At 32.5% G+C, this 72,089-nt stretch overlaps 2 protein-coding genes and 1 long non-coding RNA gene across 3 annotated transcripts; all 3 read right to left on the bottom strand.

Annotated features, from left to right (window-relative positions):
- Positions 1–24,573: 24,573 nt before the first annotated feature.
- LOC132040500 (GDSL esterase/lipase 5-like) lies at positions 24,574–38,043 on the bottom strand. The gene is made up of 5 exons (XM_059431153.1): positions 37,692–38,043; positions 36,857–36,981; positions 26,437–26,658; positions 25,604–25,859; positions 24,574–24,992 (listed from the first exon to the last, which is right to left on the bottom strand). Exons 1-5 carry the CDS (start codon positions 37,963–37,965, stop codon positions 24,769–24,771), a joined length of 1,101 nt encoding a protein of 366 aa, XP_059287136.1. The 5' UTR covers positions 37,966–38,043; the 3' UTR covers positions 24,574–24,768.
- Positions 38,044–61,887: 23,844 nt separating this feature from the next.
- LOC132040979 (ethylene-responsive transcription factor RAP2-12-like) lies at positions 61,888–68,026 on the bottom strand. Its single transcript, XM_059431691.1, has 2 exons — positions 67,783–68,026; positions 61,888–63,061 (listed from the first exon to the last, which is right to left on the bottom strand). The coding sequence occupies exons 1-2, from the start codon at positions 67,973–67,975 to the stop codon at positions 62,172–62,174; spliced, it is 1,083 nt and encodes a 360-aa protein (XP_059287674.1). The 5' UTR covers positions 67,976–68,026; the 3' UTR covers positions 61,888–62,171.
- Positions 65,930–67,663, bottom strand: LOC132040980 (uncharacterized). Its single transcript, XR_009410828.1, has 2 exons — positions 67,184–67,663; positions 65,930–67,055 (listed from the first exon to the last, which is right to left on the bottom strand). It is a non-coding gene; the product is annotated as an uncharacterized LOC132040980 (long non-coding RNA).
- Positions 68,027–72,089: the final 4,063 nt, after the last annotated feature.

Here is a 72,089-nt window from a genome sequence, read left to right as displayed (position 1 = left end):
TAGTTTAATTTATGATTTTGGTCATAATAAATTATTCTTATAAAAATTTATAGGACATATTTAAGACCATTCTAAAGGGATTTTGAAATGTTACAAGGTGTTTGTTTGTGTGCAGCAGTGTATGAAGTTTTCTTTGTTAAATTTTCTATTACATTGGAGATTAGCCATTAGAGAAAAGAAAAGGGCAAGAAAATAGTGAGAACTGAACTTATACCAATCGTGCAAAAACACTCCATTTGAATCACAATACCATGAGTCTTATAATTATAATAATATTGCAATATTTTTAATATAAGTGTTGATAGTCTTTCTTTCTTCTTTCTTCAAACGTCCTACTTAGTTACCAAGCTATGATGATCTCATATTTAATTTTTAACAAAAAAGATTAGATAATATTTAGGTTTGACATGAGTTGTTCACACGAGGCGTGGCCGTGTATGACATGGAGAATCTGATGTGTGCAACATTTTATTTTTTCCTTGATGTGTGAACAGGATTGTCCGATTTGCTATTTATTTGACATAATTATCAAGGAATTATAGGAAATTACGCGACGTGGAAAATATTTAAACTGTATATACGATACATAGCTATAGTTTCAAAAGGTTGCTATATTTTGGGATTTTTGTACGCGTAATTGTGTTGTTGCCTGATACAGTTGATATCCGCCTGATACAATGATACGTTTCTTTCGCTGATATAACTTATACCCGCCTGATACAGTTCTTCCGCCTGGTATGGCGAGTGATTGTAGCTACATTTTATAATTACGCTCTAAAGCATAACTATTCACGAAATTTTTAATAGTGTGGTAATAATTTTTCATTTTTAATTAAAAGAAATTAAATTCAAACTTCTAGCCTGAAATCATCCATTTTATTTTGTGTGATAGAAAGTTTTCCTGCAATAAAATTAAAATTAATTGGGTCACAGAAATTGTTTGCCACGTATCACGTTTATAATAGCTCGAACTGACAAGGATTAGCACGTGCCCTAATGACATGTGCTAAGACAATTATTGGCAGAACAAATGCGAGAAAGTGACTGCAAGGAAGTCGTCTGTTTGTGTCTGCCCCACCTGCCTGCCTTAATACACGACAAAACAAAATGAAAACCATTTGTCTTATCAGAGATGTATCATTATCATCAATAAGTACTAAATGAAACAAGAAGAATGCACTCTTATACTTATCCATACAAAATTTAGAAACGTTATCTTTGGCCTCTTTCATCACACGATAAAGGCGTTGTTTTGGCCATTTAACTTGGCGCTTGAACATAAGTTTTTAAATCTTAAAAATAATTTTGAATTAAAGTTGAAGAATAATATTTGAAAAGTAAAGTTATATTTAAATGTGTATTTTATATTTAAAAATTGAAACTTTGTGAGTAAGAAAAGAATTTTCACTGAAACATTGGTTAACTTTAATTTTTTCAGACCTGAAAATTTCATTCAATACAATAGCTAAATCTCATGAGTAAAAAAAAAAAAAAAAAAAAGGTTGAATTAGAAACGGGTTAAAATTCAATTTTTCAAACTTGAAAAACTTACCTTATTAAACTGCCGAAAAATTCATTGCATGTTATAAATACATAATATTTTGAAATACGAACAAGGTCTAAGTATGTCTTTAAAATATTCCAAATTAAGCAAATATACCCTTAGTTAATAGTTTAGCTAATGACATGTGCCCTTATCGTTCCATAGTTGGTTCAAATATACCTTTAATTTAATCGGAGCCTCATTAACCTAATTAGTTGATTAATAAGCGAAAGATGGACAAATATGTATTTAAAGTATATATGTGAAATTGACATATTAATGAAAGGTATATCTGTTTAATTTCAAATACTTTAAGGATATATTTGGACCTTTTCCATTTAAATATTACGTAAAAAAAAAAGGACTTGTATGTCTTTGAACAGCTAGAGTAATTTATTTTTATTTTTGAAAAAAGATTGCTGCATCAATATAATGTCGATTATATCAATCATTACTACTTTAGGTCTATCAATACAACTGATATAAAATCTATAGCTGATATCTAAAGATATAAATGCTTTATTTGAACAAATTGTGTTTTAAGAAGAAGGTGAAGAAGGTTTAACTTATGTGCTCCCCAAATCGTGTCATGTGCACAAGCACGTCTATTCCTTTGAGTGCCTCCCTTGTTTTTTTTTTTTTACACCCTTATTGTTTAGTGGTGAAAATATTCCCCAACCAACTATGCAATAAGTGGAGGATGCATGCCAAAAATCATAAGTAAGCAATTAGTCATGTGGATTTTTCTGATATTGTGGATTCACAAGAGGAATGTGAAATTATCCAACATCAAATTGAGGAAATTAGCTATAAAATTCAGTTCAACCTTTTAAAATGAGTAGATTTGATGCATGCATGTGATCTTAATGAAAAATAAAGTTAATTTCTCAAATGATTATTCATTTTTTGAATTAATAAGAGGACCTTTGTGTGTGCTCCTCTTAGAATGAACGAATATTGGGTGTCCAAGAGTGAAAAGTGTAGGTGAGGAATTACAAAATAATCAGTGCATCTGCTTAAAGAGTAATGGAACTAATTAGACTGTGTATAGAAAATATCAGTGCAGAGAAACCATTTACTGCTATCTCGGAGTATTAAATATCTGATTCAATTTGGGCTTTAAGTTGAGGCTTATATGCCTGAAGTCCAATCATATACACGTGAAGTCTCAGTTCTATATATCTGAAGTTCAGTACGTTATACTTTCCAACTTCAGAACTTAGATAACTACAACTACAAACTTACGCTTAAGAGTTAGATTTTAATTTGGTAAACCCAAACTTCTTACGCGTGTCTAAAGTTTTGTTTGCACATACAATATACCAAACTTTGGCCAATTTTGAATGAGGACTTTTGTAATACTTCAATCTTGTATGTCGGAAGTTGATTCTGAAGTATCTAAACGTACAAAAACTTTATAACTTTGGTCTTTGTATGGATTAAATGAAGGTCCCAAATCGGCTATCAATTAGTGCACTTGCGCCTTACAAAGTGAAATATTTCTTGTTCTGACGTGAAATTTATAAAGTGGCAAAGTTCTAATTAACGTGACGAGTGACATGTCATAACACAAAGGAGAAACTTTGATCTTCGCCTGTCAATTATATTTTTTGAGCAGTTTAAATATATTTAGTTTCTTAATATAATATGAAAATACTTTTATGATGTTAATATAATAAATATATATATGTATAACATATATGAATTGACTCCATTCAGTAATATAAATACCTTTACTTCATAAGTAAAATAATTAAATGTAAGAGATTAGCATATACGACGCAATTGTGGTAACAAGAAAAGCTACAACCACACGCTTTAGTAACCAATGCAATATGCATGTTAAGTTCAAAATTTTAATTTTAGATTTTTTTAATTTTATTGTATAGGGGTAGGGGAAGAGGAAATGGGGAGGGGATTACTATGTGGGGATTTGAACCCTCACCAACAAGGTTCTTGTTTATAGTTCAGTTAGCCAACCAAGTGAGCTAGTAGTCCCTAAATATTATAGGCGAGAAATGAAAAGAGAAAAAAAGCTGGAGGGTAAGTACTGGAGGGAGAGATAAGCCATCCTTTTCTTTTAGGGGTCATTGGTTTAGAAATAAATTATGCAGGATTATAAGTTTAAATCAAAATAGTAAATAGATACTTATTACGTAAATTAGAATCTCGACAATAACGAAAATGGAAAACATCAAAAGCTCTATCCAACAAAGATTGGCAGTGGATCTTATCTCGATTAAGTAATGTTCTAATTTGGGAAGGAAAAGAAGGTGTCCAACTTAAACTCACTATTGTCTACTCCTTGATTCTCTGTTTTTAACTTGCACACAACATTTTTCTTGTCATTTCAAGAGCATCAAATGTAGCTTTCTAGTCTAGTTCTTAGATGGAGTTTAAAGGGTTTGAGAAGAAAAATAAGAGATAGTATTTTGGTATGTTAGAAGTTTTATTCATGTATAAAATAATACTCCTATTTATGGTAAGTTATACGTGGATTCCTCACACCATGAAAGACAATAATAACCAAGAACAATAATTGTACAATTTAATACCATGATTATCTTTCTTATAACTCAAACTAACATCCCTGTAAACAGTAAATTTTGCGTCAAGAAAATAATCAAAACTAGAAAATATTGTAACAAGTGTATTATTTTATTTCAATACATTGAATGTTACAATCTCTATAATTCTTCCTTTAAAAATAAATTCAAGTGACTTTGAGTTTGATCTTGAACTCATACTGTTGCCACGAACGATGATCTTGCAATCAACTAGTGTGATTTGAACGCATACTCCGTGAACCTGGATATGTTCTTTGTTCTTGAGCTTGAACTTTTGTGTTGGAAGCTTATAGAGAAATTTGCGATCTTTGATCCACGAGTTCTCTCTTGGTTATCATTAGGAACTTTGGCGTCTTTTTGAGTTTTAAAGACCTTATTTATAATTGTGGAAGAGTTCTGATGAAGACAATTTTTTTACTTTGATTTGATAGGTTAACTTCAATCACCGATCAATCAAATTTAAGCAAAGGACAAGACCACGTTTAATTGATCAGGACAAATCACTTGTACATGTGAAACATTTTTATTTGTCTTGAATTTGACTAGGCCTACCATGTTATTTGACATGTGGCATAATTTTATTAGGCTTTCATTTGACCACAGGCGTCTGCGTCATTTGACACGTTGAACAAGTTTGGGCCTCTAGGATAAGACGACATATGGGTCATTCGCACAAATGGCCCTTGGTGGTCTTTAATTTTTGGCCCTCAAAATTTGTGATCTTTAATTTTTGTCCTTCAGCTTTTTTTGGCGCGGCATAATTTAAATTTCGCATGGCATAGTTTACCTTTAACTTTGACATGTATCATAGCATACGCACAAATTAATAATGCTGGACAAGGCAAATCTTTCAACGCTCAACGTAATCTAAAAAATGGTATAATTTTAGATTCTCTCGTTATAGTTTACGTTTAACTTCGGCATATGTGTCATAACATCCACCAAAATTATGCCGGACAAGGCTAAACGTTCAACACTCAACATAATTTGAAAAATATTACAAAACTTGTGCTGCATAACTTAATTCCTACAGGATTTATGCTGGAGCGAGGCAAAAGTTCAATTTCCGAAGATAAAAATGTTTTAGAAATTATGCCTTTTGAAACAGGTCTGGATATGTTCATTAAATAAGTAGCAGGGACAAAGATTAATGACCACAGATATGAGGGGGAAAAATTAAAGACCAATGTGTTTGAAGGGAAATCCTCGCACAAAAAAACGATGACATATTGAGCAAACAGTGTGAGCTCGTCATTTGTAGCCCAATAAAAATTTTCTTGGATTAAATTCATAGTTATTGAACTACATAATTAATTCAATTATATTAGTTTATTTTTATTGGGGACAAATATATTTGTATTTAAAATATTGTACGAACTTAAATTCAATTAATTTTAGAAAATTCTACACCATATGACTGAATGTCACTCTTTTAATTATCAACTTTAAAGACACTTTCAACCAATTACCTAATATAACAATACTTTTCAAAATATATCAACTAGAAGAATAGAAGGTATTCCTTGATTTTAAGCTCATATTATAATCTCTCTCTACCACCTAATCTTAATCCTTACTTCCCAAGCACTCCACCGCCGATACATCCCCCATCCTCTACTTTGATTGCCTTCGTAATTTCCAAATATACCCGACGCCAACTTCATTGTAACTTGCTGATTACATCAGAGGCGGACCCAGGATTTTAAGACGGCGGGACATTATTATCTTAACATAAATGCCAACAAAATTTTTAATGATGACTGAAGGATAATACTGTGTCGGACAGGTCACTAATAGCGTAGCAGTGGCAAAAATACAAGTATATAGGTCATATATATGTAATAAATAAAATTTAACACAGTGAAGCAAATGAAAGAGATAGCTCAGTGGCTAAGGCTGTGCAACATGTGGTGATAGTGCAGGTTCGAATCTGGGCGAGCCCATTTAACGCTTATTGTTTTCCTAAAAATAGGCTCAAAAAATAATTAAAAGTGACATTCGAGTTCGATCCGGGGTGACATATAAGGGAAGCAGCAGTTGCAATCAATGTGCCCCAGAAACATTTTTGTTTGTTAGAGTACACAATTAAATATATACTAATTTCTCAAGATATATACACATATATATACATAATTTTTTCCGAAGGGTCCCTTCCATGTACGTCCGTCTCTGGATGACATCATCCTCTTTTTCCTTCCACGGCTTCGAAGCAAATTGTTGGTAATTTTTTTGCTCCATATATAGTTTCTTTGCCAGAGAACAAATCTGTTCATGTTATAGAACTATATAATTTGAAATAAATAAGAGAAGCAAGCTAATAGCTTTGGTAGAGAGGAGGGAGAGATTGTATTTCACTTGTTCTTGATGTTACAAATGAGAAGGCATAGCTCCTTATGTATAGAAGAAGTTTTCGCCTCAACCTACAATATACAACTTGTACAAGTTGCTCTACAACTTGGTACAACTAATATACAACTTTCTAATTTACATTTAATAATACATCCAAATATCAACTTGTAAAATAGTTCATTACACTCCCCTTTGGATGTTTTATTAATAGATAATGCGCCTCGTTAAAACCTTACTAGGAAAAACCCAGTGGAAAAAAATTCTAGTGAAGGAAAAAGAGTACACGTATCTAGTAATACGCATTGCTAGCTGCCTTATTAAAAACCTTATCAGGAAAACCCAAATGGAGACAAAACCTTGATTAAGGGAAAAAGAGTACATCGCGTATTTACTCCCCCTAATTAAAGCATGACATAATTCTTGAAGATGATGTACTCTGATCTTGTATACCAACTTATCATATCTCGAGGTTGACAGAGCATTTGTGATCACATCTGTCAAATGATCATTTGACTAACTGCTTGATGATCTGCATCTTCATTCCTTAGATAGACTTACATCATCGTCATGTAATATTTGTTGTAGTCACGCCAAATACATTCTTGACTTGCTTTATAAACTGCTGTTATCTTCCTATGATTTGACTGTCAGTAAAATAATATGGTATGACAAAGAATCCTTCATGGAAATAGATAACATATCTGTATCGAACTCTTATGTAGATCATATGATGTCTTGTATATCCAAAACACTTGACAATATTTGTTAGGATAAGCACATTCATGTCTGGGCTTTCATATGCAATATGCAATCGATCTATTTCAATATCTCCATTTAGAAGTAAAACTATATCTTGCTCGTAGTTATAGCAAGATATATAAATGCATCAATTGCAAAAATATATGATACTTCAGGACCAATTCAATCTTCTTATTTCAACCTCTTTTAGCAAATAATCTACTACTTTTGAAACTCTGCAAGAGCTCCAGAAATATTTAAGTCATCAACTTGTACAATAATATGAAAGGTTCTGATTATCATAAAGAGACAAGAGTAAAAATGGCCATCGTTGTACCCTTCGTCAATTGATATTCTCTAAGGTGATTAAAACACATTCACCTTACCTGATTTAATCCATATAAGGTTTATGAACAAGTTCCTCAAGAACTTGTATATGCTTCAGGCATTTTGGATCATTCAGATTTTTTTTATTTTTTTTGAATTTTATCAAGTAAGACATATAGAGTGTGACAACATCCATTTAGTAATTAAATGATGTGACATCTTCTGATGTCTGGACAATAGGTCTAATAAGCTTTACGCTTGCCAAGATGCATCATATCACTTGATAATTTATTTCTACGTCAGCATGCTATAAGAAATGTAAAACTCGTATCCTCAATCTTGTACAATATTAACAAAATATATTGTATCAAAGATATCATCGACGAGATATCATTTTGTATCGGTTCGTAATTTGACATAACTTACTGAGATCTCATCACTTCATTATTTTCAGGTACCTGAACCTCCCATAAGGTTTCATGAAGTGTTATGTCATAAGCTCTTCAAGAGCACATAGCCTCCTTATTATGATCATTTTGATCATTTGCTCATCCCCTTTTCAAGGATTATTACATTTGGAACTGATTGGTCTACCATGCTTCATGCATGCTGTAGACTCTGTCCTTCAGGGACATTAAGAGCATTTTACAGATGAGATATGAAATATTTGGGTCAGCAAATGCCTCCAGCATTTGACTTGAATTACCTGAGGATCATACTGATGATAATTCACAACATATTTCTTAGCTGCATATTCTCTCCCCCTTATGTTAGAAAAACTAACACGTATCCTCATTTTCTTTGGGAAATCCATTTGTGTGCATCATGATATATCGATTAATCATAAATCGCACATCAAAAGCCATAAGATGGAAATATCTAGTTCCTGACCCTGAACCAATTATGAGGGGAGAATTTATCATATTTATTGGTCTGAAGCATATAAGTGCCTTCGTATGCAATGTATTATGTCTCAAACCAGCACATGGAGCTTTGTTCTCATAAGTAATGGTTTAGCTATATATCGGAGGCTTTCAACGCCAAACCATCTTGAATATAAACCAGTATTATCAAGATGAATTGTCTTGATTACATATTCTGAAAATTGTGCTCTTAACTCAATTATTTTGAGCAAGCAACTTTATAAATGTCAAACTGCTGGTTGACGATAAACGCACATGTGACTGTCTCATAGATGCATCTATTTAATACATCACGTTACGGTGGGCGAAGCCCATATTCACCTTTTATATTTTCCAGAATTTAGGGGATTCAGTCCCAACATTAGCTGGTGTAATCAACTTATCATGAGAACAAGCAATCACAAAAGAAATCTTGAAGAATCTTCTAGTTCTTCAATATATTCACTGAATACTCAATTAGCACATCAAATTCAAATCACTACAGCCATGTCATGTCAACTAATAAACTTATATGGCTCCAAGTTTACTATGACATGTGCTATTTAATTTAGTGAACTGCTGATTTACTATTGCATGAGATTTTATATCAATAAACTTCTAGTTTATTGCGGTATGTGAGATCTTTATATGCTCGGGTAACGTTTCACATACGTAATTCTTATTTGGAGTAACTTGAAGATATTCAATCTTCCAATCATTTGTAATCCCAATATGATAACCAATTTTATTGCTAGTAAACTTTAGGTTTACTATAATCTACGTGAAATAAAAGAAATTTATTACGCGTGTCTAAAGTTTTGTTTGCACATACAATATACCAAACTTCGGCCAATTTCGAACGAGGACTTTTGTAATACTTCAATCGTGTATGTCGGAAGTTGATTCTAAAGTATCTAAACTTACAAAAATTTATACCCCTTGGTCTTTGTATGGATTAAATGGAGGTCCCAAAATCGGCTATCAATTAATGCACTTGCGCCCTACAGAGTAAAATATTTCGACGTGAACGTGAAATTCATAAAGTGGCAAAGTTCTAATTAATTAACGTGACTTGTGACATGTCATAACACAATGGAGAAACTTTGATCTTCGCCTGTCAATTATATTTTTTGAGCAGTTTAAATATATTTAGTTTCTTAATATAATATGAAAATACTTTTATGATGTTAATATAATAAATATATAGGCAAAATACATCAAATCCACCCCAAACTATACCTGAAAAGTCTAGTTCACACTCCAACTATTCGGGCGACCTATTACACACTTAATCATGTAAAAAGTGAATTTAATACCCCCTCAATACACATATAACCAGTTGCATAAAGAGGGGTGTGATACACTCGCTGCCATGTCAGCGACACGTCAACGCCACGTTGGATATCTTTTAAATTTTAATTTTATCTTATTTTCCTTTTATTTATTCATTTAATTTTCTATTATTAATTATATTTACACTAATTAATTTCTAATTAACCATAAAATCCTCCCATAATTATATCTTCTCAATCATTAAATCATCTCCCCACCCCATTTCACTAGAACCACCATATCTGCCACCACCCCCACCACCAATTTCACCACAACCACATCCGCCACCACCAATTTCACCACCACCATATCCGCCACTACCACCACAATCAATTTCACCATCATCACTGTCGAACCTACCATCGAACCCACCACCACAAAATAAAAAAATTAACCATAAATTTCACCACCCACAACCAAATCAACCATTAAATCGCTTCACAACTACTGCCACTATAAGAAATTGCAAGCAATCACCATAAATTCAAGGTTGCTGCCATTAAACCACCACCATTGCCACCAGCCCGCCAACCAAATCCACCACCGAATTTACAAATCATTATTGATAATTTTTAACAATGTAATATTAAGAACAGATTAAAGTGAGAGAAAAATAAAAGAAATTGAGGATCGATCGGAAAAAATGAAAGCTTGCCGGAAAAAAAAAATTCGGGCCAAGATCTGTTACACTATTTTCATATGATGAAGATTCTTGTCCTACAAATCTTATAGGAAGGATAATCCAAATTAGAATTCAAGAATCCTTTTAGAACAAAAAAATGAAAAGACAGCTTTTAAAAGTAGAAGTGCAATTGAAAGAAAAAAGTCAAATTATTAGAAGAAGAGGAATTGGTGGTGAACGGTGAGAAGAGGAATAGTGGTATTTTGATGGTGGTGGTGGTGGTGGGTTTAATGGTGGCTATTGAAATCAGTGGAGGTGGTAGCTATTGAAATCTGATTTTGGTGATATATATGGTGAAGAAGGTGGAGGGGGGACGGGGCGGCGTGGTGGTTCTAGTGAAATGGGGTTAGGGGTGGCGTGAGGGTGGAGGTTTTTTTTTTTTTTTTTTTTGGGGGGGGGCGTATGTTAAATGAAGAAGAAGAGAAGAAGAAAAAGAAAAAGAAGAAGAAGGGGAGCGGGTGAGGCTATGCTGTGAAGAAGAAAGGAAGTAGAAAGGGTGGGTTGGGGTGGGGAGTATTAAAAAATATTTTTTTTAATTAAAAAAGAAAATAATAAATAAATTTAACGCGCCTCTTTTTTAATTATTTTTATAATTTGTGCCACATCAGCTTGTAGGGTGGTAATAAATTCAGTTTTTAGATGTTCAGGTGTGTAATAGGTCGCCTGTATAGTTTGAGTGTGAACTCGACATTTTGAGTATAGTTTAAGTGTGATTTGATGTATTTTGCCTAAATATATATGTATAACATACATGAATTAACTCCATTCAGTAGTATATATACCTTTACTTCATAAGTAAAAGAAATAAATGTAAGAGATTAGCATATGCGACGCAATTGTGGTAATAAGAAAAGCCACAACCACACGCTTTAGTAACCAATGCCATATGCATGTTAAGTTCAAAATGTTAATTTTAGATATTATAGGCGAGAAATGAAAAAAGTTAAAAAAGCTGATGGGCGGGTAAGTACTGGAGGGAGAGATAAGACATCCTTTTCTTTTAGGGGTCACTGGTTTAGAAATAAATTAAGCATGGATTATAAGTTTAAATCAAAATAGTAAATAGATACTTATTGCATAAATTAGAATCTCGACAATAATGAAAATGGAAAACATCAAAAGCTCTATCCAATAAGGATTGGCAGTGGATCTTATCTCGATTAAGTAATGTTCTAGTTAACTTGGGAAGAAAAAGAAGGTGTCCAACTTAAACACACTATTGTCTACTACTTGATTCTCTGTTTTTAACTTGCACGCAACATTTTTCTTGTCATTTCAAGAGCACCAAATTTAGCTTTCTAGTCTAGTTCTTAGATGGAGTTTAAAGCGTTTGAGAAGAAAAATAAGTGATAGTACTTTGGTATGTTAGATATTTTATTCATGTATAAAATAATACTCCTATTTATGTCAAGTTATACGTGGATTCCTCACACCATGAAAGACAATAATAACCAAGAACAATAATTGTACAATTTCATACCATGATTATCTTTCTTATAACTCAAACTGATCAATTAAACGGCAAATTTTGCGTCAAGGAAATAATCAAGACTAGAAAATATTGTAACAAGTGTATTCTTTTATTTCAATACAGTGAATGTTACAATCTCTATAATTTTTCCTTTAAAAATAAATTCAAGTGCCTTTGAGTTTGATTTTAAACTCATACTGTCGCCACGAATGGTGATCTTGCAATCAACTAGTGTGATTTGAACGCATACTCCTTGAACCTGGATATGTTCTTTGTTCTTGAGCTTGAACTTTTGTGTTTGAAGCTTATAGAGAAATTTGCGATCTTTGATCCACAAGTTCTCTCTTGGTTATCGTTAGGAATTTTTGCGTCTTTTTGAGTTATAAAGACCTTATTTTTAATTGTGGAAGAGTTGTGATGAAGACAAATTTTTTTCTTTGATTTGATAGGTTAACTTCAATCACCGACCAATCAAATTTAAGCAGTGACAAGACCACGTTTAATTGATCAGGATAAATCACTTGTACATGTGAAACACTTTTGTTTGTCTTGAATTTGACTAGGCATACCATGTTATTTGACATGTGGCATAATTCTATTGGATCTTTCATTTGACTTGGTGTGCCATGTCATTTGACACGTTGAACAAGTTTGGGCCTCTAGAATAAGACGACATATGGGTCATTCAGACAAATGGCCCTGGGTGGTCTTTAATTTTTGGCACTCGAATTTGTGATCTTTAATTTTTGTCCTTCGGCTTTTTTGGCGCGGCATAATTTAGATTTCGCAAGGCACAGTTTACGTTTAGCTTTGATATATGTATCATAACATACACACAAATAATGCTGGACAAGGCAAATCTTTCAACGCTCAACGTAATCTAAAAAATGGTATAATTTTAGATTGGCTCGTCATAGTTTACGTTTAACTTCGACATATGTATCATAACATCCACCAAAATTATGCCGGACAAGGCTAAACTTTCAACACTCAACATAATTTGAAAAATACTACTCCCTCCGTCTCAAAAAGATTGTCCACTTTTGACTTGGCACAAAGTTTATGAAATAAAGGAATACTTTTGAAATGTGCGGTTCAAAACAAGCCTTAGATATTTATGTGGCTGTAAATCATCTTATAAAGTTAAATTGTTTCTAACTATAGAAAGGAGACAATCTTTTTGGGACAGACTAAAAAGGAAAGGAGGACAATCTTTTTGGGACAGACTAAAACGGAAAGGAAGACAATCTCTTTGTGACACAGAGAGTACAAACTTGCGCTGCATAACTTAATTCCTACAGAATTTATGCTGAAGCGAGACAAAAGTTCAGTTTCCGAGGATAAAAATGTTTAAGAAATTATGCCTTGTGAAACATGTCTGGATATTTTCACTAAATAAGTAGTAGGGTCAAAGATTAAAGACCATAGATATGAGGGGTAAAAATTAAAGACCAGGGCGGTTGAAGGGAAATCTGCTAAAAAAAAAAATGATGACATATTGAGCAAACAACGTGGGCTCGTCATTTGTAGCCCAATAAAATTATTTTTGATTAAAGTCATATTTATTGAACTACATAATTAATTCAATTATATTAATTTATTTTTATTGGGGACGAATATATTTGTATTCAAAATATTTTACGAACTTAAATTCAATTATTTTTAGAAAATTCTCTACACCATATGACTGAATGTCACTCTTTTAATTATCAACTTTAAAGACACTTTCAACTAATTACCTAATATAACAATACTTTTCAAAATATACTTTCAACTAATTACCTAATATAACAATACTTTTCAAAATATATCAACTAGAAGAATAGAAGGTATTCCTTGATTTTAAGCTCATATTATAATCTCTCTCTACCACCTATTCTTAATCCTTACTTCCCAAGCACTCCAACCGCCGATACATCCCCCATCCTCTACTCCAGTCGCCTTCGTAATTTCCTTCCACGGCTTCGGAGCAAATTGTTAATGATTTTTTTGTTCCATATATAGTTTCTTTGCCAGAGAACAAATCTGTTCGGATGAAAAATAAACTTTCTGTTTTTTTCCTTATATGAAAGTGGTTTTGTATTATTCAGGCGGAATGGGTGGTGGTTAGTGGTTGTGGTTATGGTGGTTTGAAGATGAAATGAATGTATGTCTGGTGTCTCTCACTCTATGTTTAATGTATATTTAGTATATATCTGGTGTATGTCTTGTATATGCAGAAAGGTGTTATTACTATATGTCCTATGTATCACAGTTAGGGGTGGAAAACGGGCGGGTCGAGTCGGATATGGGCCGGGTCAAAATGGGTTAACCAAAAATGGATCAGTTACCCGACCCGCCCATGTTTAATACCGATAAAAAATGGGATACCCGACGGATAATATGGATAGCCATATTATCCAAAGCTACTTCAAAGATGTTGACTTCATGTAGCTAATATGGAGAAGATTAAATTACCTTCTTGTCGCGATCTAATCCAAAATTGCGCACTGTCTTTCTTTTTTTACTTGCCCCTCTTTATTTCCTTTAAAAACAATAAATTCACCACTTTTTTATAAATTTACCATGAGGCAAAATAGGAATACAAATAATATATAATAAAAAATAAATTACAAAAAATTAAAAGACATAGCAATATTTTTCTCTCTTTCAAAAGCACAAAAGGTGCTTACTTTCTAAAATGTTCTTTGCAGCTAAGACCAATAGTAGCCAACAAAATCAAAAATAAAAAATCAAGGAAAATCGGCTAGATCTACGAATCGCTCAAAAACTTCCTTCCTTTTTAAAAACTTGGAATGGATGTCCGGATGATCAGTGTTGGTAGTGTAGAAAATCGAAAAAACCATATTTCCTCGAAAGAATTAATTTATGTTGAATACTCTCTGCCAATTAGTAATGGAAAATAGGCAAAAAAAATTTCGAAGGGTTCTTTAATGCTTGATTTTCGAAAATGAAGGGGGGTTGCTTATCGGCACATTCGTGGGGGCAATAAACGATGCAATAATTAACAACTACAAAATTTCATCTTATCGAAACTTATCAAAAATACATTTTTTATCTCCTTTTTGCTTTCTTTAGTGTGTATTTTAGATTATTTTTGGGTAATATGTTTGAGGTTCATGTATGTGCTCCATAATTTTCTTTTCGAAAGATTGATGTGGTTCTTCTCTTTTTGGGATAGAAGAAGTAGATGGAAAATAACTTTCATGTTGGCGATGCAATCGAAATATTTCTCTCAGAAAAACTAAATGCAATAAATCTTTTTTTTTAGTTTTAGTAGGAGTTGGTATTTGATGGTCGAAAACAAGCTAAAAATATTAAAGAATTGTTGTGTCTTCTTAAGAAATGTGGCAGCTTTATGCTTCTTTGGGACTGGTTAAGGCATAGCATTGGTGGTATCTAAGAGACAAATGTGCTCTGGAAACCCAGCTAAACTGTAAACAACATTATTTTTAAAAATGCTTCTATTTTATTTTTATGCTTGTATCTACATCTTTTACCAACTTACTCTTTTGGATTTTATTATACATGTTTTAAAGAAAATATAAAGTATTTCATAAATTAGTAGTAATTAAATTATAAAGGAAAAAACGACAAACTTGTAACAATAAAAATGTTTAGCAACTATTGATAGAGAAATATCTCTTAAAATAAAAATAAAAAAGAGCTTTGAAAATAAAATTTATTGTTGTTGCAGTTCTTCATTTGTTAATTGCTTCTATTCTCTTCCTTGTCAAAGCTCTTATTGTTGGACTTCATTGAAACACTTGTATTTTGAAGGCTTTGTAAGCTAATACAATTTTTTCCATTCCAAAAATTTATCACAATTTTATGCCACTTGAGCTTGTGCGGGCATCCGAGATTTAACCGTCCTCAGCCTTCTTGGTAAGTGAATAAAAATAAAATAAAAATAAAAACAAATGTCTTTCAAAGAATTAAATCACTAATATCTAAGGTTCCATGCTTACATTGAGTTTAGAAGGTTCATTTATATGCCCAATCCAATTAGTGGACTCAAAATGGATGTGGCGGGATTGACTTGTAGCATTTGTGTTTACCAACCTCGAGTTGTTGGAATAGCTTGAAATTGGTAGTCATTGTATCTCAGAATCACTATTCTTCTTGCAAGTTGTTTTATTGTTTTAAAGAGAGAAATAGTGAGATATAATTAACTTTTCATAATTGAAGGCAATTAGAATTTGATAATTTAAGTGAAGAATCTTGCCTTTTTTGTCTCAGAATGAGACACAAGTTATCATGATTTCTAATTCGAAGTCATCCACCGACAAATTCAAAACCACTTCCGAATGCTTGTCTTCGACATCAACTGGAGTAAAGATAGGCTATTGGAACATACCATTATCGACATCCCATGTCAAAAAGTTGACCACCATATGGTCCTTTAAGAAAGCAACCATCCATCCCAATGTGGCTACAACCTGCCTTCCAACCTCTTTGCAGATCAAGACATATGTAAATTCTTTCAAAAATAGGTTTGCCATCCTCTTCATTGGGTATTGTTTCTAACAATACAGTTGATCTGAATTCTTTTTCGTTCCATTAGTCCTCTAATTTTGCATATTGTTCTTTGTAAATGACCTTCGATCATCTCTTTAGCTATTCTCTTTGCTCTATAGACTTGACTAACTAGATTTCAACATTCATTCTTCATGTATTTTCTCCATGAAATCACCTCCGATTCATCTATGTTTTCTTAAATAATGTAGGTATGTTTTGGCAATCATCCTAGATTTGACATGTTTGTTGGCATAAACAAACAAACAATCATCGAATGTTTCCCAACCAAAGTTTTTATCTCGATGTTTTCATCTGGTGCCTTTCTAAAGGCATATATACATGGACATCCATCGAACATTTTGCAAAATTTTACACTCATTCTTTTTAAAGGAAATGTTTCTATTGTTTTTAACAGAGTAAGCTCTCAAAGCAAATTTCTGTTGATTTAATGTCATTCCCAATATAAATTCTGGATTAGCCATCTCTAGATCTGCCCTAAATGCAACATTTTCAACCTGATCATCATCACCATTAATATTCCCCATGTCATCCGATTCATCATTTTTAGAAGAGATGTTATCATCCTTAGCTTCTGAACTTGAGTCCTCCAATAATAACCCTAAAATCTACCCTTAGTTTCTTCCATCAATTTATCTTTCTTTTTTTCCTTCCCTTTTCTACTCTTTGTTGCACCAACTTCACCACTCCCTGTTAGATTTTTGTTTTCATCCTCCTTTCGTTTAATTCTTTCTTTCCCTTTCAGTTGCACAGTTGCCTTTTCTTTTCCAGTGCAATCCCATATTCCAAGCCATTCACTGTCTGAATCCATCTCCAAACAATTCAACTCTTCTTCACTTTCATTCATATTTTCAAAATGCTCCAATTCTTGGTCAATATCATTATTCTTATCCCCGCTACATTCTGCTCTTTCCAATTCAAAGTCGTCTAAGTTAATACTTATCTTTGTAGATCTGGAAATATGATTATCTCCTCCAACTTTAAACGCACCCAAATCTGTTTGCACCCCATTATCCTCACAAACGTTATTAGCATTGGAGCTTACTTGACTCCACATTTTCAGCTTGTGTAATGTATACTTCAAAGAATCTGTTAGCTGGAAGAGTGTTTACCATTAGATCACAATCAGCATCAGTCAAACATTGAATATAACCAGCACCAGTGTCCGTCATAGGTAGTTTGAAATGCCAACCAAGAATATTATTATAGCCTAATTTTGTTGTTCCAATCAAGTTTAAGGTTTGCAATGACCATATATGTGGATCACACTTGTCAACATAAACAACAGAACCTCCCAAATAAATCCTTCGGTACATTAACAAATTCACCTCCTATAAATCTTAGATAAAAAAGTCCATCATCCTTACCGGTTACAATGCAACATATAAGACGATTTTAGCAAACAAATAATTTCTAAATAAAATCAAAACAACAAACAAATTGAAAAACTACATTTGATACCAGAATATTCCATAAAAATTTATAATTAGGATGCTTGTTTAACCCACAATAACCTGCAACGGAGAGGCTATTCCATGTGCAGCATATCTTTTTTTGTAATAGGAGCGTGAGTCCTCCACAACATTTGTTTCGCATTGCCTATTTCTCAAGACAATGCTCTTTTCTCGTTTGGGTATTGAAGCAAATTTTTTTTTTTTTTCCAAGAAGATTTGAGTTCTTTCCCTTGTGTGTGTTTCAATGCGCCATGAGGAGTATTAACAAGGAGAAGGAGTTTAAAACGAGGAGACAACTCCAAGTGAAGTTGAATACAAGCACCATCCCACAACTTTGCACTCCAAAACAGAGAATAAAGGCAAAGGCTCTAACAAAAGAGGCTAGTGAAATCACAATAGGATATAATGACACAAGAGTTTTGTGCAACAAGTGCAAGCCAAACAATAGAGAGAAAAGCCTTGTGGTTTACGATGGTAAGTTCAAATTAGTCCTCTGTAATTTGGTTAAAAAAATCCAAGATTATTATCATTATCATAAGTTGGGTCCCTTCGGTGGAGGATTAAGAGAGGAACAATGCAAAATTCCACGGTTGAGCTTTCCATGAGAATATTTTCTATAGTTGAGCTTGAGAAATGTAAACGAGCTTGAAATTTATATTGAAATTCAAGTATTGCATCTTGATTTTATTTCATTTGGTATCATTATGTTCTAGTCAGTAAATGTTGTGATTTCAGTTTTCACAAGGGAAAATAAATAAGAGCAAAAGCGGTATACAAGATATCTTACTTTTCAATTTCTCCTTCTTCAATTGATCTTTTCAATTCTCCTTGCTTTTTATCCATGAAATTTACTGGTATTGAACTATGTCTTTTGTAAATTATTTACCACTTTCTTTGATGAAAGCTTGGAGGGTTTAACCTAATTTCAACATATCAGGGTAGAAGGCGGGAAGAGTTTTACTTCATCTAATCTCCTAATAAAATAAATAAATTGAAGGAAAAAAAGATATATTATTTGTATTCCTATTTTGCCCTCATGGTAAATTTATAAAAAGGGTGGATTTATTGTTTTGCAAGGAAATAAAGAGATTGGGGTTTAAATCATAAAAAAAAATAGGATAGGGTGCAAGTTGAAAAAAAGAGCACACATTAAGGGTGCAAAATGCCACGGACTCTGTTATTACTATATGTCCTATGTATCACAGTTAGGGGGGGTGGAAAAAACCTTCTCTCTAGAGGTCAAAATGGGTTAACCAAAATGGATCAACATGTTTAATACCGATAAAAAATGGGATACCCGACGGATAATATGGATAGCCATATTATCCAAAGCTACTTCAAAGATGTTGACTTCATGTAGCTAATATGGAGAAGATTAAATTACCTTCTTGTCCACAGATCTAATCCCTAGCACATAGTTGCCCCTCAACATTTGCGGGAAGAATAGAACTTGAACTTTCCAATGACACGACCTCCAAGATTTTTTTTTTCAAAAAACACCCACCTAAGTTCCACCATTCCTCCCTTCCAAACTTCTAAAAATAAAAAAAAATCTTCAGAAAACTTTTTTTTAAAAATTGTATTTTTGAGGGTGGTGGGGTGGTAGTGTAGAAAATAAAAAAATAAAAAATATATTAGAAACTTAAAAAAAAAAAAAAAAAAATTGGAAGGGGTTGCTTGCTTTGGCGGGGGGAAGGGGGGGGGGGGGGGGGGGGGTGAGTTGGGTGGGGGTGGGGGGAAGGGGGGTACAAAACCAAAATAAAAACTTTTAAAAATATTTAATTTTTTTTGGAGGGGTGGTGTGGTTGTCGCAGGGAGTGGGAGGTGTAAAAAAAAAAAATCAAAAACTTTTTGAAAAAAAAAAATTCTTTTTTTTAGGGGTGGGGTGGGTAGTGTAGAAAACCAAAAAAAATATTAGAAACTTTAAAAAATTAGAGAGGACTGGGGGGGTGAGTTGGGTGGTGATGGGGTGGTTGGTGAAATGTAAAATGTGGGAATTGTTTTTTCTAATTTTATTAGGGAAATCAATTTTCACATTTTAACGAACTTATTTTTCTAAAGAAAATATTTTTCAAAATTTTTAAACAAACAAATATGAGAAAATTGACATACCGAACTCACCTTATATGTTGTGAGTTTTACCCATATTTGAAGTGGATAATATGGGTTGACTCATATTGGATCCATTTTAAATGGGTTGGATATCCAACCCTTTTTAAGTGGGTTGGGTCGGGCGAATAACCATATTTTTTATCCATTTTGCCACCCCTTATTCACAGTACATCCAGTGACATACACAAGATATACAAGTACATACAACGACATACACATGATTTTGAAAGTACATACAACAACATATACATGTGTGCGCGCTGTATGTTGTGTGTTTATCATGTGTATATTTTGTAGGTCTTGTGTATGTCATTGTATCTCACTGTTGTCATGTGTATTTTAAATGTATACATATCACATGCAATAATATACAATGATATATAATTGTACATAGAGAGAAGAAGAAGTTGAATCCATAGAGAGAACTCCAGCGAAAAAGAAAACTCTTGTTATTGTCCAATGGAGTAGAGGCGGTTGGTGGTAGACAAGCGACAGTCGGGGGTGGATGAGAACAACAACTGCTAAAATTTGTCTGAAAGAACAGACAAAATTCAAAAAAAAATCCTATTATGGCATTTGGTGGAGGTTGTATATAGTTTGTAAAGTTTTTGTTGCTATTTTTTTTTAAAGTAAAATAGTATTATTTGTTATATTAAATATAAATTTATTTTTGTATATCACTGTAAGAATATCCTTTATATTACTTACAATCCCCTTAATGGTTTAACCAAAATGAGGGAAATTTAGGAGGACACTTTAAATGTTTTAACAAGAAGATATGATGGGAAATTGGAGAAACAAGCAATGTTAGGGAAAGGAAATAGAATTTAGAAATTCTAAGGAGTCATTTAGTTGGAAAACAAATTGTATCGATATTATACTGCAGAGATTAATAATAAGAAAATTATTTTGTAAATTAGTAGAAGTTTGATTCATTGTATAAATAGAGATATACAAATGATAATATAAAATCTGTGTTTTATTTTATAAGAAATAAACTTGAATAAACTTTTATTTTTAATTTTATTTTATCCTTCTTAAAGGGCTTTGGAAGAAGAGCTTTACAGAATAACATTGGGAATTTTAAATAGTATAGAGAACATATAAGAGATATTTATATTTAGTAACTACACTTTATTTTAATTACATCTAGTAGCTAAATGTTGTATTTCAATTACACAAGGTAACTAATACAATAAGAGGTCGTTTGGTTGGAAACAAGTTATCCCGGAATTAGTTATTCCACCCTCCCACAGGGATAAAATAACACTATAATCTCGGGATTAGTTATACCACAATTTTATCCCAACCAAACATGAGATAAATTCATCTCAAATATAATCCCAGAATTATTAATCCTTATCCATTATACCAAACGAGCCCTAACTCCTCCCCTTCTTCTCTCTTCACTGCTCTCTTCCCTCTTCTCTCTCATTTTCTCCCATCTCCTTCTCTCTCGCCCATCTTCTCTCGCCACCATGAAGATAAGCAACCCACTCAAACATATAAGAGATAACTTGTTGCATACACTTTATGCACATCGTACGCCAATAATATCAATCAACTAAACCTATAGTCGGGGGAAACGGAGTTATCCCAATGTCAAGTGACACACCACCAAAATTATATTGTATAAATAGGTGAAATTTTAAATTTATAGGTATGTATACTATTGTTGACACCCTAACTCCTCCCCTGACACAAGCTAAAGGTTTAGTGCAATGGTTCTCTCTCAAGGAGTTGCAAATGTTCTCTCTAACGTTGTGTGTTCGATCTTGATAAGCAACATATTTATATTTTGCATACCCTATAATATGATTATCAATCAACTAAACCTATAGTAGCAATCAACTTATGAATAATGTACCCTTCGGTTCTTGAAAAATTCAACATCATTATATTACTCCTAATTGTTAACACTAGAGCAACCATCCATTTTCATCCAACATAACTAGATTACTCCTATGCTCAACTCTAATTTTGTGAAAAGCAAAATAATAATATTGACTCGTGTCCTCTCCATCTTCTCCGACGAGTTCTAACCACCGTCGGTAAGGCCCAAATCTGACTGGAACAGTGGACCCCAACGATCTCCGGCGTATTTTATGCCTTGTATCTCAGATCCGAGCGTATTTTATTTCTTGTATCTTAGATCTGAGTGTATCTTATTTCTTGTATCTCAGATCTGAATGTATTTGAGTGTATTCGTGATTCTTTTAGTGTAAAATTTAGCGTTTCTTTATGTATATCTTATTTCTTGTATCTCAGATCTGAATGTATTTGTTATATTTTTAGAGTGAAATTCAATGTTTCTTCATGTATTTTTTGCCTGTATTTCGAAGGAGTTTTTTTTTTTTTTTTTGGTATATAAATGAATATGGTGAATTTTGAATATAACTGAATATCCCTGTATTTTTTTGCATTTATATTGTTTGAATACAACCGAATTTAAATACAATAAGTTGAATACAATGTAAAAGTAGCGACGAATGAATACAACCGAATTGAATACATCCGAATTGAATACAACGAAATACAGCCGAATTTGAATACACGTTAATGTAGCTACGAAATGTAATTAGTAAAAGTGTAGCTATGCCTAAAAAAAAAACCCAAAGTGTAGTCATTTGTGTAAGTTGCCCAATAACATTTATGTCATTTGATCGTTTTATCATGGAATAGCTAATCTCGACATATTATCTCATATTGAATATGATAGAAAAATTACAGCAAAACTGTATCATAATTAATTTCGAGATTGTTTATATCAAAAATAACAATTCAAACAAAAATCTAAATAAAATGATCTCACATTTTATTTCTAAATTATTTTTCTTTATCCCTTGAACCAAACAACCCCTTAGGAGGAAACCGGAAATAAAAAGGAAAAATACTTGGTGTGCTTCTTCTAAGAGGTAATTACTGATAATAACTACCTTTTGATTTATTTATATTTAGTAGCTAAATTAATTTTTCAAAATTACCATTGCTAGCTATACCAAAATACATATACCTCCCTCTATTCTCCCTTACTACACATTTCAGATTTTACATCTTCTCCGAAACCTAAAAAACTCTCTCTCCTTCCTAATCACTAACGCAACCGCCGCCGCCCTACTGCCGGAGCTCTAGCGACGAACCAAGACAACAACACCTCTCTCCTCTCCCTCTCCTTCACACGATTGCCGGAGCTCTCTTCCGACGAGCAACTGGAGCTCCGCAAACCACAAGCAACCACCACATCTCGTCGCTCAGATCCACAACTGGAGATCCGACGGCTCAGATTCAACGACCTCAACTCGTTCACCACCACATCCCGCCGCTCAGATCCACAACCGAAGATCCGACGGCTCCGATTCAACGACCTCAAATAGTTCACCAAGTCTAACTCCATTTAACAAAAAAGATAATGAAATAGCATAAAATAAATATTGCTAATTAATAAGGCATAATGAAAATGATCATCATCTAAAAATACTAAATAATGCTAAAATAAGTACGGCTAATAAGTATTAATTACATGATAAAGAAAAAAATAAAATTAAGTGCAAAACTAAATAATAGATATCCAACATTATTATCATTCCTATTGTTAGGCTTGAATTACTTTTGTTAGCATTAATATTGATTTGGGTTTGACTTTATTTGATTTACTAACATCTATGGGCTATAAATCTTATTGGAACATTCAAAATTCTAAGTCCAAACTTGAAATAATATGTTAAAAGATAAAAGCTATAAAAAAAAACTTAAGAAATATTTATAAATTACATTATAAGTATATCTTTTATGTATAAAATATTTTTAAAAATTATATGCATGTAATGTTGGGTTGGTTTAACTTTTTTTAGTTAAAACCAAACCACACTAATTATGATCAAGTTTTTTTTTTTCCAACATCAAACCAAATCACTAGTCGGGTTTTTTCTCGGTTTGATTCGGATTATCGGTTTGGTGCGGTTTGTTGGTTTTCTTTGTACACCCCTATTTAAGAGTGTGCTTGCTATAAAGGAAAATATTTTCTACGAAAACTGTTTTCTTAAAAAATATTTTTTCTGAAAGATGAGTGTTTTTTTTTTGTCCTTGGTATGTAAGTAAAAAAATATTATCCCAAAATATTTGTATATAATTTACTATGACAGGTGGGGATGAGGTGCGGGTAGGAGTGTGGGGGTGATGGAGATGGGGACTATGAGGATGGAGGTAGGGGGTGAGATGTTGGAGGGTGGAGAAGAGACAATCAATGTGCAACGACACTTGTGGAACTTGTTTTTCCTACTCACACTATGAAAGTCATTTTTTTCATTTTTTAGTAACTTGTTTTTCTAGAGAAAAATGTTACTTAAGAAATTTGACCAATGAAAGATGGAAAAATTGAAACTTTCTAAAAAACACACCCTAAGTTATTGACAATATATTTTCAATTGTACCCTCCTGACAACTGGATGGTAGAAAGAAATTGTACTATTGAATATCATAACTGAAACAAGGTCGGTTGAAGCTGCTACAGGATCTTGGAAAGCAAATGAAAAAGAAAAAAAGAAAAAAGGACGAAGAATTAGAAGTGAACCAATTGTATATTAAGACTGCATTTAGACATGAATTAGTTGATACTTTGAATGTAATATTTAAAGTTAAGTTGAGAAACGATATTTGGAAGTTAAAATTTTGCTTCTACTTAAAAATTTATTTTCTATGATAAATTTTGTATACAATCAAATACTATTACATAATATGGAACAACGAGTAACTCTTTCACAAACATTGAAAGAGGGACTTGAAATTAGAAGGCCCATTCCACATTTCAGCTGCCATTTGCTGGTAAATTGTTTCAGTTAGATGATAGGAGTCCCAAAATACATGCATACTTGGGTTTTGACAAAGCTCAAATTCATGTCCCACTGGCCTTTTCCCTCCACAGCTATGTATGCCTCTAAATTTCTCCCTTCCACAACATGCTATTTTCCCTTCCTTGAGCCCTATAACAATTATAACGTTATAGTTTGATTCAAAAATGAATCCAAAATTTAATTTTTATGGGTTGAAAGTTTTGAATTCTTCGAAAGCATGATTTCACTCCATAATATTTATATTAATTTGAGTTAATGGTCAAAAACACACCTGAACTATCATTTTTTCGTGAGTTTCACACCCCAACTACTAGTTGTTTCCTTTTCCTACCTGAACTGTCACCACTATGTATTGAAACACACCTCACATCGTCACCACTATGTATTGAAACACACCTCAACTATAGTTCAGGTAGTTAAAGGAGGCTCATAGTTGAGGTGCGTTTTAATACATAGTGGTGATAGTTCAGGTATGAAAAGGAAAGAATTGATAGTTGGGGCGTGAAACTCGGGATAAGGCGATAAATTCAGGTGTTTTTTTGACATATTGCATACTTTCAGACTTCAGTCAAAGCAGATAAATTAAAAAACAAAAATTATGGAGCTTAGGAATAACAACGGAGCGGACCATTAATACGAAGTAGAAGATATATGACAAGATAAGGGATGAAGGATATTTGATCAATTACTCACATTAATCATGCATATCAATCAAGAAATGATTTAAAAATAGTGCATACCGTATTTGGAGGGATGATTTATCCTCTCTCTTAAACTACTGTTGAAGTCATAGAGTGAATACTTGAACCCCTTCATTTGTTTCTTCATTTTCAGGAGGATATTGTACAACTCAACATTATGTAACTTGGCCAAGGCTGAAGCTTTCTCCAAACACCCATTTTTGCTAGATGAATTGAGAATTCTTAAGCCTGGTAGACAACCCAAGTCTCCCAAATTAAGGAACCCAAATTTCCTGCCTCCAATTTTGTATATCTCCTGCAGAAATCATATGTATTTTTTATTATACAATAAAATTTGAAAGAGGAGGAGATTAAGGTGACACAAGGCAGTCTAAGTGGATGAGTTTAGAAGTCACAAAAAAAAAAAAAAACAATTCAATTTTGTAGCTACTCGTCCAAATTTAAACAGATTAAGTCATGACCCTTTTACTGACTTGACGCAATGGGTTGAACTCGAATAACACATTAAAAGTTGGGTCAAAACGGTTAAAATAGTGTAATTTGACTGGTCAAAATTCAACCTAAATTCAAATATAAAAAATTAAATTTGAAGACCGGAGATTAAATAGTAAATTTAGAAGATCTTAAGCTAATAATTTACTTTTTAAAACCATCTTTAATCTTGTCTTTTCAAAATGCAAAAAATGAAAAATGAGGGGGTTGGATCATGTTGGGCGAATTGGTTATAACCCGATTTGACCAATTTTGCTCCAAACAAACTTTGGGCAAGTTGGATTATCATTTATTATATTGATCCACTTTAACTCGCATAAATTCGACCTAACCTGCTCATGTATGACCTTTAGATGAATACTTGTTGCATGTTAACTTACTTTAACGATGGTTGTCAAGTTGCCAACGACCATTTTTTCGTATTGAGGAGAGACTTGAACTGAGGAATTGGTCACAAAGAGACTTAGGTAGTCATTTGTTCCAATGCTAAATATGTAGACTGCATTTGACAAAAGCTTTTGTGATTTTGATTTGCTTAACTTTTTTTTCAACCAAGTCTTCACCTTCTTGAAGTTTTTGAGTTGAGTCTTCATATTGATTACCTGAAGAACAAAAAAATGGTTTACGGTTCGACTCTTTACGATAGTCATCCTCTATAATAATATTTCACTATTATAACCATATTTTGTGCGGAATTGATCTTTCATGCTATGTTATATTATATGTTCTATATAACAACATTTGCTGTATAAGCCAAAACATGAACGTACTTATGAGTTGCTGCAAGAGTTAACCTTAAATTAAAAAAAAAATTATATATCTCATTTGCGAAAGTTAAACTTTTAGAAGAAACAATTTACATAATCCTATATGAAAAACAAAGATTTTTATCAACTTTCACAGCCACACATCAATAAAGTAGTTTCATGCGCTTGATCAAATTAATAAATAAATTCCTCACGTAAAGAAACATAATACAAAACTTAAGTAAATATTCAATTCGTTTCAGTTTATGTGACGTAGTTTGATTCAGCATAAAGTGTAAGAATAAAAGAAGATTTCTGAAATCAGTGATCTTAATTATGCCGTAATAATTATGTTAGCTATAATATTTTTAAAATTTATGATCTTAAATAGATCATTACATTTGTATGGCTATAAAAGCTTTTCATTAGGAGTAAAAGCGAAAAGTAAAAAGTCAAAATTATTTCACATAAATTGGAATTGGGGAATTATTTCATTTTTTCTATTATATATAAACGTGAAGAGACGACCAACACAACAATACAAATTTGTACCACAAGCTATATAAATTGTACAGTTTAACCAACTATTTTTTAATCCCACGTGGACATATGTCATAACACTAAATATTTATCTCTTCTCATGTATACACGTATGCACGTCAATTTTAATTCTCCGACACATTTATTTTCTCCATACACTTATACTTGTTGACTTTTGACTTTTCAAGTTAAATTGTATAGTTTAACCGACTATTTTTTTTATCCCACATGGACATATGTCATAGTACTGAATATTTATCTCTTATCATGTATACATGTATGCACTTCAATTTTAATTCTCCGACATATTTATTTCCTCCGTGCACTAAACTTGTTGACTTTTGACTTTTCAAGTTTTTTAAGAATTAACAAATGAAGTACCATATTCCTTGGCCACATTACTAAACTACTTTTTATCCCACGTGGACATATGTCATAGTACTGAATATTTATTCTCTCCTCATGTATACACATACACACTCTAATTTTAATTCTCTGACACATATTTATTTCCTCCGTGTACTTTTACTTGTTCACTTTTGACTTTTTACGTTCTTTAAAAATTAATAAATGAAGTACTCAACATTACTAAAAATATATGTCCTAATTTGTTGTTCATTTACAAATCCAAGATAAAATTAATTAAATCTTTCCCATCTTACCCTTAGTAATAAATGTTCTTGAAAATAGTCAATTTTGATTAGAATGTATTTATTGGAGAGAGATACGGGTAAGATAGTAAAATATAACTTTTATTTATGATTTCTTAAAGGGCGTGCAAAAGGGAAAGTGACAAGTAATATGGGACAGAGGGAGTATATATTTTACCATAATATTCATATTTATTGTTGTAAGTCTCAATAGTTTTGGAAAATGATTTGAAAATGAGTAATTAATGTGAAGGGTAAAATTAATAATAAGAACAAAAATTTCTCTCTCTTGATATGTTAACATGGACAAGTAAAAGTAAATGGAGGGAGTGACTTTTATCCCCGTTTTCCTTTTTTGTCAGTACTTTAAACGTGAAGAAAGGACGGACAATAGCAAAAGGCAAATTTATATCAAATGTTATATAAATTGTACACTTTAACCAACTACTTTTTTATCCCACTTGGACATACGTCATAGTACTGAGTATTTATTCTCTTCTCATGTATACAAGTATGCACTTCAATTTTAATTCTCGTACACATATTTATTCCCTCCGTGCACTTTCACTTGTCCACTTTTGACTTTTCACGTTCGTTAAGAATTAATAAATGAAGTATATATTTTATCATAATATCCATATTTATTGATGTATAGTCTCAAAAGCCTCAAAAAATGATTTGAAAATGAGTAATTAATGTGAAAGGTAAATAAGAAGAAAATTTTCTTTCTCTTGATATATTAACGTGGACAAGTAAAAGTGAAGGGAGGGAGTGACTTTTATCCCCGTTTTCCTTCTTTGTCAATACTTTACTTATTTTACTCTCCTTTGCATTTTCTGATTATTGTTTCTTTACATTTATAAAATGTATTACTTTATATTTTCATTTCGGAATTAAAATTTGGTGATTTACGATATAACATATCTCTTTCTAATTTTGATTTCTTTGTAATAATTCTTTTTATCTATAATTGTTAATATAAAAAATTATAATATATTTTTAATTAATTTAAGAAAAATATTTTATTAGTTTTGCTATTAAAAAATCCAATATATACAACAAATAGAAATATTAAAGATATTGAAGAATTTAAAATAAAAAAATCTAGAATCAAAATATTAATTTTCCCTCATATTCTTACTAATTTTCACATGGATGAACAATTTTCATTGTCATGACGATGAGAAAAAGGTCCGACTATCTCAAAGACTTAATTCCATCCTATGTTTTTAATTCTATTTTTTAATTATAACTAAAGTCATGGTACATAAAATATACTAAGAAAGGTCCGTATATGCCCGCGGACTATGCGAAATTGCACGTCGTTTAAAGGTCAATCCGCTCACGCCCCTAACGTTACGTTTTGCGTCACCCATGCCCTTGAGTTAACGGAAATCGGACAAAAATATTGGAGGGCAAATTTGTGCAGTTCCGCATAGTATAGGGTCATATTTGATCCACTGAAATTCTTAAATATTATGGCACAATCAACAATATGGCACAAAATATCACTGCATTCCAAAACGTAAAAAATATTTGCAATTACAATTCATGCATCCACTATTACATTACATCTCAATTATACATATATCTAAAAGATCAAATGCAATTACAACGGTTTTTTAAAGATTATTTTCACAAACAAGAGCACCATTTTACCTTTTCAAAAGATTTGTTTTACTAATGATAATATCTTTGTTTTGTCAATTTGTTGATGACCTGGATAATTCTTTCTAGATATTTTTCGTCTTCCCAGTCCCAATATCTACGCGACAATGCATGCAACAACTTCTTATTGTACCAATAGTTCTTAGATTTTTTTTTGTAGTGCACTTTTTGCTAGCCAATGATTTTTTGGTACTGCATTTTGAAACTCCACACTTACCATACAACCCACAATTTGCTATCTTATTTTTTCACTTGTTTATGAAATGTCGGAAGCTTCGAGTTCTTCAAATAGTTGTGGAAGGGTTCGTCACTCCATCTCACATCATGGACTCCAAATAATTTTACTAAATTTATGTTATGCGTGGAATTCACGAAAGGGTCAGACCACATTAAATTTTATGTAAGACCATATAAATCCCTAAAATGTAATATTCTCTCTATTATTGCTATTAAAATTTCAGCACTGCAGGAGACGTTTTTTCAGGTGTCATAAGTCTAATGTAAATTATCTCTTTTTCATTGTGATTTTTTTGTGGCAGATCTGTAATGAATTTTTTTTATGTTTATGTTTTGTGCGGTAGTTGTTGCATGCATTATCGTATAGATATTGGGAATGGGAAGACAAAAAATATCTAGAAAGAACTATCGAGGTCATCAACTAATTGGAAAAAGAAGAATATATTATCATTAGTAAAACAATTTTTTTGAAAAGGTAAAATGGTGCTCTTGTTTGTGAAAATAATTTTTAAAAGATGGTTGTAATTTGCATTTGATCTTTTGGTTGTATAATTTAGATGTAATGTAATGATGGATGCATGAATTGTAATTGCAAATGTTTTTTATGTTTTGGAATGCAGTGATATTTTGTGCCATATTGTTATTTTTGTGCCATAATATTTAGGAATTTCATGGATCAAATATGATCCTATACTATATACTTGAATCGCACAAATTTGCCCTTCAATATTTTTGTCGTTTCGTTAACTCAAGGCATGGGTGGCCAAAAAACGTAACGTTAGGGGCATGGGCGAACTGACCTTTAAACGACGGGCAAATGCGTGCAATTTCGCATAGTCCGCGGGCATATATGGATCTTTTCCGTAAAATATATTTTGTATATGTTGCTATATATAATAACAATTAGAATGTTTTTAAAAATTATTTTTAAAATACAAATCTTAAAGATTAGCTAATTGAAGTGAATAGATATGTTCGGCCCGTGCATCGCACGGGCGTGTATTGCTAGTATTAATTAGAAAGTTCACACGATTCAAAGGAAAATTCGTTCCTTTCACTGAGTAGGGCCCCAATTTGTGATTTTTGTTTGTTGACTAAGGTTCTGGACCACCTACGTACAATTGTTGAGGGGACGTATCAGTATGTTAGTACAAATAAAACAGCAGTTTCTTTGTTTTTGGGCCTTGCCTTTAGCAACTTGACACAATGTACAAAGCGGTCACTGGTCGAAGGGACCCTAATTATCACTTTGTAACATGCAACCCGTGGTAAAAGTTTATTCGAATCTGGCGTTGACATCAAATTAATATCATTTGGTTATTGATTAAAAAGTGAGTTATCTATGTATTAAAATCAACATAGCTACTACCACATTTGATAGTATTTTAGTTGTTATATAACATTCATTAAAATACGTATGGTGTTTGGTAACCAATTTATAATCCTGCATAATTAACATATGTATTAAGCTATAGCGAATCCATGTATTATATATGAAGGGTAGAATATAGAATAAGTAATACATGAATGATTAATACCGTCATACCTCTTTATAACAATATCCGTATATAACACCTCTCTATAACAATAAACTTTTTTCGGAACCTTATTTTTAGGTTATATTTTACTTTTCTATAACAACATTGTACTTATAACAACAACAACCAATTTTATAACAGTACGGTCTTTGTAATTTTACCCCAATATAACAACTATCTTCTTTTTTTTGGTAATATAATATTTAATTATATTTATAAAAATAGAATATGTATGATTAACAATTACAAGTGTAGAGATTTTGACCAAATATTTTAAAACTTTAATAGACTATTTATGACAAAGAATATTATATGATTATATATTTCCATCATTAAAAGATTTCCCTTTGTTATAAAAGTGTGATTAAGCTTAGGATATGGCAATTAAAAATGAAAAATTAGATGGTATACATCTTTTTTGCCTATAACAGCGAAATATTATTTAAAAGGTCAAATTTACCCTCCTAGTATGGTTTATAGTTTAAATTTGCCCTCCGTCAAAGTTTGGGATCAAATTTACATACTATTAGGATCGCGATATATTTGCCTTATATGGATGGAAGTGTGACTTGACTCCACAACACAAAAAAATTAAGCGCGTCGATCACGTGACTCAACCCAATTATTTTAACCCGTAACAGTTTGAAAACACATTAGTTAATGATTAAAATCAGGCAAGCCAATAGTATGATGCAAAATTCTATTAGTCCCATAATCATTGGTATTAGGACCACCAACAATACAAATAACAGGCATATTCTCACTGTATGCACCAGCAATAGCATTAAGCACACTTAATCCCCCTACAGTAACACCACACACGCTCCAACCGCTTTCGTACGTTCGCACCCATTAGCTGTATACCCAACATTCAGCTCGTTACAACCGCCGATCAAATTCAGCTCCAGCTCGGCTATTAAATGATCCAATAAAGTCAAGTTGAAGTCACCAGGAACTAAAAACACGTCGTTTACGCCTATTTGTACTAGACGCTGAGCCAAATGCCGACCCAATGTTTCAACTGTTGGGTTTAATTGATAGTTGAATGGGAAATGGAGGGAAAGAAGTGGAGGGAAAAATGAGTTGTTCCCTCTTGCTTTATGAAATAAGCATTTGTCCCTCATAGGTGGTGGAAAGAAAAGTTCTCTCTTAAAAGTAGAAGACTCCTTCGATGTTGCTAAAGGGTCAAAGAAGGGTCTCCCCTCACTGTTGCCGTCGTCGTCTAAGCTGGTGAACAATTACGACCTTTTCCCCAAACAGGCTATATATTTTACGATCCTCAGAATTTTTACTTACGAAATTTTCTGATATTCTTCTTCTTTCTTCTCTGCACTTCTTAAAACTTTCGTGTGATATACTGCATTCGAGTGGTTCGTAGTCATCAGAATTTGCTGTATCACTATTTTGATGAGTAAATCGTTCTATCCTGGGAGGAAAGATTTCAATACCTCGGGTACATTAAGGGGAATAATTTCCCTTGGGGCCTTCATGTCGAATTGATGCTCGATTTCATTTTTCCATACAATTTAACATACTGTTCATAGTATTTTCCAGTTTCTATTTTTCCCGTTACTGTTTCAAAGTATTTGTTGCAATACAGATTTAATAACACCAACTCCACATGGTGAGCTTGCTGGAACTGGAGCTGAATGAGCTGTGGAGCCAATTACATTGTTACCCTCCATTTCTGAATCTTTTTCAAGAAAATTGATTTGTGATTGTGGGTTTTGAAGATGATAAAGTGTTTATATATAGTTGCTTGTTAATTGTTATAGTGTGGGTGATTGTTTTGAAGACAGCGGACAAGAAAAAATTGCTACTGTACACTATACAGTGTACACTACAAGAAAAGAATAGTATAATAAGGTTTTTTTCGGAGAATGATTGATGGATTATTCAAATGATTTTCTTTTTGGGGTTGGGATACGTGGATCTAGCATTAATAATTTTTTTGTGTTGTGGAGTCAAGTCGCTGCATCATATAAGGGCAAATATGTCAAGTATCACAATGGAGAGGACAAATTTGATCTAGCTTTAACGGAGGCGACAAATTTGATCCAAACTTTGATGGAGGGCAAATTAACTATAAATTATACTTGAAGGGTAAATTTGATCCTTTGCCCTTATTTAAATGTCAATATTGTTATAGGTGTATAACATCAATTCGCTATGACGGCCAAAAAGTTTCGGACCCAACGGTGCTGTTATAGAGAGGTTCGACTGTACTTGAATAAATAAAACATGCATAACTACTAGTCCATGCATTACTAATATCTGCATAACTCTAACCACCAATCAAAAGACCCTTGAGTGTTATATGTGTTGGAATATTACATAATTATTATTTAACTATGATTAATCGATGTATTCTTTACTACATGAAATCACTTAATTAAAATAAATTACATTAATTTTGTGTAAACATTTGATACAGATAAATATCACGTGGTCTCTCTCATCCTGAAGCGGAAATGAACCTAACTTAAAGTAGCTAATGGAACATATAACGGCTTTGAGAATCCGCCTAACTCATACTACTGTAATATATTAATTCACCTTACTAATTATAGCAACATCGACTTTAGAGATTTTCCTAATAAATAACCTGCAACATAGTTTATTTCAGAATGTCGGAACTAGGCAATACAGGGTTGAATCACTGACTAGGATAAACATAGTATACCACATTATATCATACGCATATGCAGTGAGGATATTTTTTTTTTACTTCATTTTATATGATATGTAATATTTAATTAGACACGAAACTTAAGAAGGAATAATTTGGATAATATCCACTACTTGAAATCAGTTTTTTTCCACGGAATTTTTCGATGTCATCTGTATTTCGGCAGATATTTACCAAGAACTTATAGACTGAAAAGTAGAATTTCATTCTGAGTAAAATTTAATGTTTTGAGTCATAAGAATAGGAAAATTTTGAAGGAAGTGCTTCCCCTTTTAATAGGTCATACACGATACGAATTTGTCGAGACATGCAGAGGAGTTAATAATAGGCTGAAAGTTTGGAGATAGGCCGTAAAGTCTAAAGGTTTCAGGTTAAAACGAGGACTAAAACAGAGAATCTGGAGCGCAAGTTTAGTGACGTAACACATGAGACGGAGGTGGAAGTGAAGATCGATGCACAAGTCATACCAAGAGAGAAAATTTCAAGTAACTTGGGTCCATAATCTAAGGATACGGGGAGATTGATGATGATATCGCATGTCGTATTGGAGCGGGGTAGGAGAAATGAAGACTCGTATTCGGGGTACTGTGCGATAAAAATGTATTGCCAAGGCTTAAAGGTAAGTTCTACAAAGTGATGGCTAGATTAGTATGGGGCAGAGCGCTAGCCAGTCTAGAAGGCACACGTTCAGAAATTGAATGTAGCGAAGATCAGCATGCTCAGATAGACATGTGGGAATATCAGGAGAGATATGATCAGGGACGAAGTTATATGGGGCAAGACCTCTGTGGCAGACAAGATGTGGGAAGCGAGACTGAGATGGTTTAGGCATGTAAGGAGGAGGTGTGCGGATGCACCAGTATGGAGGTGTAAGATGTTGGTTGTAGTAGCAGTTGAGAGAGGTAAAGGTAAGCAGAAGAAGAAGAAGACGACATGACACTAATTCAGATTACTGAGGACATGACCCTAGATAGAAAGGTATAGAGTCGAGGATTAGGTTAATAGGTAGCCGAGTGTTGTCGCACTTTATATGGGAGGGGAAGGGGGAGGGGGAAAGGGGGGGGGGGGTGGGGCTCCTCTCCTTTTCTCGTTTTTAGTAGTATTATTTCGTAATCGCGTAGTTGTTAATTATTCTACGATGTGTATTACTATTTGTGACTTCATTTGCTTTGTCTATAGCTATTTTGCTATCATATTATTCTTGCAACCCTGCTTCAAAAGCTTTTCTTTTAAGACGAGGGTCTATCGAAAATAGTCTCTCTACCTTACAAAGATATGCGTACATTCTACCTTACTCAAACCTTCACTTGTAAAATTATACTGGATATGTTGTTATTGTTATTATTTGTTATTGTAGTTTCAAAATAGATACTGCATACCAAATGGGAAACTAAAAAACGAAAAAGAAAAACAGCATTCAACCCAACTTGGAGCAATAGAAAAAGCACACCGATCAATGATCATCTTATGACTTCATTAATTAGGGGTTGTATTTGAACTACGTAGCTGTCCTCCAGCCATTAAATTACAAAATGCTCTAGCTAGCATAGTGGGGACTACTGCTTTTCACTTCCAAGTCCTATCAATTCTGAACAATATGGACGCTTTTGCTGAATACTGATAATTCAAGAATGTACTAGTATATGAACTTACCCATATTTAGTGGTACGAACGATCAGGATAGACAGCTAGCAGGTAGTCAATACTTTCTGTCTCTCTTCATCATTTGCAATTGCGTTTTTTTTTACTTTGGTCACTTTTACTATTTTTACTGTCAGTACTTTCTCTCTTTCTTCGTATTTTCATTATAGCTTTTGACTAGTGCATTTCTTTGAACTTGTTCTGACAATGTTTTTTTTGAGCTGATGGTCTTTCGGAAACAATCCCTCTATTCCATAAAAGTAAGGGTAAGGTCTGCGTACACCCGTGCTCCTCATATTTCACTTATGAAAATATACCGGGTATGTTATTGTTATACTTGATGCTACGAGCCTGCCATCAGTTAGAATACTTCAATGCAATTTGTGAGTCAAAGTTACTCCTAAGTTATTTTTGAAAAAGTCTAAAAGTTTCTCTTACTTTTATGGTTACAAAATCAGTAATCCTGTGAGTATGGCGATAGCTCATGCATAGCTGTCACAATTAGATTTGATTCTTACCTAATATTGCTAGCTCCCTCAGTTCATACTAAGTCAACAAATTACTTTGTGCTCCAATTTATGTCAAAGTTTGAACAGTCAATGAAAAATAAAGAATATTTATGTATGCTACTATAAGTTTTCTGAAACTTGTTATCGTATACTTCATAGTATGGTTATAAAATTTCTCATTTAAAATAAAATGAAAAGTTTAAGTTAATTTGATTCCAAATTTAAAAATCTAATCCTATCACTGTTTCTTAAACTAACTAAAAAGGAAATTTTGTAAAAACTCATATGGCCAACAACAACATATATACCCAGTGAAATCCCACAAAGTGAGTCTGGAGAGGATAGAGTGTACGCGCCTTACCCCTATCTTGAGAGGTAGCGAGGCTATTTTCGGTAGACCTTCGGTACAAGGACAAACAATTCGAATTCAAAGAAGTACGGAAAAAAAATAACGAAAGCGAGCAAACTATGCAAAATACTATAAAAGCATGATATGGCAGACCGAGAAAACATGAGCCGTAACTATCACAAATTAATAAGATAAACGAAGTACAAAAAACAGCAAATAATTGAATGACATACCGATCCCTCAAATGTCTGGACAAGAGCTCCTGCCCCAGCCGAGGCAAAATTAGCACCTTTATAATAGCTGTGTTGACTCCCCAGCTGCAGAAAGGGTGGCAGCAATGGCAGTTTTGCATATTCAGCTGTCACAGAATAAAGACAATAAAAAAGACAATACATGTACAGTACAGTGTTTTGTCATATTATAGTCTAGGTTGGCTAGGAGCGAAAAGACCAAAAAAAAAAAAAAATCAAGCGCGGTGGTAGAGCCAGAAATCTTAATAAGAAGATTCAAAATATGTACAAATATCACATCTAGGACTCAAACTTATGATCTAAAGCAATTTTTGAACTATCTTTTATTTAAAGATTTCTATATAAAAGTATTCAAAAATTTATATACATGTATAAGAAAATTCTATTATTTAACTTAGATACTTGTAATTCAAAATGGAGGTGGTTCAATTGAATCCCCTTATTGATCTCAGCTCTTTATGGGTTCTGAATTTCGTCACCAAATTTATAACTCATATTAGTTACGTGGTTTAAAATAAATATTTATGCATATTCCATAAATTTCTTAATTCAAATATAAGATTTAAACAAAAGTTATCAGATTCGTTTGAACTCTTACCTGATACTACTATAACTCTGCCACCAGCAGGGCCATCAGGGCGGAGCTAGGCTTTCGGTTATATTTGTCTTAAGACATTCATTCAATGTATACAAATTATTGATTTAGAATTCAGTAACTTAAAAAGGACTAGAATTTCTTAAACTTTAAATCCCGGCTCCGTCTCTGATTGAGCCATGCAAATTTTATGAAGTAGTAATAGGAGTAGCAAATGCTTACCAATGAAATCTGAAATCAACCGGCCATCGGAAAATCTACCGGTAGGGAACTTAAAGTAAGTTTCTCCATAAGGCCAGAAATTAGCTTGGTCAAGAGTGGTTGTGTTGATGTAATTGTTGTTTCCCACATCAAATAAAGAATCACCAAAGATGAAAAGAGCTGCCTTTCTTTTTGGCTTATGGCATTCCCCAATATGGAAATGGAAGGAGCAACTTAGATATAAAAATATTAGGACTAGGGTGAAAGAAGGGTGTGCACTCAAAGGCTTAGCCATGGCTGACTTTTATTTCTTAGCTCCACAATAATTTGTGAATGTGAAATTTGAACCTCCTTTTCAATGAGGTATGCAAAAGAATATAGGAGTACGTTATATGTAGTAATTATTACTATTATTATTATACATGTGTCATGTGTGAGAATCTTTTAATCATCTTAATTAAGTCGGTCCGAAGTCAATTAAACGTGGAGGATTGCGTAGCTTGACGACCAGAATAATTTTGGCTATAATGAAAAAAAAAATATATATAAGAATGATTAATTTGATTAATTTATGATTTAGATTATATCTAGGCTATTATTGTAAGGAAGTTTCATACATCTCTGTAGTTTAAGTGGTTATAACATATACTCCCTCCGTCCTGATTTAAGTGTTTTACTTTCCTTTTTGGTTTATCTCTAAAAAAGTGTCTCTTTCTATATTTAGTAAGTCGACAATACAAACATCCTACATGACAAGTTTATAACTATAAGATTCAAAGGACATTTTAGTACATTATACACATTCCTAATTTAGAACCACAAGATTCAAAAGTTTCTCTTTATTTCTTAAACTTTATGTCTAGTCAAACTAAAACACTTAAATTAGGATAGAGGGAGTAAAATTTTCACTTGTTTGGGTTAACAAGTCAATGTTCATTAAGAGTTTTTAAAATAAATTGATCTCTAATTTTTTTTTTTTTTTTTTTTTAATTTTAAAAGTTGGTTATAGTCAATGAGTCGTGAGAATGACAACAAATGTTGTTAACCTCATCTTAGTTGTCAGAAATGAGTTATTCACGCGATGAGTTTTTTAAATACCACAATCTTGAACGTTTAATTTAATATTGATCGAACATCCTAATTCATGCCTTCATGGAATAGGAATTCAATACCACGAAAAAAATGTTGGAAAAACCTTGTAACGAATACTAGATACTTGTTTTTTTTTTTTTTTTTTTTTTTTTTGGTACATTAGAAAAATACTAAAAAGAAGTATTAAAATTATAAGCTATATTGCTTAAATCTCAAGAGCAAAAACTCATTCCTTTATCTTCCCATATAAGCAACTCTTCTTTATGGCTATGACCTTTATTTATTTGTCGTAAAGTCTGCACATCTGTTTATCTCTCTTCATTGGATAATATTTTTTGGGTCGGCTTTCAACAAGTATCTATAATCTTCGATATTGGCCCTAAGAGAATGAAACTGTATGTCGTCCCAACAATTTCCCTTGCATACTCTCTAATACGTTCGCATATAAGTTTCGTAGAAAGTGATGACTTCCTGAATACATAATGATGTAAATAGTTCTCTAATATCTCATATTTTAATCTTTTTAAGTGCACTCCTCTCCTTCATTATCGCTCTCTTCTAGTAAAGGCACACTGGAGCTGCACAAACGTTTTATATATAGTTGAGCCTGTATTTTGGGTAGAAACGTATTACAATGGCAAATTAAGAGTGGCATCTTTTAACTCGTTAACGATCAAGAGATCCCTTGTTAGTTAAATTCGTGAATTGCATTTTACCCCCCAAAAAATGATAGGGAAAAGGACATAAAGGGCCATCCATTGTATTCCCACTGGATGGCCCATTTTTCTCCAAACCCAAAGTGTAGCCAGCGCGACCTTTTATGGCGATTTTAGTCGCCACTAAAAGTCCGGTGCAAAAAAGAGAAAACTATCTAAAGTTTTTTTTTTTTTCCTTAAAAGCCACTAAAGATCAACTATGTATAGAAAATGAATCATACGTATAAAAAAATATCATTGTTGTATAGAATATGTATCTCTACAGTATATCTATAGAAAATGTATCATATGTTTGTATCATTGTTGTGTAATTTGTGTATAATAAATGTATCATCAACGTATACTCACTAATCATACATACATTATACATTAGTTATACACTAATGTATAATATATTATACATATTCCATACATAAGTATAAAAAATGTATCATTGTTGTATAATTTATGTATAAACTGTATCATTCTTGTATAGAAAGTGTATCATACGTCTAGACAATGTATCATACATATACAATATATAAACTGTATCATTCTTGTATAGAAAGTGTATATATAATTCCAGCATATGTATATAAACTGTATCATTCTTGTATATAAACTGTATCATTCTTGTATAGAAAATGTATCATACGTATAAAAATATATCATACATATACGTATAGAAACCGTATCATTTTTGTATAGAATATGTATCACTACTGTATATGTATAGAAAATGTATCATACGTATAGAAATTGTATCATTATTGTATAATACGTGTATAATAAATGTATAATTAACGTATAATTTATGTATAATAAATGTATAATTAATGTATACTTACTAATTTTATTAGTTTGTAGCTGATATATTTTAGTTTGTTAAGTTTTCGATGATGGTTACTTTAGTATATAAACTGTATCATTGTTGTATAGAATATGTATCCCTACTGTATACGTATAGAAAATGTATCATAAGTATTATTATACATGTTTTGAGATATTTCTTGAAGGCTCAATCAACGTATAAATATACACATATTATACATGTTTTGGAATATTTTTTGAAAGTTCAATCATTGTATAAGTATACACATATTATGCATGTTTTGAAACATTTGTTGAAGGCTCAATATGAATTTTAACCTTTAGTGGAGACTTTTTTAATTGCCACTAAAAAAAAAAAAAAAAAAAAAAAAAAGAAGTTGATCTTTAGTGGCGACTAAAAATAGTCCTTTTTTTTTGCAGCGGACTTTTAGTCGCCACAGACAGTCTTTTTTTTTTAAAAAAAAGCGTTTGGGCCAGCGCTTGGGAATTGTTTGAGAAGGCCGGTTCACGGTATTAGGCCCAAATGTGGAATTACTTTAGCCTATTGGCCATTGTATGTCTTTTTCCCAAAATGATATGGGAGAACTTCTTTATCTATTTCACTTGTCCTAACTTAACAAGCAGGGTTTAGTGTCAATCAAAAGTTTAAACTATCCCCAATTTGTTTCATTTGGTATCTAATTCACACAATGTCATAGCATACTGGTTCTTATTTACTGTTTAGTGGTCAATTATCTAATAAATTAATAATACCAAATGTACATGATACAACCAGCTAATTAATTTGTTCGCACAACCATGTACCAATATTACCATTGGATGAACATGTTTTCATTGAATGGCTAGTCATAACAGTTCTATTCTATTCTCTGTCAGTCTTAATCACTCAAAACTACTGAAACTTATCACATACCCACACTCCAGAGAGTGCAATTCTTTGATTGATCAAAGATCATTGTGCAATTGCTTTCAATCTTTAGCACAAAGCATCCACTTACATTAACTATCACCGTTCATATAAAAAGTCGTGTTCCTTATATGCAATCACCTTCATTAGAGAACGTTTTACCTCAATGTAGATGTTGAAATTTCTTTAGCAGCAATTACAAACTTCAACATTTTAATATATATCACCAACGGACTCTTCCCCACAAACAAAGGTAGAGGTAAGGTCTGCATGTATCCTACTCTCCCCAAACCCCACTTGTGGGATTACACTGGGTATGTTGTTGTTGTTCTACCAACGGACTTATGCAACCGACTTGAGAGTATTTGGCAAAGAAGCCACTCCCTTAGTTTAATTCGCAAAAGGTCCACTCATTTTCTTTTTCCTTTATTTTTTCATTTTAGGGTTAAGGGTTGTGGCCCCTATTTTTTCATTTTAGGGTTAAGGGTTGTGGCCCCATGATCACTTTATAATTTTAAAAACTTTGGAGTTTACAACTTATACACTTCAGTCCTCTTTCACTTATTATTAAAATATACAAAAGCCCCTTCTCTCTCCCCATTTCTTCCCAACTCCCACTCTAAAAAAAATTGAAGTTTCCATCAGAATTCTCCCTCTCCCCCAATCTTGGTAAAGTTCTTGCCGTCCATTCCAGGTATTTTCTTTAATTTAGCAACTCCTCCAAAGCATTTAGAGCTCCATTTTTCCATGAAAGTTGTTATTATTTACGAACTCGATAGAACCCTAGTGTTCATAAAGTTGCGATTTTTTTCTTTCAAAATTTTGGAAGTTTCGCCTGTTTTTTGCTAGAAAAATGTGTTATTTCTAGTTATTTTGCTTGTTTCGATCTGTGTTTTTCTGTTTTTGCTTTTTGTAAAGTATGATCTATTAATAGACTTTTGGTCGATTATTCTTTTTTTTTTGTCGTGGCTGATCAACGTCACTGTATTGTTTGTTTATAGATTATAAAAAATGGTTAGAACTAGAGGAAGAGGAGGGCGCATAATTCAAACCCGTTCTAGGGCCACATCTGATGATAGAAAAAGAAAAGGTAGAGAAGTTAGCCGAGAAGGTAAAAGAAGAAAAACTGTAGAACACAAAATGAAGCGTACTCGGGGGGAGAGTAATGATGTGTATAGTGTCGAGGAAGGTGAAACAGATGATCCCATATTTCTGAGGAGTCTGGTGGTGATGAAAATGTTGATCCCTTGTCGTTGCCATATTGTACAAGGACAATTGACGTCGACAAGTATGGTCTGATCAATTGGCTAGATGATTGCGAATCGTTTCCAGCAAAAGTTTCGGTTAGGAGTAGGCTGACATTGCTTGCTGATTTTAAAACATTGATAAAAGATCATAAACTTAGGAAAATGTTCAGGCATTCCTGTTTTGTTCACTTAAGAAAAATATCAGAACACTTCAATAGATTCAATGGAATATTGGTGCACTATACAGTTCTTTGTCATGTGGTTCATAAGAAGAAGCGTGAGATGTGGTTCTTGGTGAATGACAAGCTCGTGTGTTTTGGCTTGAATGAGTTTGCTTTGATCACTGGTCTAAACTGTGGATCTTATCCCAGCCGAACTAAAGAGGAAAGAGCACTTAAGAAAGGGCGATTCGCACAAAGTTTATCGCGATAGAAAGATTTATGCAGAAAAGCTGTTGGCGGTGATCAGAGGGCCTAGGCTGACCAAAGAGGAAAAGCTCAAATGTTGTCTAGTGTGGTTTCTGCACACAATATTGCTTGCCAAAGATGTGTCGAGGGGTGGGGATCATGACACGATAAAAATGGCAGATGATTTGGAGTTCTTCAGTAGCTATCCTTGGGGAAAGGAATCATTTGAACTCACTCTGGACTACTTAAAGAACAAGATAGACTTTCCCAAGCACCGCCAAGTGCACGCGGAGAAAAGGGTTGCATCATATGCTCTCTATGGCTTCCCCTGGGAGTTCATGGTAAATATTATAGACCACTGGTGCAGTAGAGTATAGACCGCGTCTTGTTTATTTTTCACTCAGTTTTTATTTATGTGATTACAAGTCTGGGCATATGAAGCTTTTCCTGCACTTGGAAGGAATGCTGGGAAGTCAGAGGAAGTTCCTTTCCCTATTCTTAGGATTCTTAGGTGGCACACGAAGAAAATGGAGCGATTTGCTAAAAGAGATCCATTTAATGTTTTCTTTATTTGTAGATGGTGCACCCTTACCTCATCCCTACAGTGCGTGAGTTGGAGCAGGATTACATGAAAAATCTACTGCCATATGATGATGAAAATAATGACCCAATCATTGATGAGTTGGAGCGTGAACTTGAAGGCATGGCTCTTTTGATTACACCAAAAAATTCCTCGAAGGCTTCTAGCAGGAAGGGGAAGGAGTCCATGGAGCATTTTGATAAGGACTATACTCAAGAGGCCGAGGATAATCATTTGGAAGATCTTGGTGGTAATTCAGCTGCAAAAGACAATGTTAGTGTTGGGATATCTATGGGTCATGCTGCACCAAGTGGGCAGGTGGAGCATGAGCAACTAAAGCAGCGTGTGGAGAAGATTGAGGAGTCTTTGAAGGTTCTTGTCGCTTATGTTCAGGGGGAAAGAATTAAAAAGAGCGAGAAGGTGAAGAAGGAGAAGGAGACTCTCAATGAAGCTGCTGGTGAGGTTGAGGTTGACGTTGATCAACTAATTGCTTGACATGTCGATGTGCCAAATGCTCAAGATATCCATGTGCCAAGTGCTCAAGATATCTCTGTGCCAACTGATCAATATCTCCCTGCTGCTGTGTCTGCTGCTGTGTCTGCTACTGAAGTTGAGAAGGAGTCTGTTGCTGAAGTTGCGAATGAAAAAGAAGTCCCTGCTGCTGAAGTTGAGGTAGAAAAAGAAGTCCCCAATGATGAAGCTGAGAATGAAAAAGAAGTCCCTAATGATTAAGCTAATGTTGAGTTTGACGCTGACAAAGCTGTGTCGACTGTTGTCGAGAAAATTAATTTGTGTGTGGCGGATGATAACAATTAATTTGTGTGTGGTGGATGATAACAAACAATTTTATTGCTTAGTTTTAACTGTTTTTTACTTTAACAAACAATTTATGATAATTGTGCTGTTGCCTGATGAATTTGGATGGACAAATTTTTGTAAGTGGTAATTTATGACAATGTTGGAGCATTGCAATACTTGTATTTAACTGTGTTGTTGCTCCGTGGATTTGAATGTGCTTTTGTTTATTATAGACTTGAGTTAATGTTTATGATTATCGACTGTGAGTGTGTATTGAATGTTTATTATAGACGTGATTATTATTATAGACTATGACTAAGATTTATACGCAAACTCATATAAATAAAATTTGCTTCATATTCTTAATAATTCATCATACATTCGTACAAAATGAAAGATCCAATCCCATTACAGACCCATTAGACATTTCCAAATAGCAAACATTGCTAATGAACCATACAACAACATCCTAAGTCCAAATAGCAGTTGTATAAACCAGACCACTATTTACCTAAAAAGCCTATAATTAAATTAAATAAAATAAATAAAAAGACTTGATGCTGAATACATCATATTAGAGTCCCCAACCATTATACACATGATCCAAAGATCTTTAGAACAAGTAATGGTCCTTAATCATCAAATATTTGCCTAAAAAGGCTATAATTAAATTAAATAAAATAAATAAAAAGACTTGATGCTATTTTAACACTATATTAACACTTTTTTATTATTATTATTAGAGTCCCCATCCATTATACACATGATCCAAAGATCTTTAGAGCAAGTAATGGTCCTTAATCATCAAACATTTGCCTAAAAAGGCTATAATTAAATTAAATAAAATAAATAAAAAGACTTGATGCTATTTTAACACCCTATTAACACTTGATTATTATTATTAGAGTCCCCATACATTATACACATGATCCAAAGATCTTTAGAACAAGTAATGATCCTTAATCATCAAATATTCGCCTAAAAAGGTTATAATTAAATAAAATAAAATAAATAAAAAGACCTGATGCTATTTGAACACTATATTAAAATTTGATTACATCATATTAGAGTCCCCATCCATTATACACATGATCCAAAGAGCTTTAGAACAACTAATGGTAATCATAACACTACTATCCAATAAGTCTGACAATAAGTTAATGTTCTCAAAGCACAACCTTGTTCCAAGGAGGACCATTACTTGTTGTAAAGATCTTTGGATCATGTGTATAATGGATGGGGACTCTAATATGATGTATTCAAGTGTTAATATAGTGTTAAAATAGCATTAAGTCTTTTTATTTATTTTACTTTATTTAATTATAGCCTTTTTAGGCATATATTTGATGATTAAGGATCATTACTTGTTCTAAAGATCTTTGGATCATGTGTATAATGGATGGGGACTCTAATAATAACAATAATCAAGTGTTAATATAGTGTTAAAATAGCATCAAGCCCTTTTATTTATTTTATTTTATTTAATTATAGCCTTTTTAGGCAAACAATGGCCTGGTTTATATGTCAACTGCAAAGAGAGTATAGACAAACTACGAAATCTATAATATACTATGCTCGTTGGCGATTATACACTTTTGGTATATTATAGACCTATCCATGGTCCCTTAAATTTACGCAATTTGAGGTTTGACCTTTTTTTAAAAAAAAAATTATTTTTTAAAATTATTTTTATGAGCTTTACATTCACCAGACTTCTCATTCCAAAACAGTCCCCTTTATTTACTTGGTCTATAATAATGCTCGTTGGCGATTATACACTTTTGGTATATTATAGACCTATCCACGCACCCTTAGATTTACGCAGTTTGGGGTTTGACTTTTTTATTTTTATTTTTATTTTTATTTTTATTTTTATTTTTTTAATTATTTTTATGAGCTTTAATTCACCAGGCTTCTCATTCCAAAACAGTCCCCTTTAGTTACTTGGTCTATAATATACCGATGGTCTATAAGAGGCTATAGCTTGTGGTTATTATAGATATTGTATTGGTTATTAATCAACTTAGCTTGTGGTTATTATAGATATGGTAGTTGTTTGGTTATTAATCGACTCATCAAACAATATTAAATCAACAGTATCATGAGAAAATAAAGTAAGAACACAAAGATCATAACATAAACTATTTTCATTAATAAGGTGGATTTTTACATAACAAAATATAACCCCAAAACACCACCCAAAGCTTTCAGCGATGAAAGTCAAAAAACTTTCATCTACCACTTCCATCACTGAAAGCTTATACAAAAATATACTAAAACTTAATCTTCTAGGGGGATGTTTGGGGGGAGGGGGGGGGGGGGGAAGTTAATCAGAGCATCGGGGTCCACACCCTCGAGCTCAAGAAGCACACAAAGGATGCGTGGGATTTTGCAGATGGCAGTTTTCATCCGCTCCCTCTCCTCTCCGAGGCCCCTGAAGAGCCTCTGGAAATCGTTCATGAGGAGGAGGAACTCAGGATGTGGTGCTCTGAAATGAGGGTGACGGTTTGCTCTGTTTCTAATCCTTCTTGCCATTGTTGATCAGAAAGTTTTTAGGAGTTTTTTGTGATGAGAGAGATGAGATGGTGTATTTGAAATTGACTTAGGCGATTTATAGACTGAGGACCTCGGTTTAGTGAATCGACGGCTAATGTGTGAGCGACACGTGTCAATGCGCATGGAGGTAGCGTTTAATATTGGGTTTGATTAGACATAACCGCATGCTTTTTAAATTTTAATTGGTGATGTTTGGCAGTTCAGCAGTCGATGGGGCGAATATATATCATATATGTTATCTAGTATAGACTAGATATTAAGTTTATTATTTACTATAGTAGATATATAGAACACAGTCTTGATTTATTATATACAACTAGTGACATTATCTGCGCTTCGCGTGGTTAGAGACGAAAATCTATATATATCTTCGTGATTCGACTATATATGTAAATAGCTCTCATCTCCGATATAAAATAGCTTTGTATGTTTTGTTTACAGAAATCACAAAAATAAATATGTGGACTTAAAATTTTTGGAATGGTAACTAGTCACGAAGCGGTTGGTATTTGGGCATAATGAAGAGAATTAAAATAAATAATTGTTCAGTTGTTTCAGCGTAGCACATTTGATATAACTAAAAGAATTTAAAAAAAAAGCGATTTTTTGAGCTTTTGTAACTTAACATATAAATGAAAAAATAGAAAAATGTCAAAAGAGAGCAGTTGCTCTTGCACTATCGTCAAAAACCTTGTTAAATTTAAGAAATAATCCCTTTATTCATACTCAAATATTAAAGATAATTAACAATTTGATTTTGGAAAACCTAAAAGTATCTTTAAGTAATCAGTCAAAATCAAAACACACATTGATACAAGTTACTACTCCAACCCAAAGGTATTATGCAAAAGTATTAAATTTTTAGAAACTAACGAAAAGTAAAATTAACGCATTACTACTTACGTTTTATGTCTGTTATAAAAGTAAAACGATTTTAACCATTCTCATTCCAAAATCAAAAGTTACCATGAACCTAAGATTTGGTATCTAAGAAAAGACTAATTCACTTCAAGCTTCTTCTTTTGCCATCTTATGATGCTAACTTTCTTGGCCACCTTAAGTGTACATATTTATGTCAAATTAACCTTAGAAAGTTCAGTAATATAATTCTCTTCTACTAAAATAAACTCTGCTTCTTGTTTTTCTATTCCTACCACAATGATCGAGTCACAATATGTCCTTTTGTTAAGAACTACAAAGAGGTTTTGCAATTGACTGCACTTTAAATCGTTACTCTTTAATTTCTTCCAGTTGTAATTCCTCATGCAGTTTTTGAATTTTCTTGTCCTTCTTTCCTGTAAGATGAAGAATTAATTAGTTAACGGACGAAATGGAGAAATAACAGAAAAAAATAATTAGAGTATGGTCAAAGACTTTAGAATTAAGCACATTATGTTACAATATTAATTGTGAAATATTTCCTTGGGAATGAAAGAATCCACATACCTGGCGTGACAGAACCATTTTAAGCATACGAAGAACAACCTTAGATCCATAAAAAGTCACATAGAGAATATTTGGAAAATGATGCCATAAAATGTCCGTAGAGGGATATTTATATAAGTAATAAATTGCAATTATAGTGGAAGATTAAAAATCTGACAGTTATGTTTTGATGAGATCTATTTTAGACATTATTTCATGACATAACTAATAGTCTAATACTAACTTTCCGTCGTTACAATTTTGGGGAAGAGACCGGAGCCAAACAGTTACAATTTCTCCTAAACGTCTTCTCCTTATTTAATTAAGTAATGTATTTATTCACTTTTAAATTTTTAAAAATGAGTTAGTTAAGCTAGTTAAGCAGAGAATTTAGGAGAAAAAGGCAAAAAAATCAGAAAAAAAATAAATGTGAATGTTAGCGAAACAGAGGTGCCATATCACTCTTCTTTGCCTAACTTTATACTCCTAATATATATAGATTTGACATAAAGTTACAAATGCCAGGTGACACGCATATTATACCCTACTCTACAAAAATTTAACAACATCTCAATGACACAAAACTTACCAACGTAAACTTAAGAAAGAGGGAATATTTACTGTAGCTCTTGCTATTTCTTGCGCAGGCCCTCAATATTCAGAAACAAAAAAAGCTTTCACAAGAATAAAAATTTACGACCAAATATCATACCTTTTGAATAATGGCATGTCAAGTATAAGGTGCTCACACGTACAATTTAGCTATCCATTCATGGCTGCCTAAATATTCTAAATATAAAAGAAAGATTTTCTTCAAACTGATAGCGGAGTTATATAGCATGCCACATATCCTCGCATAGTTAAATTTAATACTCTATAGAGGCGAGACGCAAGAGAATCCTGTACAATTTAATCATATCATTTGTTTGAAGAAATTAAATCGAATATATACATATCATATCAATATTATTTAATCTACATAAAAAATAAAATCTATCACTAAAGTAAATTAAAGGAAAAGAATAAAGAGAGAGATTTGCTAATCATTCAACATAGGGGTGGGCGTTCAGGCCATCGGATTGGATATGACATTTTCAGTTTGGATATTCGGTTTTCGGATTAAAGAAATTACAATCCAAATCCAATCCAAATAACTTCGGATTGGATTGGATATTTTAAGTTCGGTTTCGGATTATTCGGTTTGGATATTTCGGATTTCGGATTTGACTCTTGAGACTTAAGACAAACTTATTAGGAACGAAATTCATGTGTTAGTTCCACAGAGGTAAATCTAAATCTTAATTGCTCAGTAAAAAAAGCCTTCCAGTTCAAATTAGGATTAGAAAATCCAAGTCAAGTCCAACATAGTAAATCCATACCAAATAAAAGCATTCTGGAAATGTGGAAATGAACAAAATAAAATCTAAGTAGTCATCTGAAAAAATAACAAATAACTCTGCCGTGGGTGACACTAACGTGAAACTTTTGAGACTTGAGAAGTAAGAAAACTCTATATTATATTTGATTTAGTAGAGAATTGTATATTAGATTTAACATTTTAATGGGTAGGGCCTTATGCACTAATCTATTCGACCTTTGGAAACTAGACTTATTAGTACTGAGCACATATGATATAGGTAGGGCTAGATAAAAGGAATAAAAATTTCGGATTTTCGGATATCCAAAAATCCATAGTACTAAATCCATATCCAATCTGAAATCCATAAATTTTAAAAATAAAATCCGAAGTCCAATCCAAAATCCAAATATCCAAACCAAATATTTAAAAAATTCGGATTTCGGGTTGGCCCAAACTATGCCCACACCTAATTTAACATACCTCAACAACTGTGTGTAGAAAACTTATGGCCATTCAGTTGATTCTTTGCATTCCTCCTCTAATATATAACCAAATATTTATTGCCCTCATAACTTTTCATTGCCGCACACCTCTTCATTATTATAATTGTAGCCGCTAGTTTCACGTCATTCCTCTTAATTATTTTAATTATAATTAATTGCAACCATTATTTCTATTAAGAGTTATGAATGTTTAACTCCCATTTTTTTTTTTTTTTTTTGTTTCCAACCAAGGGTTACAATCTTCTTGTAGGAAAGAAGAGAACATATCTAATTTTCAGAATTATATAGATGTAGATTTAATGTGAGTTATGAATATTATTAATTTATTAATTAACTAAGAATAAAAGTTATGAAGATGGAGAGGTGTGAGTTATGGAGATGAGTTTTTACTATAAAATAATCAAGAAATTTTTTAAAAAGGCAAAACAAGGAGAAAAAAGATAAATATGAATGGTGGTCATAGAGAGGTGCCACATCACCTTGTCTATGCCTAGCTTTATAATATATACTAGTAAATGTCATGAAATATCTCATTACCTTTACAAACTAATTTACTATATTCGAAAATTGAATATACTATAAAATAGTCTTTTTAAGTGTTAATCCGTTTTATTATTATTATCACTTTTTTCTTAAAAAAAAAAATGTTTGACATTTTATCATCTTACATAATTAGATCTATCCAAAAAGAAAAACAAATCCCTTAAATTATGGGTAAAAAATATTTTTCCTCTCTAATTTTGCTTTAAAATCAAATACCTTTCCCAATTTTGAATAATCGACATTTTCTCCTCCTATTCTATGCTATGTTTATTTTGCCTTTATCATTATCAATCTCATTTATTATATTTTCTTAAATTTTTGACTAATTACCCATGTCATTATACAATTTTATATTCTATGTGATATTTATTTTGTTTGACCTAGCTCCTGGTATAACTAATATAAAAAACATTATAATCCCATATACATAAAGCAACTATTCCTCTTCTTTCTCCTCTGCCCGTTACTATTGATTTATTTCATCAATAAAAATCAACAAACCTGAAATTAATGTTTATTTCATTAAATTTAAATCAGGAACAGAAATTACAGAATTGACATCAAAAGTTTCAAATGAATGTGAAAATCTTACCATCGAATATGCGATCTGAATGAAGTTTCTCCCATTTATTCCTCATAGTCAATCGTCTTCGTACTCCCACTTTAGTCCATGAAGACTGCAGGAAAGAAGTCGACATCAACTTGTTAGTATTCATTCAAGAACATACAGTTACACAACCCCCGTCTATATAAACATATTATACTAAAAAACATTGTATTATAAAGATATTTTTTATCATACAAACCGGAATTTATATATTTAGACAACCGATGGTCTCCCTCGGTTTAAACCACGTCCACTCCCAAGGATCTCCTCTGGTCTTGAAAAAGACACCGATCAAAGACGAAAGTTACACTGGAGTTCAGGATTTTTTCCAAACCATTCTTTTCCGATATTGTCAAATTCGGTTTTGCTTCGTTGGTTTTGACCTTCGATTTTCCTGTTTTTAGTAGTGATCATATAAGATTTGGTAATCTTGAAAATAAAATAAATTACGCGATATAACATGTAAAAATAATCGAATATGCAAAATTTCTTATTCTAACGGAATGCATAACTTAAATACATATCCAATTGAACCCCAAGAAGGAAATAAATATGAAGGAAAAAAGCGATACCTGATAATTTTTGTTCTGTTTTCATGGCTGCAAAAAAACCACCAATGAAGCTGTAAAAATATGGAGAAGATGGTGTTGGATCTTTGGAGTAAGATCATAAGATATATATTTAATTAAATCAACATGCGAAAACAAAAGAAAGTTTGAAGTCATTGTTACTGGGTGTTGAGAATTTCCTTAGATGCTACAGCCGAGACACAACAATTTTACAAGCTGATATATAGCCAGCCTCCATAACTTGCACAACTCTTCTTCTCCTCCATAATCTCTGCCACATGTTTGATGGATTTATTATAATTATTGTAATTAAAAGCTTATGTTTTGATATTTGCCGTTTCTTTTCTTCATATTCATCAGGTTAATTATGCATATTAGAATAGTGTTGAGTTGGTCAAGTTAAGGCAGTAATTAATGAGAGCTATTATACTAAAAAATTGGAAGAAAAGGCCTTATCAGTATTGCCTCAAAATGGAGACGGTAAGCGTTCCTTTTTCTCCATGATTAAAGAATTGAACATTGAGCATCTAATTGCAATAAGTAACCTTTTAATGCTTGTATTGAATTAGTTTTTTTTTTTTTTTCATGATTATATTTCATTTTTAATTAGAAAAATGAGGTAAAATGTCAAAAAATTGACAAAAAAGATAAATACCAATGGTGGCCATAGAGAGGTGCCACATCACTTTATCTATGCCTAACTTTATATTATATATAGATTTATATTGATTATACAGTTGATTAATATTGAACTGACATTCAAGAAAAACACAATGAAATACATTCACTAAAATATTTAATTGAAGAACCCAAAACTGCAAAGTACAAGAAAAGCACAATGAAATACATTGAAAAATACATCAAGTTCATCTCTCTCTATTTCGGCACGTTGTTCTCTTGTGGCCGCTTCCCTTGCAAATTGAGCACTTGTTTCTCCTCCTATTTACACGTCCTTTGGGCTTAAAAGATTTTGCGATGCCAGGGATACACTTTATTCTCTTCCTTCTAAGTTGGTTTGGCTGCTCATCACACTCTTCGACATCAACATTATGATCATCTGTATCCATTGAATGATCACCCATGCTCTCATTTTGCATTGAAATTGCATCCACTGGTTGCTATGGCTCCGGTCGGGGTGGGGTTGGGGGTTGGGGTGGGGGTGGTGCTGCTGATGTTGACGCTGCTTGAGACCTCTCAACAATATTTATTCTCAAAACAGGCCTACAACCATCAGCAGCAACATCAAGCATATACAACACCACATGTCTATCATTCGTTATGAAAGAAGGGTGAGCTTTTTCCCTAGTGGGCAGAGCATTAATCATATAACTAATGCGCAAGTCGCTGGGGTCACAATCTAACTCCCCGCTTTCCTTTACGCTCTCAATCAAATCGTTATACGTACCATTGGGACGCACGGCGATCGGCACTGTCACCTTGCTCGCAGAATTCCAAATCCAACATTTTGGGGTCTCTACCCATTCACCCATGTAATCACCACCTACTATAACATATTCTCCAATAGACGCCATACTAAAGATATAATAAACTATTGCTATGGTCTATAATTGGTCGATGCCTAGACTTAGAACAGTACCAGATTCAGACAAACAAAACAAAGATATACGGATCTTTTAATGAAGAATTGACTCCATAAGAGGATTAGAACAAAAAACGAACTCCACTACCAGTAGACGCGGACGGAATTTGCACCTGATAATTGAGCTTTGACAACAACGGTGAAAATAATTCGAGCTTCTTTTCAATGATTTCTAAGAGATTTAAGTTACAATGACTGAATTGGGGAAGAAATCCGTCGTTTGGGACTGATTTTCAGATGAAAAGCCAGAAATTTGGCCGGAAACGGGATCGGAAAAGTGCAGAAATGGGGAGCAACGAGCTTTTGGAGGGAGGGAACAAAAAAAATTGGGCTGCTAAATTGGGTAATTAAATGTTGGTAGTTGGGGGCTGTTTTGTATTTTTTAAAACTTTGGGTATAGAGGTGACAACATGAGAGACTTCATTTGATGATGTCATAAATAGTGGCCCTTTAGCTAATTCTTTGAGACTAATGGCCTTTTGTCAAAATAAGTATTGAGAGTGGCCTTTTAGCAAACTCCCCCAACCGACTTATACATGCGATGGGCAGAGGGGGCTTGGAGAACTATATTTAATAAGCATATGCGCAAGGTTGAATAGAAAGTATGTACCATGTGAAGCAACTTGCAATAGTAAATAACCAAGCTGTGAAACCAAGCATTTTGACTCATCAATTATCATCCACATGGATGCCAAATTTGAAATGTTCAGCTTGTTGTCTACGCTTGTTAATAACCTAATTACCCATCTATATGTCTATTACCAACACTTATTGAGCACACCATCTAAACATGCTTGAATGGCTGCCATCATCCTCCTAACACAAACACCTAAAAAAAGGAAACACAGATCAAACAGGTTAAATTTTGAATAAGGGCTTACGGCAAGTAACTTATAGGTTGCTTTGGAGTAAATAAGCTCGTTACCAAGTGTGCCCATATAAAACACAAATTACACATGACAGCATAATCTTTTCTCCACACAAACCTTCACCAAAAGTATATCAAAATTAAAGCTTATTGATAATAACTACAAATATCTTTCAGCAGATTTAACAATATAGTTCGAAACAACATAGACAAAAGAAATTACACCAACATTATTCAGCAGATTTAGCAATATAGTATGAGACAACGTAAACAAAAGAAATTACATCAACATTAGTCGGAGTTGCTCACTTCACTTCATCAATAGCAGCATATTTTTCTCTCAGACCTGCTAAGAGGCCAATATCAAAGTGAAAAAACTTCTACTAGTATTTTGATAAAAATTGAATCAGTCTGAAACAGCAAATACGGTTTAAACAATATCAAAAACAGCAAGGAATGATGATGTTCATATGATTCTTTAATTCTTTTCAAGAACATAGTTATAGTATTGACAAATACAGGAAGAAACAACTAACCAGGCTATGTGAGGTTCACTTGATTTAATTCTTGTTGAGCAAATAATATTTACAGATACGGGAAGAAATAAGTAGCTCAGCGAGACTCGAATAGTTCTTTGTAGTGTGGACCACATGTGGCAAAAATGAATGGAAAGATAAACTCCGTGGAAGAAACAATACTTGTACTTTAATTAGGAGGAAGACTCAATTCCTACTTAATATAATGTGTCCTTGATGTATTCAAATGAAGAATTAATACTTGACGAAATCAGTTTTATGGGAAAAAAAGAAAGTTACTCCCTCTCTGTTCACTTTTACTTGTCCACTATTTCAAAATAAGATTTTCATTTTTACTTGTCATTTTTCACATATTAAGATAAGACAACATTTTTTTTTTTTTGTTTTACCTATAGTATTAAATGCTCACTTCAGATCATTTTTTCAAATCCAATAAAAATATGCACCAATTAATATGGATAAATTTGTAAATTATGTGCTTCATTTATTATTTTTTTAAACAGCGTGAAAAGTTCATAGTGGACCAGTAAAAGTGAACGGAAGGAGTAAGTTAAATGTCAAACAGTACTTCGTGGGCTTAGGTGTGAGGAATTTAAGCTTTAAAGCCTGAGTTCATTTTTCAAAAGGTTGTGAAGGTTATGAGAATGGAAGAAAGAAATATTGCTAAGTAACCTAATGATTGAAATCAATAAAACATATTTTAAAAAGTGTGTAATCACTAAGAATTCTTTGAATTTTCCAACCCAATAATTAGTAATAAGGGTAAAATTGGTATGAAATGATAAATTATCTCTTGATTATTTAAACTGGACAAATAAAAATGGACAGCTATTTTTAATATACGGGACAAGTAAAAATGGACAGGGGAGCATAAGTTGTCAAACGTATGGCAAGGAGAGATTATTGTCTAGCTTCTATCACAACTAGAGTTGGAGTTTGGAAGAATGAATCTATGTAATCTTTGGCCTTGAATGAGTATACATGTCAAACTGATAGCTTGCAAAATAAGGTCTTGGACAATTTTTTGAAGAAATGGATGAGGTTGATCAATTCTTATATAGTATACTAGTGTCGTTTGGCCCGTGCAAGCTACATTAAAATTTAAATTTGCAATTTTTGTTTCTACTTTTTTAATGTTTTTTTTTCTACTCTTGCTTTTGTGTTGTTTTTGTATCATCATATCATTTGTAAAAGTAGTTTGACAATTTTTCAATGTTTCTAAGATATTTAATATAAAAGTTTTTGTAAGTTAAAAAACAACATTTTTTTACAGTATGTTTAGACTTCCTTTTTATTTTCAAACAAATTAATGCATGCATCAAAGCTTTTCTCCCTTTTATTTTACTAAATTTTTTGAGATTAAATCTTTACTGATCCTAATTGAGTTTTACCTTACGTTAGATTTCAACTTAATTTTTTTCGTTAAAATTATATTGGCTAACCCATTTTTTGGAAGAAAAAAATAATTACGATCTTCAAGTAATATGAAAAATATTTAATGCTACAAATTGTTGTATAATGACATCAATGAAGTTAAATTATAAATAAAGATAGCATTTAAAATTAAATAATTAAAAGTCTTGATACAGCAAAATACTTTAGACGTTTCTTCAAATTAACCATACAAAAAGGAACTGGAAAGTTAATGAAATTATTTGTTTTTCTTACTTTAATCTTTCCTTTTCTTTAAAAATATTGCGCTTGTTTTTCTTAATGAACTATTATAATTTCTTAAACGTGTATGTAGTTTTAGTATTTGGTTTTTCTAACTATTTATCCTTAATTATATAAAACATTGATTATCTCATCTTTTGTAAAACATTTCAATATCAAAAAATGTGAAAATGATTACTCACGTTTCAATTATTATTATTATTATTATTATTATTATTATTATTATTATTATTATTATTATTATTATTATTATTATTATTATTATTATTATTATTATTATCATCATCATTTGGAGAGCTACAATATTTCTTTAATTACTTTTTTAAAACAATTTTAGCTATATATGAAAAATAATTTTTAATTAATAATTAAGCATGTATTAAGGTATATAACTTTTTCACTTGTCTATAATAAATTTTATAGCAATAAAATCATTTGAAACAAGTTTAATAATCATTTCCACATAAATGAAAGACAATAAACTTTTGGATCAATTTTAAATTTGATTGAACTAATATTCTTTTGTGGTGTCACTATCACCTTTCCACATCATCCCTTCTTCTAGCATTTAATTAGCCCACATAATTATTCAAATTTACCAAAATGGGTGAGAGCTTACAAGGTAATTAAACCTTCAATTAGAGGTAAAATGAACAAACAATTTCATGTGAGGACTACAAAATTTTGAAATCCTCCCTTATGTACAGTAGAGTAATGTATGTAGTTTTAGTATTTCATGTTTATCTAACTATCTGTCCTTAGTTATATAAAACATTGATTATCTCATCTTTTGTAAAACATTTCAATATCCAAAAAAATGAAAAATGATTACTCTCGTTTTCAATTATTTATTATTATTATTATTTGGAGAGCTACAATATTTCTTTAATTACTTTTTTCAATTTTTTTTTTAGCTATATATGAAAAATAATTTTTAATTAATAATTAAGCATGTATTAAGGTATATAACTTTTTTGCTTGTCCATAATAAATTTTATAGAAAAAAATTAATTTGAAATAAGTTTAATAATCATTTCCACATAAAAGAAAGACAACAAACATTTGGATCAATTTTAAATTTGGTTGAATTAATAATCTTTTGTGGTGTCATATATATATATCCTGCCTTACCAGTGTTGGCGAAGGCACAGGTCGACGTCCAAGCAAAGCCCTAGCCATTGTAGCCGATTTCCTACAAGCATATCTAATATCAAAAACATTAACAACAACATATTCAGTGTGATTTCTCGGAGAACGTGGGGTGTACGCAGATCTTACCCCTATCTTTGTGTGGTAGAGAGATTTTTCCGATACACTCTTGGCTCACGGAAAAGCATTTAAAAAAAAAAATACAAGAGTAAAGAAGTTATAATAGAATAATAATAATGAGAAATTTCAGAAATATACAATTTGCTCACTTACATTGTAAAAAAATTGCCCAAAACTTACATTGCAAAGCTTTAACCCAAAAATATTTTTATACAATGTTATACACTTATATACAAAAGATAGGTACGTTATGTATATAAGTGTTTGAAGGTGTATAATGTGTAGGTATATACACTAAACAAATATAATTATACAATATTATACACGAAAATACGAACGTATACACATTTATACAAATATTGTATAATGTGTAGGTATATACACTAAAAAAATATAATTATACAATATCATACACGAAAATATAATTATACAATATCATACACGAAAATACGAACGTGTACACATTTATACAAATATTGTATAATGTGTAGGTATATACACTAAAAAATATAGTTATACAATATTATACACGAAAATACGAACGTATACACATTTATACACAATTATACAAATATTGTATAATGTGTAGGTATATACACTAAAAAAAATATATAATTATACAATATTATACACAAAAATCCCAGACCCCACACGGTGAGATTTCATTGGGTATGTTGTTGTTGTTGTTGTTGTTGTTGTTGTTGTGTTGTTGTAATAGTATACACGAAAATACGAACGTATACACATCTATACAATATTGTATAATGTGTAGGTATATACACTAAAAAAATATAATTATACAATATTATACATGAAAATACGAACGTATACACATTTATATACAATTATACAAATATTGTCTTATGTGTAGGAATATACACTAAAAAAATATAATTATACAATATTATACATGAAAATATGTGTGTATACACAATTATTCAAAATTCTGGTATACGTTATATACACATGGTATACATCATTATACAAAACTCCGATTTTCTTTTACAACAGTGTTTAAAAGCTCTATATACAATATTATACACCCAGTATACAAACATTATACAAAATTATAAGAGGTGCTTACATACTCACATACTCTATTATACAATATTCTACAACATTATACAAAATTATAAGAGGCGTTTATACACTCATATATGCTATTATGCAATATTATACAAAAACTAACTAATATTATACAAAAACTAACTTCGTCTTCTTCCTTGAATCCAAGCACCAAATCCATCGAAAACACCTCAAAAGCTACACCACATCACCCTAAATTTCAGATTTAGGTTCCTCAATACGTACTCGATCTTTTGCAACAATACCCACTTAAAATAAAGTTATTTTTGGAAACCCAATTTCAAACTTTGAAGCTTCGAGCTTCAACAATGGCCGCTTATGGAGTTTCTGCTTCTTTTTATTGGATTTCCATTTGCTCCTCCTTATAATAATAAGTAATAAATTGGAGGATTTTCCCCTTAACTTACCATCCATAAAATCCTTTAATTTCCCACAGTTAATCTGTCATCGCTAATCTTGGGCTCATATGGTTTCCCAAGCAATGTTGAGTATTGTCTATGTTTTCTAATAAAGCTTAGATTCGAGCAAATAACACTTAGCACTAGAAATTACTTAACATGGGTGCTTTTATTGCTCACCAGGGAAAGCAACAGGATTTTTTCTAATAAACCTCATGAAGCATAGATTCAAACAACAAGCGCCCCAAAATTCGAAAGGTTCAAACTCAAACACCATGGCAGACCCACCCCATTATTCTTCAAGTTTTCAAAAAAAAAAAAAAATCAAGGAGATAGGGAGTTCATGTGCGTATGTAGAAAGAGAGAGAGAGAGAGAGAGGAGAGAGGGAGGACGTGAGTCATTTTTTGTAAGATTTTAAAAAATGGGCCAATTTTTAGAAAGATTATACTACAAATTAACATAAAAAAATAATTATCTCTAACAATAATACTGATAAGGAGAAGAGTAGGCAAATAAACTAAAAACTATGCTCTCCCACGGAAATCTAATATAAGCAAATAATAATTAATAATCAAATCAAAATTTAGTGAAACTCACCGAAAAGCCATACTTGTCGAAGCTGCAAGAAAAAATACGCAAAAAAATTGGAATGCTATTCACAGTAAGTATTCTATCATGCAAAAGAGAGATATATTCGCAGAGAGGTTGGTGATTTATAGCTTTATTATTCTAGTATCTTATTCCTATTGTTTTTAGGTACTAATGTTGGGATTTTGAATGCACGTGTGATCTCTTTATTTTAATTATTTTATTGCATTAGTCGTTCAAGCGTGATCTCTTTATTTTAATTATTTTATTGTATTAGTAGTTCGGCTTGAAATATATACACCTACATTATATATAATCATATAAATATAGGCAGAATTTTGCAAAGTCTGCCTTGCGAAATTCTGCCTTGTGATTTTTTTTTTTTTTTTTACTAAGCTGGGTAACCCATAATCTCGGGGTGTTAGGCGAGGGGTAAAACTTAAAAGACCACCAATTTGAAGGGTAAAAACTAAAGACCAGCCCAAATGAAGGGCAATCCGCGCAAAAAAAGAAATTGATACAATTAATGAAACCAAATGGGAAAATCCTAATTACTATTCACATGTTGCTTCCCACGCAGCAAACCATGACTGGTTGCCCTCATTCACTGCTGACTTACCATAAACATGCATACTAGGAAATCGTTCTTGACTTAGAAAATATGTGGTTCGAACCCTATACAATGTCTACTCATGTGTTCTATTAAAAATGGTGATGAACCTATATCTGTTGGATGGCCCGTCATTGGGGATTAATATTTTCTATCTGGATAATTTAAATTTGCTATGTATGATGGTCAGGATGGGTTGAAAGGGTGAAATTCTGAATGAATCGGATATGTAAAATTAGGGGTACGTCAGCTGATTATGAGCTTGCCACGTGCAGTTCTATCAAAATTACGAGCAAATTTGTGCCAAAATATAATGGGAGACATATATTCAGACTAAAAGTATAACGGAAGAGGTATGTTTGGACCGGAACTCAAACAAGGGATATATTTAAGGGAAAAGGGTCAAATATACCCCTCTACTTTGTTTTATTAGTTAAATATACCCTTCGTTAATGAAAGTTAACAAAAATACCCATGCCGTTTTCAAACTTCACACTTATGCCCCGATTTGAATGGAAATCCCCAAATCCTCTCAAATTATCCAATTTCAAAAAAATTACCCATTTTTTGTTGACCCACCCCGCCCGACCCACCATCATCATCATCATCATCATCATCATCAAGCTCTAGTTTCATCTTCTTTCATGAAGAAAAAAAGAAAAAAACAAGAACACACCCATATGATAAAATCTCAAAACTCACCTCAAATTTTATCTTTAAATCCAACTCCAAATCTTGGTGCAGCTGTCCAATGTTTCAGATGAAGTAGCAGTTCAATTCCACAGATGTCCTCACTTGACGAAAAAGTGAGTTTATATACCATAGTTTAGTTTTTATTTGTCATTTCTTATCAAATATATCAGGTGTTGAGGTGCAATAATCACCATGATGTGTACACCTTCTACTATAATTATCAGATTAGTGATTTACCCATTGCACCAAAACGAAAAGGAGAGGGAGAGGGGAAAGTGGCTATTATGTATTTATGGTTTGTGCAACTGCATTTCCCCTTGATATACGATACAGTTATTGTGACTTAAATGTTGCTCGTGCAGGCAAGGGAAACGAATTCTACCCCCTACAGTAGTTGTGATGATCAATTCAGCCCAGGTGAACAAGTTGATGTTAATGAACATAGCTTGCTCACCGAATGAAAAACCGAAAAAAACCCAAAACATATCATAGCTAACTCTTAACATATCACAGGAAACTAGCATGGGCATTGCGATACACAGCCAGTAAATATATCTTGCAACGTAATTTAATCAAGAACGCCTGTAACTGTTTCTTTAGCACATTTCTTCTGCAAGAAGAGTAAAATGTTTGAATTTTCCTCAGGAGCAACCACAAACTTCAACAATTTAATATCTATCGCCAATGGACTTACACATTGAGTCAGCATACACCTAAGGTTGAATAGGAAGAATGTACCATGTGAAGCACACTTGCAATTGTAAATAACCAAGCTGTGAAACATAAAGCCTTTTGACTCATCATTTAACCTCTGAAATGTTCAGCTTGTTGTCAAAAGTTGTTAATAACCTACCAACACCTATTGAGCATACCATCCATGGGCTTAAACATGCTTGAGTGGTTGCCATCATCCTCCTAACACAGACACAATAACCTATTACAAGGAAACACAGATCAAACAAGTTAAATTCTGAAGAAAAGCTTACGGCAACTAACTTAGCGTTGCTTGGAGATGAGAGTCTTATTTACAAAGAATCCGCACAGCACGCATTCTTAGCTTAGTAGACACCTCCCATTAAAGAAGAAAGCTCATCAAAGGACCAAAAGTCTCTAGCATTTTCACCACCCTGAGTTGCATCTGCATTGAGGAAGGCATTAACTGATGCATCCAAATTTCCCTCCGGATATGGGGTCTGAAAGAACTTCATCTGGGATTCAAAAGCTGAGAGCTCTTCAGATGGCTTCTGCGCTGTGTTCCCATCATCAGGCACCAAATTGTTGGAACAAGATTTTACTTTCTCCTCCGGGTATGCACCTTCAAGAAATTGAGCTTCATCACCTTCTATAGCAGCTGACAGAACAGATGATATTTCTGGAGTCCTTGAACACGTCTCTCCCCAACCGAAATCCGAGGGGTCAAAAGAGTTGCTTCCCTGGTCAGAATTGAAGTAAACACCAGCAGCAGCTGGAGGGCCATATGAGTTAGGTGGTCCCATATCTCCAGGAGCGGCGCAGAAATCTTGATAGCCGTACAGATTTTTTGTTGTTTTCTCTTCGACAAAGCCCAAAGGGTCATAACACCCATCGTTCAAGTTCATAAACGTGGTGTCAGACGGGACTGGGTTAAAGCTCTCCTCAGAAAGAACCTTGCGAGGATTTACCTTACCAGCTTGCCTCGAGGCAGGCACTGGAGGAGCTTCATCAGGAAAGTTTACCTTAGCTTTCTTGCCTCTGATCCTCCGAGCTTCAACATCATATGCTCTGGCAGCTTCCTCGGCAGTATTGAAAGTTCCAAGCCAGACTCGGACCCCCTTCTGTGGATCACGTATTTCAGCTGCCCACTTACCCCAAGGACGCTGTCTGATCCCCCTATACTGATTCTTCCTCTTTCTCTTGGAAGGCTTCTCAACTTCATTGTTTGAATCAACAGATTTCAATGATTTGGATCCTTTCACATTTAAAATGAAATAAGCACCTCAGTACAATAGCACCATAATTTGCAAGAACCAATCCATCACCACGATGGCATATAGACTACTAAGAAATTGAGAAACCTAGAGAATCAATGTGCACAGAAGATGTTCCCTGGCAATTGCTTACTATAATAAATTGCAATAACAAGTTTTATCAAGTCAAGTTCTCCCAGAATTTTATTGGTATCTTAATCAAAACTATGCTTGTACAGAACATGTTCCCTAGATTCATCTGCACGGAACTCCAAAAGATCACAACAAGAAAAGACTATTTTTTAAGATTCCCCCATCAGGTAGAGGAATCTGATCTGGGGAACCTGCTCCGTGAGTATCTATTTCACAACCAAATTGTGTTTGATGAGAGACTTCTAATCCAAATAAACAGATCACATGAATCTTGATGATCTTACCAAAAGAATTGGTTAGATTGAGCAAACTATCAACATTGGGCTAAGAAACTCAAATACAACTAAAGCCAAGTTAAAACTCAAATACATACCCAGCCATCTAATTATGTTTTAAACTCACGACACTCCATGAAATGTTCATAAACAAAACAAGAACTTACTATAGGGGCATAACGAAATTAAGGGTCATCTTCTATCTGGAATGTTTTTCAATTTTCCCAGTTAATAATGGAGAAAAATAGCATCTTGGCTTGTTGTTCTACACTTTGCAGATAAAGTCATCTTCTTCACTTAGATGAATAGCCATCTACTAAATCGAACACCAAATATTTGAACAGAACTAACAATCGTACAGCCATTTCAAGCTAAATTTAACATTTTCGGCAAAAACCGAAAAAGCATTCCAAGCTCGAAATGCAAATGGAATACTAATAATTTCAACATATGTAATAATTTTACAACGCATATCATGCTAAATTCAGCTTTTTTGGCAGGAAAAAATCCCATTTCAAACCCAAAGAATAGCCAATTGTTGAACTAACTCAAGTGAAGAATACATTAATAATAAAAAAACAATATTCTACCCAATGAACAAATTAGCAGAACCTCACAAGAAAAGCTCAAACTTCAAGGATACTAATTCTAAACTGCAGCCGAAAAAAGGAAAAAAGAAAAAAGTCCGACCAACCCAGAAAATAAAACAACCACCACGCCTTATTCCAAAATTAAAACTAGTTGGGGTAGGCTATATTAATCCCCCATACCTATTTCACTCCACTTGAGCTAACTTCATTCACAAGAAGGAAAAATGCCTTTATAAGACATACTTTCTAATCTACGTAGCACTCTTTTCCTTTCAGTTCATCCCAAATCCCAAAAAGAATGACATCTCTCTATATTTAGTACACCTCTATCCCAACTCGCCCCCAATTTGTGTGACAATCTTTATTTTTTAATCAATCCCAAAAGATGGCACCTTTTTATGTTTAGAAAACAATTTGAACTTAAAACTTCCAAGTTTACCCTTAATGAAATAATTCATAGCGACACAAATATTTATAGCTTATTTTACCTTGAAAAAACTTCTTTTCATTCTTAAACTCCATGCTCAGTCAAACACCTTCATAACTTAGCTTTAAACTTGTCATAGTAATTAATTCATTTATAGTCACACAATTATATTTGGCTTATTTTAAACCACAAAATTTGAATAAGTCTTTCATTCTGAATCCCCGTGAGGTTAAATACTCCCCCCGTCCAATAAGGTTACTATAAATACTTTGTCCCAAAATACTTATTATCTTACAAAATCAAGATGAAATTAATCACTTTTAACCCATTATACCCTTAATATTAAGTGTTCTTGAAAATAATGCAATTTAATGGAGAGATAAGGGTAAGACAGTAAAAATAAACATTTTATTTATGATTCTTAAGGAGCGTGCAAAAGGGAAATGTAACAACTAATATGGTAGGGAGGGAGCTCCGCCCCATATTACTTGTACGCTCTCCCTTTTACATGCCCCTTAAGAAATCATAAATAAAAAGTGTATTTTTACTGCTTCACCCTTATCTATCTCCAATAAATTGGACTCTAATCAATATTGATTATTTTCAAGAACACTTAATATTATGAGTAAGATGGGAAAAAAATTAATTAATTCTATGTTGATTTTGTAAATTGACAAGTATTTTGGGATAGATATTTTTAGTAACATGGACAAGTAATATGGGACAGAGGAGTATTTTAGACCATAAATTTCAAAAGACTTCCTTTCATTTTCCACTAACCCAGAAAAATAAAAATAAGAGCCTGTTTGGATGGGCTTAAAAAAGCAGCTTATAAGCTGGAAACAGCTTATAAGCCGGAAACAGCTTATAAGCCAAAAAAAAATAAGTTGGGGTAGGCCAACTTTTTTTTTTTTTTGGGCTTATAAGTTGTTTTTGCTTATAAGTTTTTAGATAAGCTAAGCCAAACGAATTAATTTTTTTGGGCTTATTTTAAGCACAAAATGACTTTAAGCTGGCCAGCCAAACACTCAAAAAAGCTGAAAACAACTTATAAGCCAATCCAAACGGGCTCTAAGAAAGAGAAAATTACCAGTAAAGGTTCCATAGGTTTCAGAAGCAAAGAAAGCAAAAGGCTTAACTCCACTACCCCAGACAATAAAATACAGAAAAATTAGTATTTCTTTTCCAACTATACCCTTATATGGAAAAACTAATTCTTAATAGTGCTCAATTCTCAAGAAACATTTAATAGTCAAAAAGGGGTAATTTCATAAACTACTCCCTCCATTTAGAAATAAATGAATTTTTGAGGTGTGGCACTCCCACTGAGAAATATAATTAAAGGGTCATTTGACAAAGTTGCCCTATAGTTTCCCCCAAAGTATTTGCATTTGGAAAAACTAGTAAGAAAAGGGTAATTTTATAAAAATCTAATTGATAACCTCTTGGACTTTGAAAAATTCACTTGTCTTGGAACTGAGTCACTAATTTCTTAATGGGCATGAAATGAGCTAAAACACACTTATTTTGGGAAGGAGGGAGTAATATAGAGAGAAATTACCAGCACAGGTTCCAAAAAATCCAAAAGCTTTAAAAGCAAAAGGCTTTACATCCAAATTGTAAAAAATTTAGATTAAATACTCCATCCGTCTCATATTACTTGTCCACCTTCCCTTTACACGCACCTAAAGAAATCATATTTTTACTAGCTCACCCTTATCTCTTTCCCTTAAATTGGACTTTAAATCAATATTGAACACTTAGTATTTAAGAGTAAGATGGGAAAATTTAATTAATTTTATCTTGATTTTGTAAATTGACAAAGTTTTTTGGGACAGATAGTAACGTGGACAAGTAAATTTCAAAAGACTTCGTTTCATTTTCCACTAACCCAGAAAAATAAAAAAAGAGAAAATTACCGGCCGAGGGCTTGACATCCAAATTGCAAGGGTAAGGTAGTAAAGTTTCAATTTAAATACTCTCTGTCCCATAAGGTTACTAAAAATACTCCTTCCGTTCACTTTTACTTGTCTACTTTTAACTTTACACGCCCCTTAAAAATTAATAAATGAAGTATATATTTTACAATAATGCCCATATTAATTGGTATATAGTCTTATTGAACTTGGAGAATAATTTGAAAATTAGTAATTAGTGTAAGGGTAAAACAAGAAAAAAAAAAAAAAAAGTTTGTCTTTGCTTGATATGCTAAAGCGGACAAGTAAAAGTGAAAATTTATTTTTAGTATAGTGGACAAGTAAAAGTGAACAGAGGGAGTAGTTGTCATTTTACAAAATCGAGATGAAATTAATTATTTTTATTCCATTTTCCTCTTAATATCAAATGTTCTTGAAAATAATCAATACTTATTAGAGTGCAATTATTGAGAAGAGATAAGGGTAAGGTAGTAAAATAATACCTTTCATTTATCATTTCTTAAGAAATGTGACAACTAATATTGACAGAAGGAGTAGTCCCTCCGTTCTTGTCCACTATACTAAAAATAAATTTTCACTTTTTACCTATGCAATTTAGCATATCAAACACAAACCTTTTTTTCCCTTGTTTTAGCTTTAACATTGATTACTCATTTTTTTGATGACATGGGAACCCGCAGCCGCTACCTTCGGGTGCGCACAGGGTAAACCCAGCTCCTGTGCAATAGCTCGCAAACCACACAGGAACATTGATTACTCATTTCCAAATCATTTTTCAAGTCTAGTAAGATTATACACCAATAAATATTATGGTAAAATATATACTTCATTTATTAATTTTCAAGGTAAGTGGACAAGTAAAAGTGTACGGAAGGAGTAGCATTTTTTCCCAACTATACCCATATATTGAAGAACTAATTCTTAATAGTGCTAAAATTTCAAGAAACATTTAATAATCAAAAGGGGCAATTTAGTAAACTATACAACTTCTTAATCGGGTTTAGAGAGAGAAAAAATTACAGTAGAGGTTCCAGAAAGTTCAGAAAATTACCAAAATGCCTTGGAAAAGTTAGAATTAAAACACAAGCATTCTCTTTAAAAGAGAATAAAAAGGAAAGTAAGCCAAAGAAGGAGAGAAAAAGACACTTAAATTGGGATGGAGGGATTATTTTTTTTCCAATTATACCCTTATACTGAAGAACTAATTCTTAGTAGTGCTCAATTCTCAACATTTAATAGTAAAAGGGGGTAATTTAGTAAAATACACACTGTATTTATTAAAAAATGCATTTCTTAATGAGGTAAAAAGAGAGTTATTTGGGAATGAGGGAGTAAAATTACCAGGAGAGGTTCCAGAAAGAGAGAAAGCAAAAGGCTTAACATCCAAATCATCATCGCAATCCTTAAATTGTTGAAAGTCAGCTTCAAAGTCATCCTTCTTCAGATCGGAGAAACCCCATAAATACTCTGCCGTCAGTCGGCGCGAAGATCGAGGCGGCGGTATTAGGTCGGAGATTATTGCACCACCACACATGCTTTTTGCGTTAACTGATGAAAATTTGTACTAATTTTCTAGTAATATCTAGAAGTGTGTGTTTACAAGATTGTGCTAGGGATTTTTGATAACACTCTTAAATAGGGGTGTAAAGTGGGTGCAGTAATTTTACTTGGATGCCCCTGATATAGGACTTAATTACGTACTACCAATAAAATGACAAAAAGGGTCCATTATGTTTTGAACTAAGGTTTAGATTAGTCACTTAAATATACTTTTGAATCATTTTTTATCCTCTAAGTTTGTGAAAAGTCAGTTCTTAGCATGCATTTCACCTTCCGGTTTGGGATTGAAATCAGCGTTTATATATGAAATCTATACAAAATTTCAATTTGAAATCCCGAATTCTCTAAAGAGTAGGATTTCAAATTCCAAGTTATTGTTTCAAATTTTAAAAATTAACCCTTAAATTTATATTTTTTTGAAGAAAAAAAAAGACCCTTTAAATTTTGCAAGAATATCCATGTTTGACGTTGAATTATATTAAAAAATAGCTTGTTACAACTATTGTTAATTTAGAAGTGAGTATGCTAGGGATTTGATAACTCTTAAATAGGGGTGTAAAGTGGGCGCAGGGAGCTTGATTTTACGTTGATGCCGCTCATTAGGCGCTTAATTACGTATACGTATGATAACCAATAACTGACAAAAATACTTCTTATATTTAGCTAACAACAAATCTTAGACATTTGGAATTATTTCAGGACAAAATGAAAATTGTAAAATTAAATTATGTCTTATTATAGAAATTGTTTGCAACAAATTTTGAAGTATGGAAAATACACTGCAATCACAAACAAAATATGTTGAAATAGATATTTTATTGATGAATATTGCAGGTACAAATCTGTTTATTCCTTTGATTTCTCTCTCTTAATATTTTTACGTAATTTGAGGGACGTTAGAAGCGTATTTCTCGAATGTAGGACGACTTCCTTATGGTGTATTTGATCTCCAAGAATGTCGAGCAGTTTGATAAAGGCAATATTTGATGCCTTAATCTCTTTGTGAATATCCCAAGGATTTATGAGATTTTCGAGATTCCTTTTTAAGGGAATATGTGCCCCTTTATATAAGCGTGAGCTAGGATTTAGGGTAGAGCACCCTCCAAAAAACCCCAACGGATGTTGGAGAGTTTGAATATGGACTGCACTCGTCTGGTAGAGCCTCATAAAATTTCGATGTCTCCAGAAACGTCATATTTTTTTGGTACAAACTAAAAATGAAAAGGTGCTACATAAAGTGGGACACACTTAAAAGTGTGTAAAAGAAAAATGTAATAATATAGGACAGAGAGAGTATTGTCTAAATAAATGTCGTATCCCATATTTAAAATTAAATGTAGATACATACCATATATAGAGCATGAGACATTATTGTATCATCGATGAATATATCAAGACAAAGACTATTTGACCAAATACGTGACAAAATACAAATGAAAAAGGAATTCACAGCAAACCTTGAGTCAAGTGATGATAGTCTGGCTAAGGACCAAAGAACCCTTAACCACTCGAGAACTTAGTCCCGGGTTCGATTTGCACATACAAAACAACTATGCTCCGAAAAGATATATTTAGAAGGACCAAAATATCCGGACAGATGGGGACCACTTACTTTCTATGATCAATTCCAAGAAACCCGAAATTTCATTTAATCATATTTAATGGTCACACTCATATTTTTGTAACAGCTGTAACGTGCGAGATTCACGGAATCGGCTACAGAGATTTATCCTATAAATTCCCATTATCATATCATTGTTAGTCATCCGATTACTTATATTATTATAATTATGCTCTAACAAAATTATTGTTGATCTATTTTTGTTCATCATTACTTACGGTCACTCCGCCTGGAATATTCAATACTCCCTTTCTTTCTTTATTATAATTCGTCTACTTGCTTTACCATTATTATTATTATTACTATTTTGTTATTATTACATTTACATTATTAAAGAATTAGTTAGATTTTGGCTAATTACAATCTTTGCGATCTGAATCTTAAAAATTTAATTGGTTTCTAATAAATAAAATTTTGGTTAAACAATTAGCCAAATAGAGAAGTGTTAAGATCAAGAATATACAGACTATAATATATGTAATATTAGTTGGGCCAAAAAAGTAATTTGCAATGCCTAGCAAGAACTTTTCAAGTAATTAAAGGATTTCTTTTTGATTAAAAGAATGGAAAAGGGTCAAATATACTTATGTACTATCAGAAATGGTTCAAATATACCCCTCATTATACTTTCGATCTGAATATATTCCTCTCGTTATACGTTCCGTCTAAATATACCCCTCGCGTTAATACTATGACACAAATATATACCTCATTTTAACGAAGGGACATATGTCATCATCCAATTGTCCTACTTTAAACTATCCCTTTCCCTTACCTAAACTATGCCTTAATTAAGACTTCTTTCGCTGATATCTTTTGACTCCATTCCATAATTGAACGCTATGTAAAGCCCAAATTAAATGCACATGTGACTTTTAAAGTATCTTTAATATTGAAGGATGTAGACTTTTGTACTAATTGAACACCTAGGTATAGCCTAAACTTATGGAGCTAACACATAAATAAAAGTCTAAAACCAATCTTGATTAAAGTTGTGCTTTTTTGAATTACTCAACCTCTTGTACGTAGCTTAACTGCTTATGATACATCAGCTTTGAAATTGAGTCTAATATTAGATAATTAGAATGAGGTAAATTTCCATTAAAGGGTGGACGGTGGATAGCTAGTTTGATTGAGCTAATTCAACTTTACCAGACGGAAAAAAGAATTCAACTTTATGAGTAATTACGTGAACAAATCATGATTCTTAATTTGTTGCTTTGGGAAAATAATAGTATCCTAATAGATCTCCACCAAGTCCTAATTAATTCTTTGCAACAAACACAGAACACACTCAATTGGATACACATGGAAATCATTAATTTTGTTGACTCTCAAATCGTAATCGTGTTGTTTCTGTAACGTAATTTTTATGCCTATTGGCCCCCAACACCAAGTCCCAAAAAACAAAAAAAATCATTTGGAAGCATTATTTTTGTTGGTACCGGTCGAATATATTAAGAGCCCGTTTGGATTGGCTTATTTCTATGTTTTTTTAACTTATAGTTGAAAAAATAAGTTGGGGTAACTTATTTTTTTTTTTTGGCTTATAAAAATGTTTTACTTTATAATTTCGCTTTAGATAATTTAAGTCAAATGGTAATTATTTTTTTAAGCTTATTTTAAGCACAAAATGACTTTAAGTTTACCCAAACACTTAAAAAAAAAAAACAATTTATAAAGCCCAACTTATGCCCAATCCAAACGGGCTCTAAGTCACGTCAAACCTAAATTTAGGTGAATGAAGCAAAGAAAATTTAGAAAAGAACTCAACAACATATTGAATCTTGAGGATGTTAATTATTTTTACACCTCCTTGTCTAATTTAAGTAACTGAAAATTTTATCGAAAACTTTAGAATCCAAAGTTTGTGCAGTGTAAAGCAGAGAAAAATCAAGACGGTAATATGATGTTATAAATTTTCATTAGAAATAGATCTCTACTAATTTACTTGTTACAATTCCTTAGTTGTTAATCCATACCCACTCCCCATTTCTTCACTTGCAACAAAAAAGAACCATAAAAGGAGGCTTTCTTCAAGTGTAATGTAAAATATATTTCGATGTCTGAACAATGAATTTTGATTCGTGGTAATTAAAGATCATTTGATCAAACAGGTTTAACTACTGCTAATTGCTCAAACAGGTTTAACTACTCCTAATTGCTCTCACCTTTCATAGTTCCATACATTGATACTACCGCGATGGTGGAGCTAGAATTTTCTAAGAAAATTCAAAATATAAAAAACTAAACATACGAAAAAACAAAAGGGATTCAACACCTACTATATCTACGTAAAAATTTATTTCGACCTCTATACACCATGTAATTTTTGAGGGAAAGGGGTTCGGACAAACACCATACGGTACCCTAACTCCACCTGTAGATAGGAGGTGTTTCTTTAAATAATGTTGGTGGCATCGCTCTGCTTTCTCAAAATAATACTTTCTCCATCCATTTTTTACTT

This window comes from Lycium ferocissimum, chromosome 12, assembly GCF_029784015.1.
Source record: "Lycium ferocissimum isolate CSIRO_LF1 chromosome 12, AGI_CSIRO_Lferr_CH_V1, whole genome shotgun sequence".
NCBI lineage: Eukaryota > Viridiplantae > Streptophyta > Magnoliopsida > Solanales > Solanaceae > Lycium > Lycium ferocissimum.
Note: the sequence above shows the minus strand (reverse complement) of the source record. Positions and strands in the feature narration are given on the sequence as shown.

Bases quoted from the DNA above. Each gene is read 5' to 3' on its own strand.
- LOC132040500 (XM_059431153.1), bottom strand. From the start codon at position 37,965: ATGGCTAAGCCTTTGAGTGCACACCCTTCTTTCACCCTAGTCCTAATA. The intron at 25,860-26,436 runs GTAAGTTAACAT...TGATTTCTGCAG, and splicing joins ACTTGACAACCATCGTTAAA to GAGATATACAAAATTGGAGG. The intron at 24,993-25,603 runs GTATGCACTATT...TAATTGTTATAG, and splicing joins AAATCATCCCTCCAAATACG to GGCTCAAGGAAGGGAAAATA.
- LOC132040979 (XM_059431691.1), bottom strand. From the start codon at position 67,975: ATGTGTGGTGGTGCAATAATCTCCGACCTAATACCGCCGCCTCGATCT. The intron at 63,062-67,782 runs GTAATTTTACTC...TAAATGTGAAAG, and splicing joins TCTTTCTGGAACCTCTCCTG to GATCCAAATCATTGAAATCT.